Source organism: Desmodus rotundus, chromosome X (genome assembly GCF_022682495.2).
Source record: "Desmodus rotundus isolate HL8 chromosome X, HLdesRot8A.1, whole genome shotgun sequence".
Lineage (NCBI taxonomy): Eukaryota > Metazoa > Chordata > Mammalia > Chiroptera > Phyllostomidae > Desmodus > Desmodus rotundus.
This window is the reverse complement of record NC_071400.1, coordinates 53343009-53412722: the sequence shown is the minus strand read 5'-3', so window position 1 is coordinate 53412722 and position 69714 is coordinate 53343009.

The following is a 69714-nucleotide window of genomic DNA, read 5'->3' as shown; positions in this document are numbered from 1 at the left end:
ATTTCCCAAAGGAGGAAATAAACTCCCAGGGAACTGCAAGACCTCCATGAGTCCGCAATACCTGGGCTTCTGAGATGATTGTTGCTGCTCTCACTTAGGGGCAGCTGTGGCTGACAAGAAGTGATTAGCCTGAGAAGCCCAGTGTGGGATATGAGGGAAATGCTCCCTCTAATCAAAGGTGGCAGAATTGTAAGAATTGACCTTGGAGATTTCTGACTTCAATTCACTGATGATGACACTTATTCTCAAGAGTTCCAGAGGTTTTTTTTTTTTGGGGGGGGGGTTGTTTGATTTTTTATAGACAATATATTTTGGGGGAGAGCTATTTTACCTAAGGTTTTGGTGTTTGAATTCCAGAAAAAGAACCAGCGAAACATGTGGAAGAGTTTTTATTTCTTGTGTATTGAATTTATAGAGTTGTTGTGATATAATAAATCACTAAAGGTTGCGAGTGTACAATTTTATTACACATTATTGGTCTACATTATTGTGTTTTCATTATCCAAAATCAAGTCTTTTTCTATCAATATTTATTTTTCCCTATTCTACCCCTTCCCTTCTTTGATCATCATACATTTCTCCTTGTCTATGAGGATTTTTCTTTCTATTTTTTCATTATTTCTGAAGAGCTTTCAAACCCATCTCTGCTGACATCTATTTAGTCTCTATTTTAGTCAGTCGTTATTTAGTCTCCATGACTCTGTTTGTATTTTGTTTGTCTATTTTATTCATTATGCTATACTTATAAATGAATCCAGGTGGTCTTTTTCTTTCTCTGTCTTATTTCAATTAGCATAACACACCCTACACCCATTGATGCCACTAGAAAAGTTATCTCTTTTTTTCTGGTAAGGAGTATTGAATTGTGTAAATTTCTTCATGCACTGTTTTTTCAAAAAGAGTTTTAGTTACCTATTTTTAGAGAGGGAGCAGGGAAGGGGAACGATAGAAACATCAGTGTGTGGCTGCCTCTCACGAGTCCCCCATCAGTGTCGTGGTCGGCATCCCAGGCATGTTCCCTGACTGGGAATCGAATCAACAACACTTTGGTTCACAGGGTGGTGCTTAATCCACTGAGCCTCACCAGCAAGGGCCTGATACACTATTTTTTGGAATGTTAATTACTGCAGGAACCATAGAAAATTCTAGGGAGTTGCTTTAAAATATTGAAAATTAAATTGCCTAAAGAACCAGCATTCCCAAGTCTGGAATTCTAGCTGAAGAAACTGGAAGCATTAATTAGAAAAAATATATGCACCCCTTGTACAGATAGATCTGATTAAGATAACTCAGATCATTGGGGAATTAAAGAGGGGCAATAGGATGAGTTTCCAATGACAATGTTGGGCAGTCTAGGATAGGATTGTCCAAGAAGCTGAAAGCTTGTAGAGCCAGTGAGAAAAAGAGAGCACTAATTCTCTCTAACTGGGAGGTTCCAGTGCTTGCTGGAATTCTCTAGCTCCTGTGGTAGAGCTCTCTGTTTTAAGCTTTCAGGCTGTTTCTCCAGAAGGATGCCCGAATGATTGTGCTGCGGCTGCCTGAATGTCCCAAAGCATTGAATTTTGGGGGGTAAGAACTAAGGGCAAAGCTGAGGGTCTGGCTGACCTGCGAGGGTAACAGGTTTATTTTTTCGGTATTCTTTAGGTATCAGACTCTGAGGCATAAGCCTGCCATTCCTCCAGAATTGTGTACTTTGTGTATATTATGTTGTTTTTATTTTGTAAGCTACCTCTTAGAAATAAGACAACTACTGAAACTAACAGGGAAAAGATTGGACAACACAGCTATTAGAGGTTAGCCTTAGTTGGTAAGCATAGGTAATTAAAGCTGTGACTTGATAGGCTTCAGTATCTGCTTTTGAACAGAGGCCTTTGCCTCTGAAGTTTTTGCCTCTGGAGAGTGCCAGCAGGTGTACTGTCCCGGTCCACGTCCAGCTTATCCTTTCATGGGTGTGTTCTAGTGGCGAGCACCCTTGTGGCTTTTAACTACTCGACCAGTGCCTGTGAGATTGCAGCAGATGCTTGGGAGAGAGAGCAAGGCTCCTGCTTACTAAAGAAGGTACAGTTGCAAAGCAGTCATGAGAGAGGGCGAACTAGGAAGAAAAACCCTTTTCCTCTGAAATCCAACACACCCTATGACCTTCCCGAAAAGCACTCCGTGTCCTCAGCCCTTATCTGGGCTGATGCGCGCACTCCCACCAAGTTGGTGTGTTGATCACAACTGTGGCTTATAGCCCTGGGTCCCTGTTCCTGGGTGCCAGAAAACACAGATCCTGGCCAGCACGATCTGTTGTGGTTGCAATATGCAAATACACACGGACTACAGAAATAGGGGAGAAAAAGCCCCTTTTCTCTGTGGAGAAAAAGGGGCTGCATGGCCACTCTCCAAGTTAGAGAGAGGGCCCCTGACCTCCGCCTGGACAGGCTTTTATTGTTTTTCTGGGCACATTACATCGAGGGTGATCCTCATTTACCATGCTCAGGTTCACCACAGGTTCACCTTTTAAGAATGACAAAGGACAGTACACTGCTAATTACTTCAAAGAGAAGGTTGTTACAGCTCAAGGGGGAAGCTGCTCACCCTCCATACTGGGTAGTTTAGCACAGATTTTAGGAAGTTAAAGATACTCAGTAAACATTTGATGCCTCAATTCAGGGTGAGGGAGTTTTAGCAAGAGCAAGTCTCATAGCAGTCAGAGTACAATGCAGGCCTGATTCCCCACGGGAAAACTTACCCATGGACTTGGGTCCTGCCCGCCAACCTCGCTCCCCACTGCCTTTTCTGAGTGGGGGCTGAGCCACATTTCCCATGCTTGCAACGGTTCCCCACAGATCACCATTCCTTTTAACTTCTAGTAAAATGAGTATATTGGCCAGTGTTCTGTGCATTGCAGATGCAGTGTGCTCAAATCCCGCTTGAAAGACACATGCTCACTCCCGAGCGATTTCGAAGGTTTCGAACAATTCATTACTGTTCTATCAGAGTGCAATTCACTCCAATAGAGTAAGTGGAATGCTAGCTTCATATGCATGGGGACATTCACAAAACGGTTTTGTGCAAACCAGGTATTACGCTGTACCTTCACGTCTTAGTGGGTCAACACTTTTTGCTGGCAGAATATATATGAGGAAACTAGTAGAGTAGCTCATTCTCTTTCAGAAATCACTTATTGCTAGCTAGCTTTCTCTCATTTATGGAGGGAAAATAATGTCAGTGGCTCTATCACTATCGCACAATGCACGGAATTCACGTTTCAGAAAAGTACTTGAAAAATGCAGAAAACAATATTAGTATCTGAGGCACAACACATTACATCTTCTGCTGGAATGAGTACAAGATTAGGTGTTCAACAGTGTAGATGGCTTTTGTTGAAAACACTTTTTGCACGAAATAATTAATTCCTCAGTGATATAGAGGAGCACAAATTCTTCACCACTGTATTATCAGAGTGGAATGCACTTGTAGCCCCATGTGGTACTTTTAGCTTCATATTCCCTTACTCCTTCACGAACGTGTACAGTTCAAGGGACGTACTACACTATACATGCATTTCGTAAGCTACACTCTTGTCCTCTCATTACATGTCCTACTGCAGTGAGAACACTGAGGACACGTTCAACACTAAAACGGCTTTTGATGAAAACCCATTTCCCACGAAATAGGTTAGCTCCCAAGAGATTTTTTGGAGAACAAATTCTTTACTAATGTATTCTCTAGCGGACTGCACTGGGAGTCCCACAGGATACTTTTAGATTCATATTCCTTTAGACCTTCACAAACGTGGAGTCCAAGTCACCTGTATGGCCAGGCAACCTTTCAACATTCGGATAGGCTTTTCTCCCAGAAAGAATAATTTCCAAAAACCAGTGGTAGACAAATTTGCTGTATTTCATAGACAGCATACTCCTGTGCTTTCATTGACTCATTTGTTCTGGGGAAATTGTTTCAGGAATTCTTTGGCTATTAAATTTCCTGCTCTAGTGATCAGACAGAACTCCAATTCAAATGACAATCTAAATCATAGGTAATGTCGGACACACCATTCATTTCTCATTCTACTGAAATGAGTCCATTGAACTGGTGTGACACGCTGTAGATGGAATTTGCAGAAAACATGCTTGTATGCAACATCCTGATGGCCTAGTGGTTGAGAAGGTTTCAAATAATTCATGGCTGTCCTATCAGAGAGAAATGCAGTCGAATAGAGTAAGTGAGCTTCATGTGCATGTCTTCGTTCAGAAAACTATTTTGTCCACATGAGATAGTAGTCAGTACCTGCATGACGTCCTTGGGATACGCTTTTGTACTGGAAAAAATGAAGGGGAGAAACCTCCACTCTCCCAGCTCATTGTCCTGCAAAGGTCACACACTGCTATGCTACTGTTCACTCACTACTGAAGGAAAATAATGTTAGTAGCATTTTGGCTAGGACACAACGCACAGCTCTGATACTTGAGGCGTCTTAACTTTAAGGATAGAGTTAGAGTTAGGGTTTCCATTAGGGGGTTAGGGTTGGGGCTAGGGCTAGCCTAAAGGTTATGGTTAGGGTGAGGGTTAGGGCTAGGGTTATGGTTAGGGCTATGGTTAAAGTTAGGGCTAGGGTTAGTGTTAGGGTTTGGTTAGCGTTACGGCTAGGGTTAGGGTTAGGGTTAGGGTTAGTGTAGGGTTAGGGTTAAGGTTACGGCTAGTGTTAGGGATAGGAATAGGCTTAGGGTTAGGACTAGGGTAGGGTTTAGGTTTAGGGATAGGGTTAGGGCTAGGGTTAAGGACAAGGATAAGGTTAGGGTTAGAGTTAGGGTTAAGGCGAGTGTTAAATATAGGGTTAGGGTTTGGTTTAGATTTAGGGTTATAGATAGGGTTAAAGCTAGGGTTAGGTTTAGGTGTGAGGTTACAGTTAAGGTAGGGTTAGGGTTAGTGTTAGGGCGGGTGTTAAATATAGGGTTAGTGTTAGGGCTAGGTCTAGTTCTAGGATACGGCTAAGATTACAGGAGAGTGTTTCATTTCATAGTGGACATATTCCTGTGCTTTTGTTCAGTCCTTTCATTACAGGAAACTGAGTCTGTAGCTCGATGCACTCAACCTTACAATGAAAATGATAAGATGGAAGAAAGTTGATCATATGTTGTAAAGAGAATATGAAATATGGAACACGCCTCTCATTTCAAATTCAACTGATATGAACATTATGACCGAGACCTGGGTTCATACAGATTCACTGAGCTTAAAACCACTTCTAAGGAAGATATAGTTTCCCGAGTGATTTGGAACTTTCCAAACAATTCATTACTGGGCTATAACGGACGCCTCACGCCTAAGTCAGGTCGGTCAGCGGGTCGACCCCCGCGGCACCGCGCCCAGAGGCTGAGTCCCTCCGGGCCAGCTGGTCGACCCTAGGAGTGGAAAGCGTTGCTCCCCCATGCCACCAAAACGCTCCGCGGACCGAGCGGGAGTGCTGGTCGACCCGTGCGGAGGAAGGGAGGAGGGATAAAAAAAGGGGGAAAAGGAGGTATACACTTGAACCGGGGACAGGGCCCCACACACGACCCCCGCTGGGATAGGGGGCCGTTGGGCGCCGCCGCATGCCGCCAGCACGCACCCCGGTCTCCCCCGTCCCAGCCCGCGGGGCGTCCAGAAGGGGCTGCAAGCGCCAAGGCGACACCACGGGAGCCGCGCCCTGGTCTCGGCGCCGGACGGGGTTCCGGGAGGCCTCTCGCCTAAGTCCCACCGGGCCAGCTGGTCGATCTCCGCGGCGCCCGCGCCCAGAGCCTAGGTCCCGCGGGGCCATCTGGTCCACCCCAGAGGCCACCGCGCCTAGAGCCCAAGTCCCGACGGGCCACCTGGTCGACCCCCGCGGCCACCGCACCCTGAGCACAAGTCCCGCCGGTCCCCCTCGACACCCCCGCACCCACCGCGCCCGGAGGACAAGTCCCGCCGGGCCACCTGGTCGACCCCCGCAGCCCCCGCGCCCGGAGCCCAAGTCCCGCCGGTCCACCTGGTCACCCCCGCGGGCCCGCGCCCGGAGCCCAAGTCCAGCCGGTCCACCTGGTCACCCCCGCAGCCACCGCACCCGGAGAACAAGTCCCGCCGAGCCGGCTGGTCGACCCCCCTCCCCCCGGCCCTCGCCATGAGGCTGAGTCCCGCCTGCACGGCTGATCCATCCACGCTGCCCTGGGCCCAGATGCTGATTCCAGGCAGGCCATCTGCTCGAACCCAGCGGCCCCACACCCAGAGGGTGAGTTCCGCCCGGCCGGCTGGTCGACCCCCGCGGCCCGGGACCGGAGGCTGAGTCCCGCCTGCACGGCTGATCCAACCACGCTGACCAGCGCCCGGAGGCTGAGGCCGGCCGTGCCGGCTGGTCTACACCCGTGGCCCGCGCCCGGAGGCTGAGTCCCGCCGGGCCACCTGGTCGACCCCCGCACCCCCGCGCCCCGAGCCCAAGTCCCGCCGGTCCACCTGGTCACCCCGCGGGCCCGCGACCGGAGCCCAAGTCCCGCCGGTCCACCTGGTCACCCCCGCAGCCACCGCACCCGGAGCACAAGTCCCGCCGGGTCGGCTGGTCCACCACCGCGACCTCCGCACCCGGAGCACAGGTCCCGCCGGGCCGGCTGGTCCACCACCGCAGCACCCGCGCCCGGAGCACAAGTCCCGCCGGGCCCCCAGGTCCACCCAGGCAGGCGCGCGCTCAGAGCCCACGTCCCGCCGGGCCACCTGGTCGACCCCCGCAGCCCCCGCGCCCCGAGCCCAAGTCCCGCCGGTCCACCTGGTCCACGATAGCCAACCCCGCGCCCGGAGCCCAAGTCCCGCCGGGCCACCTGGTCACCCCCGTGTCCCCCGCGCCCAGAGCCTAGGTCCCGCTGGGCCATCTAGTCCACACACGCGTGCCCGGCGCCCAGAGCCCAAGTCCCGCCGGGCCGGCTGCTCCACCACCACGACCCCCGCGCCGGTAGAACAAGTCCCGCTGGGCCAGCTGGTCGACCCCCGCGGGCACGCGCCCGGAGAATGAGTCCCGGCGGGCCGCCTGGTCGAACCCCGCGGCACCCGCGCCCGGAGCACAAGTCCCGCAAGCCCCCCTGGTCCACCCCGGCAGCCGCGCGCTCAGAGCCCACGTCCCGCCGGTCCACCTGGTCACCCCCACGGGCCCGCGCCCCGAGCCCAAGTCCCGCCGGTCCACCTGGTCAACCCCGCAGCCACCGCACCCGGAGCACAAGTCCCGCCGGGCCGGCTGGTCCACCACCGCGACCTCCGCGCCCGAATCACAGGTCCCGCCGGGCCCCCTGGTCCACCCCGTCAGGCGCGCGCTCAGAGCCCACGTCCCGCCGGGCCACCTGGTCGACCCCCAGCCACCGCACCCGGAGCACAAGTCCGGCCGGGCCGGCTGGTCCACCACCGCGGCACCCGCGCCCGGAGCACAAGTCCCGCCGGGCCCCCTGGTCCACCACGGCAGGCCCGCGCTCAGAGCCCACGTCCCGCCGGGCAACCTGGTCGACCCCCAGCCACCGCACCCGGAGCACAAGTCCGGCCGGGCCGGCTGGTCCACCCCCGCGGCACCCGCGCCCGGAGCACAAGTCCCGCCGGGCCCCCTGGTCCACCACAGCAGGCCCGCGCTCAGAGCCCACGTCCCGCCGGGCCACATGGTCGACCCCCGCAGCCACCGCACCCGGAGCACAAGTCCCGCCGGGCCGGCTGGTCGACCCCCCCGGCCCTCGCCTTGAGGCTGAGTCCCGCCTGCAGGGCTGATCCATCCACGCTGCCCTGGGCCCAGATGCTGATTCCAGGCAGGCCATCTGCTCGAACCCAGCGGCCCCACACCCAGAGGGTGAGTTCCGCCCGGCCGGCTGGTCGACCCCCGCGGCCCGGGACCGGAGGCTGAGTCCAGCCTGCACGGCTGATCCAACCACGCTGACCAGCGCCCGGAGGCTGAGGCCGGCCGTGCCGGCTGGTCTACACCCGTGGCCCGCGCCCGGAGGCGGAGTCCCGCCGGGCCCCCTGGTCGACCCCCGCGGCACCCGCGCCGGGAGCCTAGGTCCCGCGGGGCCATCTAGTCCACACACGCGGGCCCGGCGCCCAGAGCCCAAGTCCCGCCGGGCCACCTGGTCGACCCCCAGCCACCGCACCCGGAGCACAAGTCCCGCCGGGCCGGCTGGTCCACCAACGCGGCACCCGCGCCCGGAGCACAAGTCCCGCCGGGCCGGCTGGTCCACCACCGCGGCACCCGCGCCCGGAGCACAAGTCCCGCCGGGCCCCCTGGTCCACCCCTGCAGGCGCGCGCTCAGAGACCACGTCCCGCCGGGCCACCTGGTCGACCCCCGGAGCCCCCGCGCCCCGAGCCCAAGTCCCGCCGGTCCACCTGGTCACCCCCGCGGGCCCGCGCCCGGAGCCCAAGTCCCGCCGGTCCACCTGGTCACCCCCGCAGCCACCGCACCCGGAGCACAAGTCCCGCCGGGCCGGCTGGTCCACCACCGCGACCTCCGCGCCCGGAGCACAGGTCCCGCCGGGCCGGCTGGTCGACCCCCCCGGCCCTCGCCTTGAGGCTGAGTCCCGCCTGCACGGCTGATCCATCCACGCTGCCCTGGGCCCAGATGCTGATTCCAGGCAGGCCATCTGCTCGAACCCAGCGGCCCCACACCCAGAGGGTGAGTTCCGCCCGGCCGGCTGGTCGACCCCCGCGGCCCGGGACCGGAGGCTGAGTCCCGCCTGCACGGCTGATCCAACCACGCTGAACAGCGCCCGGAGGCTGAGGCCGGCCGTGCCGGCTGGTCTACACCCGTGGCCCGCCCCCGGAGGCTGAGTCCCGCCGGGCCGCCTGGTCGACCCCCGCGGCACCCGCGCCCGGAGCCTAAGTCCCGCAGGGCCATCTAGTCCACACACGCGGGCCCGGCGCCCAGAGCCCAAGTCCCGCCGGGCCACCTGGTCGACCCCGCAGCCACCGCACCCGGAGCACAAGTCGGGCCGGGCCGGCTGGTCCAGCACCGCGGCACCCGCGCCCGGAGCACAAGAACCGCCCGGCCCCCTGGTCCACCACGGCAGGCGCGCGCTCAGAGCCCACGTCCCGACGGGCCACCTGGTCGACCCCCGCAGCCCCCGCGCCCCGAGCCCAAGTCCCGCCGGTCCACCTGGTCACCCCCGCAGCCACCGCACCCGGAGCACAAGTCCCGCCGGGCCGGCTGGTCCACCACCGCGACCTCCGCGCCCGGAGCACAGGTCCCGCCGGGCCGGCTGGTCGACCCCCCCGGCCCTCGCCTTGAGGCTGAGTCCCGCCTGCACGGCTGATCCATGCACGCTGCACTGGGCCCAGATGCTGATTCCAGGCAGGCCATCTGCTCGAACCCAGCGGCCCCACACCCAGAGGGTGAGTTCCGCCCGGCCGGCTGGTCGACCCCCGCGGCCCGGGACCGGAGGCTGAGTCCCGCCTGCACGGCTGATCCAACCACGCTGACCAGCGCCCGGAGGCTGAGGCCGGCGGTGCCGGCTGGTCTACACCCGTGGCCCGCGCCCGGAGGCTGAGTCCCGCCGGGCCGCCTGGTCGAACCCCGCGTCCAGGAGCGTCTGCGGTCGGCGTCCGTGTAGCGTCGTCCCATCGCCCGACACGGCCCGCCTCGGGGTCGGCAGCTCCGGAACGTCCACGTGCCAACCACCTCAGGCGTTCCCCCACGAACGACCAGGGCCGTCGTTCGTTCGGTCCGTCCGTCCCCGCGGGCACCCGCGCGTGCTGGTCGACCCGTGCGGGCGCCCACACCGCCCTAGTAGTCCTGCAGGTGCAACCTCGGGCCCAGAGGCCGGGCACCGACACGCCGGCGCCACCGGCACGATCCCGCAAGCACCGCAGGCCTGCTGGAAGTCCAGCACGTGCGACGCGGCCAAATCGCGTCCCTCGTGGCTCCTGAAGGGACGAACGATATACAAACGGCCGCCAGGTGGCGCCCGACAACCGTCGCCAGCGTCAGCGGGACGAGGCCGCATCTCCCGGCGTCCAGGGAGACCCGCCGCCCGGCCGGAGCGCCGGTGCCGTCCCGGCACACCACGTCCGCCTCGGAGCTCCCGGCCTCCACGGCGCGACCGCGGCAGCGGTAGGGGGACTGGGAAAGAAGACCTTGGGCTCTCGGGCCGCGGCGGCCGGGTGACTGGCACGCGACAGAATTTCCCCAGAGTCGCCGGCGGGAGGGCGGGCGGGCGCCACCGGACCAGAGCGAGCTTCCACCCCCACGACCGTCTCCACCCCGATACCCTCGAAGCCGCCGCCGCCGCCTACAGAACGCAACCCACGAGGCGTCGGGAAGGGGCGGCAAGCGCCGCGGCGATGGCACGGGACCCGCGCCCCAGTCTAGGCGCGCGCCGGGGTGCGGGAACGCCTTGCTCCTAAGTCCCTCCAGGCCAGATGGTCGACCCCCGCAGCCCCGCGCCAGGAGGCGGAGTACCGCCGAGCTGCCTCTTCGAGCCTCACAGCCCAGTGTCCTCAGGCTGAGTCCGACCGTGCTGGCTGGTCGACCGCCGCGACCCCGAGCCCGGAGGCGGAGTCCCGCCGGGCCACCTGGTCCACGATAGCCAACCCCGCGCCCGGAGCACAGGTCCCGCCGGGCCGGCTGGTCGACCCCCCCGGCCCTCGCCTTGAGGCTGAGTCCAGCCTGCACGGCTGAGCCATCCACGCTGCCCTGGGCCCAGATGCTGATTCCAGGCAGGCCATCTGCTCGAACCCAGCGGCCCCACACCCAGAGGGTGAGTTCCGCCCGGCCGGCTGGTCGACCCCCGCGGCCCGGGACCGGAGGCTGAGTCCCGCCTGCACGGCTGATCCAACCACGCTGACCAGCGCCCGGAGGCTGAGGCCGGCCGTGCCGGCTGGTCTACACCCGTGGCCCGCGCCCGGAGGCTGAGTCCCACCGGGCCGCCTGGTCGACCCCCGCGGCACCCGCGCCCGGAGCCTAAGTCCCGCGGGGCCATCTAGTCCACACACGCGGGCCCGGCGCCCAGAGCCCAAGTCCCGCCGGGCCACCTGGTCGACCCCCAGCCACCGCACCCGGAGCACAAGTCCCGCCGGGCCGGCTGGTCCACCAACGCGGCACCCGCGCCCGGAGCACAAGTCCCGCCGGGCCCCCTGGTCCACCATGGCAGGCGCGCACTCAGAGCCCACGTCCCGCCGGGCCACCTGGTCGACCCCCGCAGCCCCCGCGCCCCGAGCCCAAGTCCCGCCGGTCCACCTGGTCACCCCCGCAGCCACCGCACCCGGAGCACAAGTCCCGCCGGGCCGGCTGGTCCACCACCGCGACCTCCGCGCCCGGAGCACAGGTCCCGCCGGGCCGGCTGGTCGACCCCCCCGGCCCTCGCCTTGAGGCTGAGTCCCGCCTGCACGGCTGATCCATGCACGCTGCACTGGGCCCAGATGCTGATTCCAGGCAGGCCATCTGCTCGAACCCAGCGGCCCCACACCCAGAGGGTGAGTTCCGCCCGGCCGGCTGGTCGACCCCCGCGGCCCGGGACCGGAGGCTGAGTCCCGCCTGCACGGCTGATCCAACCACGCTGACCAGCGCCCGGAGGCTGAGGCCGGCGGTGCCGGCTGGTCTACACCCGTGGCCCGCGCCCGGAGGCTGAGTCCCGCCGGGCCGCCTGGTCGAACCCCGCGTCCAGGAGCGTCTGCGGTCGGCGTCCGTGTAGCGTCGTCCCATCGCCCGACACGGCCCGCCTCGGGGTCGGCAGCTCCGGAACGTCCACGTGCCAACCACCTCAGGCGTTCCCCCACGAACGACCAGGGCCGTCGTTCGTTCGGTCCGTCCGTCCCCGCGGGCACCCGCGCGTGCTGGTCGACCCGTGCGGGCGGCCACACCGCCCTAGTAGTCCTGCAGGTGCAACCTCGGGCCCAGAGGCCGGGCACCGACACGCCGGCGCCACCGGCACGATCCCGCAAGCACCGCAGTCCTGCTGGAAGTCCAGCACGTGCGACACGGCCAAATCGCGTCCCTCGTGGCTCCTGAAGGGACGAACGATATACAAACGGCCGCCAGGTGGCGCCCGACAACCGTCGCCAGCGTCAGCGGGACGAGGCCGCATCTCCCGGCGTCCAGGGAGACCCGCCGCCCGGCCGGAGCGCCGGTGCCGTCCCGGCACACCACGTCCGCCTCGGAGCTCCCGGCCTCCACGGCGCGACCGCGGCAGCGGTAGGGGGACTGGGAAAGAAGACCTTGGGCTCTCGGGCCGCGGCGGCCGGGTGACTGGCACGCGACAGAATTTCCCCAGAGTCGCCGGCGGGAGGGCGGGCGGGCGCCACCGGACCAGAGCGAGCTTCCACCCCCACGACCGTCTCCACCCCGATACCCTCGAAGCCGCCGCCGCCGCCTACAGAACGCAACCCACGAGGCGTCGGGAAGGGGCGGCAAGCGCCGCGGCGATGGCACGGGACCCGCGCCCCAGTCTAGGCGCGCGCCGGGGTGCGGGAACGCCTTGCTCCTAAGTCCCTCCAGGCCAGATGGTCGACCCCCGCAGCCCCGCGCCAGGAGGCGGAGTACCGCCGAGCTGCCTCTTCGAGCCTCACAGCCCAGTGTCCTCAGGCTGAGTCCGACCGTGCTGGCTGGTCGACCGCCGCGACCCCGAGCCCGGAGGCGGAGTCCCGCCGGGCCACCTGGTCCACGATAGCCAACCCCGCGCCCGGAGCCTAGGTCCCGCGGGGCCATCTAGTCCACACACGCGGGCCCGGCGCCCAGAGCCCAAGTCCCGCCGGGCCACCTGGTCAACCCCGCAGCCACCGCACCCGGAGCACAAGTCCGGCCGGGCCGGCTGGTCCACCACCGCGGCACCCGCGCCCGGAGCACAAGACCCGCCGGGTCCCCTGGTCCACCCTGGCAGGCGCGCGCTGAGAGCCCACGTTCCGCCGGGCCACCTGGTCGACCCCCACAGCCCCCGCGCCCCGAGCCCAAGTCCCGACGGTCCACCTGGTCAACCCCGCGGGCCCGCGCCCGGAGCCCAAGTCCCTCCGGTCCACCTGGTCACCCCCGCAGCCACCGCACCCGGAGCACAAGTCCGGCCGGGCCGCCTGGTCGACCCCCGCGGCACCCGCGCCCGGAGCCTATGTCCCGCGGGGCCATCTAGTCCACACACGCGGGCCTGGCGCCCAGAGCCCAAGTCCCGCCGGGCCACCTGGTCGACCCCCAGCCACCGCACCCGGAGCACAAGTCCCGCCGGGCCGGCTGGTCCACCACCGCGGCACCCGCGCCCGGAGCACAAGTCCCGCCGGGCCCCCTGGTCCACCACGGCAGGCCCGCGCTCAGAGCCCACGTCCCGCCGGGCCACCTGGTCGACCCCCGCAGCCACCGCACCCGGAGCACAAGTCCCGCCGGGCCCGCTGGTCCACCACAGCGACCTCCGCGCCCGGAGCACAGGTCCCGCCGGGCCGGCTGGTCGACCCCCCCGGCCCTCGCCTTGAGGCTGAGTCCCGCCTGCACGGCTGATCCATCCACGCTGCCCTGGGCCCAGATGCTGATTCCAGGCAGGCCATCTGCTCGAACCCAGCGGCCCCACACCCAGAGGGTGAGTTCCGCCCGGCCGGCTGGTCGACCCCCGCGGCCCGGGACCGGAGGCTGAGTCCAGCCTGCACGGCTGATCCAACCACGCTGACCAGCGCCCGGAGGCTGAGGCCGGCCGTGCCGGCTGGTCTACACCCGTGGCCCGCGCCCGGAGGCGGAGTCCCGCCGGGCCCCCTGGTCGACCCCCGCGGCACCCGCGCCCGTAGCCTAGGTCCCGCGGGGCCATCTAGTCCACATACGCGGGCCTGGCGCCCAGAGCCGAAGTCCCGCCGGGCCACCTGGTCGACCCCCAGCCACCGCACCCGGAGAACAAGTCCCGCCGGGCCGGCTGGTCCACCACCGCGGCACCCGCGCCCGGAGCACAAGTCCCGCCGGGCCCCCTGGTCCACCACGGCAGGCCCGCGCTCAGAGCCCACGTCCCGCCGGGCCACCTGGTCGACCCCCGCAGCCACCGCACCCGGAGCACAAGTCCCGCCGGGCCGGCTGGTCCACCACCGCGACCTCCGCGCCCGAAGCACAGGTCCCGCCGGGCCGGCTGGTCGACCCCCCCGGCCCTCGCCTTGAGGCTGAGTCCCGCCTGCACGGCTGATCCATCCACGCTGCCCTGGGCCCAGATGCTGATTCCAGGCAGGCCATCTGCTCGAACCCAGCGGCCCCACACCCAGAGGGTGAGTTCCGCCCGGCCGGCTGGTCGACCCCCTCGGCCCGGGACCGGAGGCTGAATCCAGCCTGCACGGCTGATCCAACCACGCTGACCAGCGCCCGGAGGCTGAGGCCGGCCGTGCCGGCTGGTCTACACCCGTGGCCCGCGCCCGGAGGCGGAGTCCCGCCGGGCCCCCTTGTCGACCCCCGCGGCACCCGCGCCGGGAGCCTAGGTCCCGCGGTGCCATCTAGTCCACACACGCGGGCCCGGCGCCCAGAGCCCAAGTCCAGCCGGGCCACCTGGTCGACCCCGCAGCCACCGCACCCGGAGCACAAGTCCCGCCGGGCCGGCTGGTCCACCCCTGCAGGCGCGCGCTCAGAGCCCACGTCCCGCCGGGCCACCTGGTCGACCCCCGCAGCCCCCGCGCCCCGAGCCCAAGTCCCGCCGGTCCACCTGGTCACCCCCGCGGGCCCGCGCCCGGAGCCCAAGTCCCGCCGGTCCACCTGGTCACCCCCGCAGCCACCGCACCCGGAGCACAAGTCCCGCCGGGCCCCCTGGTCCACCACGGCAGGCGCGCGCTCAGAGCCCACGTCCCTCCGGGCCACCTGGTCGACCCCCGCAGCCACCGCACCCGGAGCACAAGTCCCGCCGGGCCGGCTGGTCCACCACCGCGACCTCCGCGCCCGGAGCACAGGTCCCGCCGGGCCGGCTGGTCGACCCCCCCGGCCCTCGCCTTGAGGCTGAGTCCCGCCTGCACGGCTGATCCATCCACGCTGCTCTGGGCCCAGATGCTGATTCCAGGCAGGCCATCTGCTCGAACCCAGCGGCCCCACACCCAGAGGGTGAGTTCCGCCCGGCCGGCTGGTCGACCCCCGCGGCCCGGGACCGGAGGCTGAGTCCCGCCTGCACGGCTGATACAACCACGCTGACCAGCGCCCGGAGGCTGAGGCCGGCCGTGCCGGCTGGTCTACACCCGTGGCCCGCACCCAGAGGCTGAGTCCCGCCGGGCCGCCTGGTCGACCCCGGCGGCACCCGCGCCCGGAGCCTAGGTCCCGCGGGGCCATCTAGTCCACACACGCGGGCCCGGCGCCCAGAGCCCAAGTCCCGCCGGGCCACCTGGTCGACCCCGCAGCCACCGCACCCGGAGCACAAGTCCGGCCGGGCCGGCTGGTCCACCACCGCGGCACCCGCGCCCGGAGCACAAGACCCGCCGGGTCCCCTGGTCCACCCCGGCAGGCGCGCGCTGAGAGCCCACGTCCCGCCGGGCCACCTGGTCGACCCCCGCAGCCCCCGCGCCCTGAGCCCAAGTCCCGCCGGTCCACCTGGTCAACCCCGCGGGCCCGCGCCCGGAGCCCAAGTCCCTCCGGTCCACCTGGTCACACCCGCAGCCACCCCACCCGGAGCCCAAGTCCCGCCGGTCCACCTGGTCACCCCCGCAGCCACCGCACCTGGAGCACAAATCCCGCCGGGCCGGCTGTTCCACCAACGCGACCTCCGCGCCCGGAGCACAGGTCCCGACGGGCCGGCTGGTCGACCCCCCCGGCCCTCGCCTTGAGGCTGAGTCCCGCATGCACGGCTGATCCAACCACGCTGACCAGCGCCCGTAGGCTGAGGCCGGCCGTGACGGCTGGTCTACACACGTGGCCCGCGCCCGGAGGCTGAGTCCCACCGGGCCGCCTGGTCGACCCCCGCGGCACCCGCGCCCGGAGCACAAGTCCCGCCGGGCCACCTGGTCACCCCCGCAGCCACCGCACCCGGAGCACAAGTCCCGCCGGGACGGCTGGTCCACCACCGCGGCACCCGCGCCCGGAGCACAAGTCCCGCCGGGCCCCCTGGTCCACCACGGCAGGCGCACGCTCAGAGCCCACGTCCCGCCGGGCCACCTGGTCGACCCCCGCAGCCACCGCACCCGGAGCACAAGTCCCGCCGGGCCGGCTGGTCCACCACCGCGACCTCCGCTCCCGGAGCACAGGTCCCGCCGGGCCGGCTGGTCGACCCCCCCGGCCCTCGCCTTGAGGCTGAGTCCCGCCTGCACGGCTGATCCATCCACGCTGCTCTGGGCCCAGATGCTGATTCCAGGCAGGCCATCTGCTCGAACCCAGCGGCCCCACACCCAGAGGGTGAGTTCCGCCCGGCCGGCTGGTCGACCCCCGCGGCCCGGGACCGGAGGCTGAGTCCCGCCTGCACGGCTGATACAACCACGCTGACCAGCGCCCCGAGGCTGAGGCCGGCCGTGCCGGCTGGTCTACACCCGTGGCCCGCGCCCAGAGGCTGAGTCCCGCCGGGCCGCCTGGTCGACCCCGGCGGCACCCGCGCCCGGAGCCTAGGTCCCGCGGGGCCATCTAGTCCACACACGCGGGCCCGGCGCCCAGAGCCCAAGTCCCGCCGGTCCACCTGGTCAACCCCGCATGCCCGCGCCCGGAGCCCAAGTCCCTCCGGTCCACCTGGTCACCCCCGCAGCTACCGCACCCGGAGCACAAGTCCGGCCGGGCCGCCTGGTCGACCCCCGCGGCACCCGCGCCCGGAGCCTAGGTCCCGCGTGGCCATCTAGTCCACACACGCGGGCCTGGCGCCCAGAGCCCAAGTCCCGCCGGGCCACCTGGTCGACCCCCAGCCACCGCACCCGGAGCACAAGTCCCGCCGGGCCGGCTGGTCCACCACCGCGGCACCCGCGCCCGGAGCACAAGTCCCGCCGGGCCCCCTGGTCCACCAAGGCAGGCCCGCGCTCAGAGCCCACGTCCCGCCGGGCCACCTGGTCGACCCCCGCAGCCCCCGCGCCCCGAGCCCAAGTCCCGCCGGTCCACCTGGTCACCCCCGCGGGCCCGCGCCCGGAGCCCAAGTCACGCCGGTCCACCTGGTCACCCCCGCAGCCACCGCACCCGGAGCACAAGTCCCGCCGGGCCGGCTGGTCCACCACCGCGACCTCCGCGCCCGGAGCACAGGTCCCGCCGGGCCGGCTGGTCGACCCCCCCGGCCCTCGCCTTGAGGCTGAGTCCCGCCTGCACGGCTGATCCATCCACGCTGCCCTGGGCCCAGATGCTGATTCCAGGCAGGCCATCTGCTCGAACCCAGCGGCCCCACACCCAGAGGGTGAGTTCCGCCCGGCCGGCTGGTCGACCCCCTCGGCCCGGGACCGGAGGCTGAATCCAGCCTGCACGGCTGATCCAACCACGCTGACCAGCGCCCGGAGGCTGAGGCCGGCCGTGCCGGCTGGTCTACACCCGTGGCCCGCGCCCGGAGGCGGAGTCCCGCCGGGCCCCCTTGTCGACCCCCGCGGCACCCGCGCCGGGAGCCTAGGTCCCGCGGTGCCATCTAGTCCACACACGCGGGCCCGGCGCCCAGAGCCCAAGTCCAGCCGGGCCACCTGGTCGACCCCGCAGCCACCGCACCCGGAGCACAAGTCCCGCCGGGCCGGCTGGTCCACCACCGCGGCACCCGCGCCCGGAGCACAAGTCCCGCCGGGCCCCCTGGTCCACCCCTGCAGGCGCGCGCTCAGAGCCCACGTCCCGCCGGGCCACCTGGTCGACCCCCGCAGCCCCCGCGCCCCGAGCCCAAGTCCCGCCGGTCCACCTGGTCACCCCCGCGGGCCCGCGCCCGGAGCCCAAGTCCCGCCGGTCCACCTGGTCACCCCCGCAGCCACCGCACCCGGAGCACAAGTCCCGCCGGGCCCCCTGGTCCACCACGGCAGGCGCGCGCTCAGAGCCCACGTCCCTCCGGGCCACCTGGTCGACCCCCGCAGCCACCGCACCCGGAGCACAAGTCCCGCCGGGCCGGCTGGTCCACCACCGCGACCTCCGCGCCCGGAGCACAGGTCCCGCCGGGCCGGCTGGTCGACCCCCCCGGCCCTCGCCTTGAGGCTGAGTCCCGCCTGCACGGCTGATCCATCCACGCTGCTCTGGGCCCAGATGCTGATTCCAGGCAGGCCATCTGCTCGAACCCAGCGGCCCCACACCCAGAGGGTGAGTTCCGCCCGGCCGGCTGGTCGACCCCCGCGGCCCGGGACCGGAGGCTGAGTCCCGCCTGCACGGCTGATACAACCACGCTGACCAGCGCCCGGAGGCTGAGGCCGGCCGTGCCGGCTGGTCTACACCCGTGGCCCGCACCCAGAGGCTGAGTCCCGCCGGGCCGCCTGGTCGACCCCGGCGGCACCCGCGCCCGGAGCCTAGGTCCCGCGGGGCCATCTAGTCCACACACGCGGGCCCGGCGCCCAGAGCCCAAGTCCCGCCGGGCCACCTGGTCGACCCCGCAGCCACCGCACCCGGAGCACAAGTCCGGCCGGGCCGGCTGGTCCACCACCGCGGCACCCGCGCCCGGAGCACAAGACCCGCCGGGTCCCCTGGTCCACCCCGGCAGGCGCGCGCTGAGAGCCCACGTCCCGCCGGGCCACCTGGTCGACCCCCGCAGCCCCCGCGCCCTGAGCCCAAGTCCCGCCGGTCCACCTGGTCAACCCCGCGGGCCCGCGCCCGGAGCCCAAGTCCCTCCGGTCCACCTGGTCACACCCGCAGCCACCCCACCCGGAGCCCAAGTCCCGCCGGTCCACCTGGTCACCCCCGCAGCCAACGCACCTGGAGCAAAAATCCCGCCGGGCCGGCTGTTCCACCAACGCGACCTCCGCGCCCGGAGCACAGGTCCCGACGGGCCGGCTGGTCGACCCCCCCGGCCCTCGCCTTGAGGCTGAGTCCCGCATGCACGGCTGATCCAACCACGCTGACCAGCGCCCGTAGGCTGAGGCCGGCCGTGACGGCTGGTCTACACACGTGGCCCGCGCCCGGAGGCTGAGTCCCACCGGGCCGCCTGGTCGACCCCCGCGGCACCCGCGCCCGGAGCACAAGTCCCGCCGGGCCACCTGGTCACCCCCGCAGCCACCGCACCCGGAGCACAAGTCCCGCCGGGACGGCTGGTCCACCACCGCGGCACCCGCGCCCGGAGCACAAGTCCCGCCGGGCCCCCTGGTCCACCACGGCAGGCGCACGCTCAGAGCCCACGTCCCGCCGGGCCACCTGGTCGACCCCCGCAGCCACCGCACCCGGAGCACAAGTCCCGCCGGGCCGGCTGGTCCACCACCGCGACCTCCGCTCCCGGAGCACAGGTCCCGCCGGGCCGGCTGGTCGACCCCCCCGGCCCTCGCCTTGAGGCTGAGTCCCGCCTGCACGGCTGATCCATCCACGCTGCTCTGGGCCCAGATGCTGATTCCAGGCAGGCCATCTGCTCGAACCCAGCGGCCCCACACCCAGAGGGTGAGTTCCGCCCGGCCGGCTGGTCGACCCCCGCGGCCCGGGACCGGAGGCTGAGTCCCGCCTGCACGGCTGATACAACCACGCTGACCAGCGCCCCGAGGCTGAGGCCGGCCGTGCCGGCTGGTCTACACCCGTGGCCCGCGCCCAGAGGCTGAGTCCCGCCGGGCCGCCTGGTCGACCCCGGCGGCACCCGCGCCCGGAGCCTAGGTCCCGCGGGGCCATCTAGTCCACACACGCGGGCCCGGCGCCCAGAGCCCAAGTCCCGCCGGTCCACCTGGTCAACCCCGCATGCCCGCGCCCGGAGCCCAAGTCCCTCCGGTCCACCTGGTCACCCCCGCAGCTACCGCACCCGGAGCACAAGTCCGGCCGGGCCGCCTGGTCGACCCCCGCGGCACCCGCGCCCGGAGCCTAGGTCCCGCGTGGCCATCTAGTCCACACACGCGGGCCTGGCGCCCAGAGCCCAAGTCCCGCCGGGCCACCTGGTCGACCCCCAGCCACCGCACCCGGAGCACAAGTCCCGCCGGGCCGGCTGGTCCACCACCGCGGCACCCGCGCCCGGAGCACAAGTCCCGCCGGGCCCCCTGGTCCACCAAGGCAGGCCCGCGCTCAGAGCCCACGTCCCGCCGGGCCACCTGGTCGACCCCCGCAGCCCCCGCGCCCTGAGCCCAAGTCCCGCCGGTCCACCTGGTCAACCCCGCGGGCCCGCGCCCGGAGCCCAAGTCCCTCCGGTCCACCTGGTCACACCCGCAGCCACCCCACCCGGAGCCCAAGTCCCGCCGGTCCACCTGGTCACCCCCGCAGCCACCGCACCTGGAGCACAAATCCCGCCGGGCCGGCTGTTCCACCAACGCGACCTCCGCGCCCGGAGCACAGGTCCCGACGGGCCGGCTGGTCGACCCCCCCGGCCCTCGCCTTGAGGCTGAGTCCCGCATGCACGGCTGATCCAACCACGCTGACCAGCGCCCGTAGGCTGAGGCCGGCCGTGACGGCTGGTCTACACACGTGGCCCGCGCCCGGAGGCTGAGTCCCACCGGGCCGCCTGGTCGACCCCCGCGGCACCCGCGCCCGGAGCACAAGTCCCGCCGGGCCACCTGGTCACCCCCGCAGCCACCGCACCCGGAGCACATGTCCCGCCGGGACGGCTGGTCCACCACCGCGGCACCCGCGCCCGGAGCACAAGTCCCGCCGGGCCCCCTGGTCCACCACGGCAGGCGCACGCTCAGAGCCCACGTCCCGCCGGGCCACCTGGTCGACCCCCGCAGCCACCGCACCCGGAGCACAAGTCCCGCCGGGCCGGCTGGTCCACCACCGCGACCTCCGCTCCCGGAGCACAGGTCCCGCCGGGCCGGCTGGTCGACCCCCCCCGGCCCTCGCCTTGAGGCTGAGTCCCGCCTGCACGGCTGATCCATCCACGCTGCTCTGGGCCCAGATGCTGATTCCAGGCAGGCCATCTGCTCGAACCCAGCGGCCCCACACCCAGAGGGTGAGTTCCGCCCGGCCGGCTGGTCGACCCCCGCGGCCCGGGACCGGAGGCTGAGTCCCGCCTGCACGGCTGATACAACCACGCTGACCAGCGCCCCGAGGCTGAGGCCGGCCGTGCCGGCTGGTCTACACCCGTGGCCCGCGCCCAGAGGCTGAGTCCCGCCGGGCCGCCTGGTCGACCCCGGCGGCACCCGCGCCCGGAGCCTAGGTCCCGCGGGGCCATCTAGTCCACACACGCGGGCCCGGCGCCCAGAGCCCAAGTCCCGCCGGTCCACCTGGTCAACCCCGCATGCCCGCGCCCGGAGCCCAAGTCCCTCCGGTCCACCTGGTCACCCCCGCAGCTACCGCACCCGGAGCACAAGTCCGGCCGGGCCGCCTGGTCGACCCCCGCGGCACCCGCGCCCGGAGCCTAGGTCCCGCGTGGCCATCTAGTCCACACACGCGGGCCTGGCGCCCAGAGCCCAAGTCCCGCCGGGCCACCTGGTCGACCCCCAGCCACCGCACCCGGAGCACAAGTCCCGCCGGGCCGGCTGGTCCACCACCGCGGCACCCGCGCCCGGAGCACAAGTCCCGCCGGGCCCCCTGGTCCACCAAGGCAGGCCCGCGCTCAGAGCCCACGTCCCGCCGGGCCACCTGGTCGACCCCCGCAGCCCCCGCGCCCCGAGCCCAAGTCCCGCCGGTCCACCTGGTCACCCCCGCGGGCCCGCGCCCGGAGCCCAAGTCACGCCGGTCCACCTGGTCACCCCCGCAGCCACCGCACCCGGAGCACAAGTCCCGCCGGGCCGGCTGGTCCACCACCGCGACCTCCGCGCCCGGAGCACAGGTCCCGCCGGGCCGGCTGGTCGACCCCCCCGGCCCTCGCCTTGAGGCTGAGTCCCGCCTGCACGGCTGATCCAACCACGCTGACCAGCGCCCGGAGGCTGAGGCCGGCGGTGCCGGCTGGTCTACACCCGTGGCCCGCGCCCGCAGGCTGAGTCCCGCCGGGCCGCCTGGTCGAACCCCGCGTCCAGGAGCGTCTGCGGTCGGCGTCCGTGTAGCGTCGTCCCATCGCCCGACACGGCCCGCCTCGGGGTCGGCAGCTCCGGAACGTCCACGTGCCAACCACCTCAGGCGTTCCCCCACGAACGACCAGGGCCGTCGTTCGTTCGGTCCGTCCGTCCCCGCGGGCACCCGCGCGTGCTGGTCGACCCGTGCGGGCGGCCACACCGCCCTAGTAGTCCTGCAGGTGCAACCTCGGGCCCAGAGGCCGGGCACCGACACGCCGGCGCCACCGGCACGATCCCGCAAGCACCGCAGGCCTGCTGGAAGTCCAGCACGTGCGACGCGGCCAAATCGCGTCCCTCGTGGCTCCGGAAGGGACGAACGATATACAAACGGCCGCCAGGTGGCGCCCGACAACCGTCGCCAGCGTCAGCGGGACGAGGCCGGATCTCCCGGCGTCCAGGGAGACGCGCAACCCGGCCGGAGCGCCGGTGCCGTCCCGGCACACCACGTCCGCCTCGGAGCTCCCGGCCTCCACGGCGCGACCGCGGCAGCGGTAGGGGGACTGGGAAAGAAGACCTTGGGCTCTCGGGCCGTGGCGGCCGGGTGACTGGCACGCGACAGAATTTCCCCAGAGTCGCCGGCGGGAGGGCGGGCGGGCGCCACCGGACCAGAGCGAGCTTCCACCCCCACGACCGTCTCCACCCCGATACCCTCGAAGCCGCCGCCGCCGCCTACAGAACGCAACCCACGAGGCGTCGGGAAGGGGCGGCAAGCGCCGCGGCGATGGCACGGGACCCGCGCCCCAGTCTAGGCGCGCGCCGGGGTGCGGGAACGCCTTGCTCCTAAGTCCCTCCAGGCCAGATGGTCGACCCCCGCAGCCCCGCGCCAGGAGGCGGAGTACCGCCGAGCTGCCTCTTCGAGCCTCACAGCCCAGTGTCCTCAGGCTGAGTCCGACCGTGCTGGCTGGTCGACCACCGCGACCCCGAGCCCGGAGGCGGAGTCCCGCCGGGCCACCTGGTCCACGATAGCCAACCCCGCGCCCGGAGCACAGGTCCCGCCGGGCCCCCTGGTCCACCACGGCAGGCCCGCGCTCAGAGCCCACGTCTCGCCGGGCCACCTGGTCGACCCCCGCAGCCACCGCACCCGGAGCACAAGTCCCGCCGGGCCGGCTGGTCCACCACCGCGACCTCCGCGCCCGGAGCACAGGTCCCGCCGGGCCGGCTGGTCGACCCCCCCGGCCCTCGCCTTGAGGCTGAGTCCCGCCTGCACGGCTGATCCATCCACGCTGCCCTGGGCCCAGATGCTGATTCCAGGCAGGCCATCTGCTCGAACCCAGCGGCCCCACACCCAGAGGGTGAGTTCCGCCCGGCCGGCTGGTCGACCCCCTCGGCCCGGGACCGGAGGCTGAGTCCAGCCTGCACGGCTGATCCAACCACGCTGACCAGCGCCCGGAGGCTGAGGCCGGCCGTGCCGGCTGGTCTACACCCGTGGCCCGCGCCCGGAGGCGGAGTCCCGCCGGGCCCCCTTGTCGACCCCCGCGGCACCCGCGCCGGGAGCCTAGGTCCCGCGGTGCCATCTAGTCCCCACACGCGGGCCCGGCGCCCAGAGCCCAAGTCCAGCCGGGCCACCTGGTCGACCCCGCAGCCACCGCACCCGGAGCACAAGTCCCGCCGGGCCGGCTGGTCCACCACCGCGGCACCCGCGCCCGGAGCACAAGTCCCGCCGGGCCCCCTGGTCCACCCCTGCAGGCGCGCGCTCAGAGCCCACGTCCCGCCGGCCCACCTGGTCGACCCCCGCAGCCCCCGCGCCCCGAGCCCAAGTCCCGCCGGTCCACCTGGTCACCCCCGCGGGCCCGCGCCCGGAGCCCAAGTCCCGCCGGTCCACCTGGTCACCCCCGCAGCCACCGCACCCGGAGCACAAGTCCCGCCGGGCCCCCTGGTCCACCACGGCAGGCGCGCGCTCAGAGCCCACGTCCCTCCGGGCCACCTGGTCGACCCCCGCAGCCACCGCACCCGGAGCACAAGTCCCGCCGGGCCGGCTGGTCCACCACCGCGACCTCCGCGCCCGGAGCACAGGTCCCGCCGGGCCGGCTGGTCGACCCCCCCGGCCCTCGCCTTGAGGCTGAGTCCCGCCTGCACGGCTGATCCATCCACGCTGCTCTGGGCCCAGATGCTGATTCCAGGCAGGCCATCTGCTCGAACCCAGCGGCCCCACACCCAGAGGGTGAGTTCCGCCCGGCCGGCTGGTCGACCCCCTCGGCCCGGGACCGGAGGCTGAGTCCCGCCTGCACGGCTGATCCAACCACGCTGACCAGCGCCCGGAGGCTGAGGCCGGCCGTGCCGGCTGGTCTACACCCGTGGCCCGCGCCCAGAGGCTGAGTCCCGCCGGGCCGCCTGGTCGACCCCGGCGGCACCCGCGCCCGGAGCCTAGGTCCCGCGGGGCCATCTAGTCCACACACGCGGGCCCGGCGCCCAGAGCCCAAGTCCCGCCGGGCCACCTGGTCGACCCCGCAGCCACCGCACCCGGAGCACAAGTCCGGCCGGGCCGGCTGGTCCACCACCGCGGCACCCGCGCCCGGAGCACAAGACCCGCCGGGTCCCCTGGTCCACCCCGGCAGGCGCGCGCTGAGAGCCCACGTCCCGCCGGGCCACCTGGTCGACCCCCGCAGCCCCCGCGCCCTGAGCCCAAGTCCCGCCGGTCCACCTGGTCAACCCCGCGGGCCCGCGCCCGGAGCCCAAGTCCCTCCGGTCCTCCTGGTCACACCCGCAGCCACCGCACCCGGAGCCCAAGTCCCGCCGGTCCACCTGGTCACCCCCGCAGCCACCGCACCTGGAGCACAAATCCCGCCGGGCCGGCTGGTCCACCAACGCGACCTCCGCGCCCGGAGCACAGGTCCCGACGGGCCGGCTGGTCGACCCCCCCGGCCCTCGCCTTGAGGCTGAGTCCCGCATGCACGGCTGATCCAACCACGCTGACCAGCGCCCGTAGGCTGAGGCCGGCCTGACGGCTGGTCTACACACGTGGCCCGCGCCCGGAGGCTGAGTCCCACCGGGCCGCCTGGTCGACCCCCGCGGCACCCGCGCCCGGAGCCTAGGTCCCGCGGGGCCATCTAGTCCACACACGCGGGCCCGGCGCCCAGAGCCCAAGTCCCGCCGGGCCACCTGGTCGACCCCCAGCCACCGCACCCGGAGCACAAGTCCCGCCGGGCCGGCTGGTCCACCACCGCGGCACCCGCGCCCGGAGCACAAGTCCCGCCGGGCCCCCTGGTCCACCACGGCAGGCGCGCACTCAGAGCCCATGTCCCGCCGGGCCACCTGGTCAACCCCGCGGGCCCGCGCCCGGAGCCCAAGTCCCGCCGGTCCACCTGGTCACCCCCGCAGCCACCGCACCCGGAGCACAAGTCCCGCCGGGCCCGCTGGTCCACCACAGCGACCTCCGCGCCCGGAGCACAGGTCCCGCCGGGCCGGCTGGTCGACCCCCCCGGCCCTCGCCTTGAGGCTGAGTCCCGCCTGCACAGCTGATCCATCCACGCTGCCCTGGGCCCAGATGCTGATTCCAGGCAGGCCATCTGCTCGAACCCAGCGGCCCCACACCCAGAGGGTGAGTTCCGCCCGGCCGGCTGGTCGACCCCCGCGGCCCGGGACCGGAGGCTGAGTCCAGCCTGCACGGCTGATCCAACCACGCTGACCAGCGCCCGGAGGCTGAGGCCGGCCGTGCCGGCTGGTCTACACCCGTGGCCCGCGCCCGGAGGCGGAGTCCCGCCGGGCCCCCTGGTCGACCCCCGCGGCACCCGCGCCGGGAGCGTAGGTCCCGCGGGGCCATCTAGTCCACATACGCGGGCCTGGCGCCCAGAGCCGAAGTCCCGCCTGGCCACCTGGTCGACCCCCAGCCACCGCACCCGGAGCACAAGTCCCGACGGGCCGGCTGGTCCACCACCGCGGCACCCGCGCCCGGAGCACAAGTCCCGCCGGGCCCCCTGGTCCACCACGGCAGGCCCGCGCTCAGAGCCCATGTCCCGCCAGGCCACCTGGTCGACCCCCGCAGCCACCGCACCCGGAGCACAAGTCCCGCCGGGCCGGCTGGTCCACCACCGCGGCACCCGCGCCCGGAGCACAAGTCCCGCCGGGCCCCCTGGTCCACCACGGCAGGCCCGCGCTCAGAGTCACGTCCCGCCGGGCCACCTGGTCGACCCCCGCAGCCACCGCACCTGGAGCACAAGTCCCGCCGGGCCCGCTGGTCCACCACAGCGACCTCCGCGCCCGGAGCACAGGTCCCGCCGGGCCGGCTGGTCGACCCCCCCGGCCCTCGCCTTGAGGCTGAGTCCCGCCTGCACGGCTGATCCATCCACGCTGCCCTGGGCCCAGATGCTGATTCCAGGCAGGCCATCTGCTCGAACCCAGCGGCCCCACACCCAGAGGGTGAGTTCCGCCCGGCCGGCTGGTCGACCCCCTCGGCCCGGGACCGGAGGCTGAGTCCAGCCTGCACGGCTGATCCAACCACGCTGACCAGCGCCCGGAGGCTGAGGCCGGCCGTGCCGGCTGGTCTACACCCGTGGCCCGCGCCCGGAGGCGGAGTCCCGCCGGGCCCCCTTGTCGACCCCCGCGGCACCCGCGCCGGGAGCCTAGGTCCCGCGGTGCCATCTAGTCCCCACACGCGGGCCCGGCGCCCAGAGCCCAAGTCCAGCCGGGCCACCTGGTCGACCCCGCAGCCACCGCACCCGGAGCACAAGTCCCGCCGGGCCGGCTGGTCCACCACCGCGGCACCCGCGCCCGGAGCACAAGTCCCGCCGGGCCCCCTGGTCCACCCCTGCAGGCGCGCGCTCAGAGCCCACGTCCCGCCGGCCCACCTGGTCGACCCCCGCAGCCCCCGCGCCCCGAGCCCAAGTCCCGCCGGTCCACCTGGTCACCCCCGCGGGCCCGCGCCCGGAGCCCAAGTCCCGCCGGTCCACCTGGTCACCCCCGCAGCCACCGCACCCGGAGCACAAGTCCCGCCGGGCCCCCTGGTCCACCACGGCAGGCGCGCGCTCAGAGCCCACGTCCCTCCGGGCCACCTGGTCGACCCCCGCAGCCACCGCACCCGGAGCACAAGTCCCGCCGGGCCGGCTGGTCCACCACCGCGACCTCCGCGCCCGGAGCACAGGTCCCGCCGGGCCGGCTGGTCGACCCCCCCGGCCCTCGTTTTGAGGCTGAGTCCCGCCTGCACGGCTGATCCATCCACGCTGCTCTGGGCCCAGATGCTGATTCCAGGCAGGCCATCTGCTCGAACCCAGCGGCCCCACACCCAGAGGGTGAGTTCCGCCCGGCCGGCTGGTCGACCCCCGCGGCCCGGGACCGGAGGCTGAGTCCCGCCTGCACGGCTGATCCAACCACGCTGACCAGCGCCCGGAGGCTGAGGCCGGCCGTGCCGGCTGGTCTACACCCGTGGCCCGCGCCCAGAGGCTGAGTCCCGCCGGGCCGCCTGGTCGACCCCGGCGGCACCCGCGCCCGGAGCCTAGGTCCCGCGGGGCCATCTAGTCCACACACGCGGGCCCGGCGCCCAGAGCCCAAGTCCCGCCGGGCCACCTGGTCGACCCCGCAGCCACCGCACCCGGAGCACAAGTCCGGCCGGGCCGGCTGGTCCACCACCGCGGCACCCGCGCCCGGAGCACAAGACCCGCCGGGTCCCCTGGTCCACCCCGGCAGGCGCGCGCTGAGAGCCCACGTCCCGCCGGGCCACCTGGTCGACCCCCGCAGCCCCCGCGCCCTGAGCCCAAGTCCCGCCGGTCCACCTGGTCAACCCCGCGGGCCCGCGCCCGGAGCCCAAGTCCCTCCGGTCCTCCTGGTCACACCCGCAGCCACCGCACCCGGAGCCCAAGTCCCGCCGGTCCACCTGGTCACCCCCGCAGCCACCGCACCTGGAGCACAAATCCCGCCGGGCCGGCTGGTCCACCAACGCGACCTCCGCGCCCGGAGCACAGGTCCCGACGGGCCGGCTGGTCGACCCCCCCGGCCCTCGCCTTGAGGCTGAGTCCCGCATGCACGGCTGATCCAACCACGCTGACCAGCGCCCGTAGGCTGAGGCCGGCCTGACGGCTGGTCTACACACGTGGCCCGCGCCCGGAGGCTGAGTCCCACCGGGCCGCCTGGTCGACCCCCGCCGCACCCGCGCCCGGAGCACAAGCCCGCCGGGCCACCTGGTCACCCCCGCAGCCACCGCACCCGGAGCACAAGTCCCGCCGGGACGGCTGGTCCACCACCGCGGCACCCGCGCCCGGAGCACAAGTCCCGCCGGGCCCCCTGGTCCACCACGGCAGGCGCACGCTCAGAGCCCACGTCCCGCCGGGCCACCTGGTCGACCCCCGCAGCCACCGCACCCGGAGCACAAGTCCCGCCGGGCCGGCTGGTCCACCACCGCGACCTCCGCTCCCGGAGCACAGGTCCCGCCGGGCCGGCTGGTCGACCCCCCCGGCCCTCGCCTTGAGGCTGAGTCCCGCCTGCACGGCTGATCCATCCACGCTGCCCTGGGCCCAGATGCTGATTCCAGGCAGGCCATCTGCTCGAACCCAGCGGCCCCACACCCAGAGGGTGAGTTCCGCCCGGCCGGCTGGTCGACCCCCGCGGCCCGGGACCGGAGGCTGAGTCCCGCCTGCACGGCTGATCCAACCACGCTGACCAGCGCCCGGAGGCTGAGGCCGGCCGTGCCGGCTGGTCTACACCCGTGGCCCGCGCCCGGAGGCTGAGTCCCGCCGGGCCACCTGGTCGACCCCCGCACCCCCGCGCCCCGAGCCCAAGTCCCGCCGGTCCACCTGGTCACCCCCGCGGGCCCGCGACCGGAGCCCAAGTCCCGCCGGTCCACCTGGTCACCCCCGCAGCCACCGCACCCGGAGCACAAGTCCCGCCGGGTCGGCTGGTCCACCACCGCGACCTCCGCACCCGGAGCACAGGTCCCGCCGGGCCGGCTGGTCCACCACCGCAGCACCCGCGCCCGGAGCACAAGTCCCGCCGGGCCCCCAGGTCCACCCAGGCAGGCGCGCGCTCAGAGCCCACGTCCCGCCGGGCCACCTGGTCGACCCCCGCAGCCCCCGCGCCCCGAGCCCAAGTCCCGCCGGTCCACCTGGTCCACGATAGCCAACCCCGCGCCCGGAGCCCAAGTCCCGCCGGGCCACCTGGTCACCCCCGTGTCCCCCGCGCCCAGAGCCTAGGTCCCGCTGGGCCATCTAGTCCACACACGCGTGCCCGGCGCCCAGAGCCCAAGTCCCGCCGGGCCGGCTGCTCCACCACCACGACCCCCGCGCCGGTAGAACAAGTCCCGCTGGGCCAGAAGGTCGACCCCCGCGGGCACGCGCCCGGAGAATGAGTCCCGGCGGGCCGCCTGGTCGAACCCCGCGGCACCCGCGCCCGGAGCACAAGTCCCGCAAGCCCCCCTGGTCCACCCCGGCAGCCGCGCGCTCAGAGCCCACGTCCCGCCGGTCCACCTGGTCACCCCCACGGGCCCGCGCCCCGAGCCCAAGTCCCGCCGGTCCACCTGGTCAACCCCGCAGCCACCGCACCCGGAGCACAAGTCCCGCCGGGCCGGCTGGTCCACCACCGCGACCTCCGCGCCCGAATCACAGGTCCCGCCGGGCCCCCTGGTCCACCCCGTCAGGCGCGCGCTCAGAGCCCACGTCCCGCCGGGCCACCTGGTCGACCCCCAGCCACCGCACCCGGAGCACAAGTCCGGCCGGGCCGGCTGGTCCACCACCGCGGCACCCGCGCCCGGAGCACAAGTCCCGCCGGGCCCCCTGGTCCACCACGGCAGGCCCGCGCTCAGAGCCCACGTCCCGCCGGGCAACCTGGTCGACCCCCAGCCACCGCACCCGGAGCACAAGTCCGGCCGGGCCGGCTGGTCCACCCCCGCGGCACCCGCGCCCGGAGCACAAGTCCCGCCGGGCCCCCTGGTCCACCACAGCAGGCCCGCGCTCAGAGCCCACGTCCCGCCGGGCCACATGGTCGACCCCCGCAGCCACCGCACCCGGAGCACAAGTCCCGCCGGGCCGGCTGGTCGACCCCCCCGGCCCTCGCCTTGAGGCTGAGTCCCGCCTGCAGGGCTGATCCATCCACGCTGCCCTGGGCCCAGATGCTGATTCCAGGCAGGCCATCTGCTCGAACCCAGCGGCCCCACACCCAGAGGGTGAGTTCCGCCCGGCCGGCTGGTCGACCCCCGCGGCCCGGGACCGGAGGCTGAGTCCAGCCTGCACGGCTGATCCAACCACGCTGACCAGCGCCCGGAGGCTGAGGCCGGCCGTGCCGGCTGGTCTACACCCGTGGCCCGCGCCCGGAGGCGGAGTCCCGCCGGGCCCCCTGGTCGACCCACGCGGCACCCGCGCCGGGAGCCTAGGTCCCGCGGGGCCATCTAGTCCACACACGCGGGCCCGGCGCCCAGAGCCCAAGTCCAGCCGGGCCACATGGTCGACCCCGCAGCCACCGCACCCGGAGCACAAGTCCCGCCGGGCCGGCTGGTCCACCACCGCGGCACCCGCGCCCGGAGCACAAGTCCCGCCGGGCCCCCTGGTCCACCCCTGCAGGCGCGCGCTCAGAGACCACGTCCCGCCGGGCCACCTGGTCGACCCCCGGAGCCCCCGCGCCCCGAGCCCAAGTCCCGCCGGTCCACCTGGTCACCCCCGCGGGCCCGCGCCCGGAGCCCAAGTCCCGCCGGTCCACCTGGTCACCCCCGCAGCCACCGCACCCGGAGCACAAGTCCCGCCGGGCCGGCTGGTCCACCACCGCGACCTCCGCGCCCGGAGCACAGGTCCCGCCGGGCCGGCTGGTCGACCCCCCCGGCCCTCGCCTTGAGGCTGAGTCCCGCCTGCACGGCTGATCCATCCACGCTGCCCTGGGCCCAGATGCTGATTCCAGGCAGGCCATCTGCTCGAACCCAGCGGCCCCACACCCAGAGGGTGAGTTCCGCCCGGCCGGCTGGTCGACCCCCGCGGCCCGGGACCGGAGGCTGAGTCCCGCCTGCACGGCTGATCCAACCACGCTGAACAGCGCCCGGAGGCTGAGGCCGGCCGTGCCGGCTGGTCTACACCCGTGGCCCGCCCCCGGAGGCTGAGTCCCGCCGGGCCGCCTGGTCGACCCCCGCGGCACCCGCGCCCGGAGCCTAAGTCCCGCAGGGCCATCTAGTCCACACACGCGGGCCCGGCGCCCAGAGCCCAAGTCCCGCCGGGCCACCTGGTCGACCCCGCAGCCACCGCACCCGGAGCACAAGTCGGGCCGGGCCGGCTGGTCCAGCACCGCGGCACCCGCGCCCGGAGCACAAGAACCGCCCGGCCCCCTGGTCCACCACGGCAGGCGCGCGCTCAGAGCCCACGTCCCGACGGGCCACCTGGTCGACCCCCGCAGCCCCCGCGCCCCGAGCCCAAGTCCCGCCGGTCCACCTGGTCACCCCCGCAGCCACCGCACCCGGAGCACAAGTCCCGCCGGGCCGGCTGGTCCACCACCGCGACCTCCGCGCCCGGAGCACAGGTCCCGCCGGGCCGGCTGGTCGACCCCCCCGGCCCTCGCCTTGAGGCTGAGTCCCGCCTGCACGGCTGATCCATGCACGCTGCACTGGGCCCAGATGCTGATTCCAGGCAGGCCATCTGCTCGAACCCAGCGGCCCCACACCCAGAGGGTGAGTTCCGCCCGGCCGGCTGGTCGACCCCCGCGGCCCGGGACCGGAGGCTGAGTCCCGCCTGCACGGCTGATCCAACCACGCTGACCAGCGCCCGGAGGCTGAGGCCGGCGGTGCCGGCTGGTCTACACCCGTGGCCCGCGCCCGGAGGCTGAGTCCCGCCGGGCCGCCTGGTCGAACCCCGCGTCCAGGAGCGTCTGCGGTCGGCGTCCGTGTAGCGTCGTCCCATCGCCCGACACGGCCCGCCTCGGGGTCGGCAGCTCCGGAACGTCCACGTGCCAACCACCTCAGGCGTTCCCCCACGAACGACCAGGGCCGTCGTTCGTTCGGTCCGTCCATCCCCGCGGGCACCCGCGCGTGCTGGTCGACCCGTGCGGGCGCCCACACCGCCCTAGTAGTCCTGCAGGTGCAACCTCGGGCCCAGAGGCCGGGCACCGACACGCCGGCGCCACCGGCACGATCCCGCAAGCACCGCAGGCCTGCTGGAAGTCCAGCACGTGCGACGCGGCCAAATCGCGTCCCTCGTGGCTCCTGAAGGGACGAACGATATACAAACGGCCGCCAGGTGGCGCCCGACAACCGTCGCCAGCGTCAGCGGGACGAGGCCGCATCTCCCGGCGTCCAGGGAGACCCGCCGCCCGGCCGGAGCGCCGGTGCCGTCCCGGCACACCACGTCCGCCTCGGAGCTCCCGGCCTCCACGGCGCGACCGCGGCAGCGGTAGGGGGACTGGGAAAGAAGACCTTGGGCTCTCGGGCCGCGGCGGCCGGGTGACTGGCACGCGACAGAATTTCCCCAGAGTCGCCGGCGGGAGGGCGGGCGGGCGCCACCGGACCAGAGCGAGCTTCCACCCCCACGACCGTCTCCACCCCGATACCCTCGAAGCCGCCGCCGCCGCCTACAGAACGCAACCCACGAGGCGTCGGGAAGGGGCGGCAAGCGCCGCGGCGATGGCACGGGACCCGCGCCCCAGTCTAGGCGCGCGCCGGGGTGCGGGAACGCCTTGCTCCTAAGTCCCTCCAGGCCAGATGGTCGACCCCCGCAGCCCCGCGCCAGGAGGCGGAGTACCGCCGAGCTGCCTCTTCGAGCCTCACAGCCCAGTGTCCTCAGGCTGAGTCCGACCGTGCTGGCTGGTCGACCGCCGCGACCCCGAGCCCGGAGGCGGAGTCCCGCCGGGCCACCTGGTCCACGATAGCCAACCCCGCGCCCGGAGCACAGGTCCCGCCGGGCCGGCTGGTCGACCCCCCCGGCCCTCGCCTTGAGGCTGAGTCCAGCCTGCACGGCTGATCCATCCACGCTGCCCTGGGCCCAGATGCTGATTCCAGGCAGGCCATCTGCTCGAACCCAGCGGCCCCACACCCAGAGGGTGAGTTCCGCCCGGCCGGCTGGTCGACCCCCGCGGCCCGGGACCGGAGGCTGAGTCCCGCCTGCACGGCTGATCCAACCACGCTGACCAGCGCCCGGAGGCTGAGGCCGGCCGTGCCGGCTGGTCTACACCCGTGGCCCGCGCCCGGAGGCTGAGTCCCACCGGGCCGCCTGGTCGACCCCCGCGGCACCCGCGCCCGGAGCCTAAGTCCCGCGGGGCCATCTAGTCCACACACGCGGGCCCGGCGCCCAGAGCCCAAGTCCCGCCGGGCCACCTGGTCGACCCCCAGCCACCGCACCCGGAGCACAAGTCCCGCCGGGCCGGCTGGTCCACCAACGCGGCACCCGCGCCCGGAGCACAAGTCCCGCCGGGCCCCCTGGTCCACCACGGCAGGCGCGCACTCAGAGCCCACGTCCCGCCGGGCCACCTGGTCGACCCCCGCAGCCCCCGCGCCCCGAGCCCAAGTCCCGCGGGTCTACCTGGTCACCCCCGCAGCCCTCACCCGGAGCACAAGTCCCGCCGGGCCGGCTGGTCCACCACCGCGACCTCCGCGCCCGGATCACAGGTCCCGCCGGGCCCCCTGGTCCACCCCGTCAGGCGCGCGCTCAGAGCCCACGTCCCGCCGGGCCACCTGGTCAACCCCGCGGGCCCGCGCCCGGAGCCCAAGTCCCGCCGGTCCACCTGGTCACCCCCGCAGCCACCGCACCCGGAGCACAAGTCCCGCCGGGCCCGCTGGTCCACCACCGCGACCTCCGCGCCCGGAGCACAGGTCCTGCCGGGCCGGCTGGTCCACCACCGCGGCACCCGCGCCCGGAGCACAAGACCCGCCGGGTCCCCTGGTCCACCCTGGCAGGCGCGCGCTGAGAGCCCACGTCCCGCCGGGCCACCTGGTCGACCCCCGCAGCCCCCGCGCCCCGAGCCCAAGTCCCGCCGGTCCACCTGGTCAACCCCGCGGGCCCGCGCCCGGAGCCCAAGTCCCTCCGGTCCACCTGGTCACCCCCGCAGCCACCGCACCCGGAGCACAAGTCCGGCCGGGCCGCCTGGTCGACCCCCGCGGCACCCGCGCCCGGAGCCTAGGTCCCGCGGGGCCATCTAGTCCACATACGCGGGCCTGGCGCCCAGAGCCGAAGTCCCGCCGGGCCACCTGGTCGACCCCCAGCCACCGCACCCGGAGAACAAGTCCCGCCGGGCCGGCTGGTCGACCCCCCCGGCCCTCGCCTTGAGGCTGAGTCCCGCCTGCACGGCTGATCCATCCACGCTGCTCTGGGCCCAGATGCTGATTCCAGGCAGGCCATCTGCTCGAACCCAGCGGCCCCACACCCAGAGGGTGAGTTCCGCCCGGCCGGCTGGTCGACCCCCTCGGCCCGGGACCGGAGGCTGAGTCCCGCCTGCACGGCTGATCCAACCACGCTGACCAGCGCCCGGAGGCTGAGGCCGGCCGTGCCGGCTGGTCTACACCCGTGGCCCGCGCCCAGAGGCTGAGTCCCGCCGGGCCGCCTGGTCGACCCCGGCGGCACCCGCGCCCGGAGCCTAGGTCCCGCGGGGCCATCTAGTCCACACACGCGGGCCCGGCGCCCAGAGCCCAAGTCCCGCCGGGCCACCTGGTCGACCCCGCAGCCACCGCACCCGGAGCACAAGTCCGGCCGGGCCGGCTGGTCCACCACCGCGGCACCCGCGCCCGGAGCACAAGACCCGCCGGGTCCCCTGGTCCACCCCGGCAGGCGCGCGCTGAGAGCCCACGTCCCGCCGGGCCACCTGGTCGACCCCCGCAGCCCCCGCGCCCTGAGCCCAAGTCCCGCCGGTCCACCTGGTCAACCCCGCGGGCCCGCGCCCGGAGCCCAAGTCCCTCCGGTCCACCTGGTCACACCCGCAGCCACCCCACCCGGAGCCCAAGTCCCGCCGGTCCACCTGGTCACCCCCGCAGCCACCGCACCTGGAGCACAAATCCCGCCGGGCCGGCTGTTCCACCAACGCGACCTCCGCGCCCGGAGCACAGGTCCCGACGGGCCGGCTGGTCGACCCCCCCGGCCCTCGCCTTGAGGCTGAGTCCCGCATGCACGGCTGATCCAACCACGCTGACCAGCGCCCGTAGGCTGAGGCCGGCCGTGACGGCTGGTCTACACACGTGGCCCGCGCCCGGAGGCTGAGTCCCACCGGGCCGCCTGGTCGACCCCCGCGGCACCCGCGCCCGGAGCACAAGTCCCGCCGGGCCACCTGGTCACCCCCGCAGCCACCGCACCCGGAGCACAAGTCCCGCCGGGACGGCTGGTCCACCACCGCGGCACCCGCGCCCGGAGCACAAGTCCCGCCGGGCCCCCTGGTCCACCACGGCAGGCGCACGCTCAGAGCCCACGTCCCGCCGGGCCACCTGGTCGACCCCCGCAGCCACCGCACCCGGAGCACAAGTCCCGCCGGGCCGGCTGGTCCACCACCGCGACCTCCGCTCCCGGAGCACAGGTCCCGCCGGGCCGGCTGGTCGACCCCCCCGGCCCTCGCCTTGAGGCTGAGTCCCGCCTGCACGGCTGATCCATCCACGCTGCTCTGGGCCCAGATGCTGATTCCAGGCAGGCCATCTGCTCGAACCCAGCGGCCCCACACCCAGAGGGTGAGTTCCGCCCGGCCGGCTGGTCGACCCCCGCGGCCCGGGACCGGAGGCTGAGTCCCGCCTGCACGGCTGATACAACCACGCTGACCAGCGCCCCGAGGCTGAGGCCGGCCGTGCCGGCTGGTCTACACCCGTGGCCCGCGCCCAGAGGCTGAGTCCCGCCGGGCCGCCTGGTCGACCCCGGCGGCACCCGCGCCCGGAGCCTAGGTCCCGCGGGGCCATCTAGTCCACACACGCGGGCCCGGCGCCCAGAGCCCAAGTCCCGCCGGTCCACCTGGTCAACCCCGCATGCCCGCGCCCGGAGCCCAAGTCCCTCCGGTCCACCTGGTCACCCCCGCAGCTACCGCACCCGGAGCACAAGTCCGGCCGGGCCGCCTGGTCGACCCCCGCGGCACCCGCGCCCGGAGCCTAGGTCCCGCGTGGCCATCTAGTCCACACACGCGGGCCTGGCGCCCAGAGCCCAAGTCCCGCCGGGCCACCTGGTCGACCCCCAGCCACCGCACCCGGAGCACAAGTCCCGCCGGGCCGGCTGGTCCACCACCGCGGCACCCGCGCCCGGAGCACAAGTCCCGCCGGGCCCCCTGGTCCACCAAGGCAGGCCCGCGCTCAGAGCCCACGTCCCGCCGGGCCACCTGGTCGACCCCCGCAGCCCCCGCGCCCCGAGCCCAAGTCCCGCCGGTCCACCTGGTCACCCCCGCGGGCCCGCGCCCGGAGCCCAAGTCACGCCGGTCCACCTGGTCACCCCCGCAGCCACCGCACCCGGAGCACAAGTCCCGCCGGGCCGGCTGGTCCACCACCGCGACCTCCGCGCCCGGAGCACAGGTCCCGCCGGGCCGGCTGGTCGACCCCCCCGGCCCTCGCCTTGAGGCTGAGTCCCGCCTGCACGGCTGATCCATCCACGCTGCCCTGGGCCCAGATGCTGATTCCAGGCAGGCCATCTGCTCGAACCCAGCGGCCCCACACCCAGAGGGTGAGTTCCGCCCGGCCGGCTGGTCGACCCCCTCGGCCCGGGACCGGAGGCTGAATCCAGCCTGCACGGCTGATCCAACCACGCTGACCAGCGCCCGGAGGCTGAGGCCGGCCGTGCCGGCTGGTCTACACCCGTGGCCCGCGCCCGGAGGCGGAGTCCCGCCGGGCCCCCTTGTCGACCCCCGCGGCACCCGCGCCGGGAGCCTAGGTCCCGCGGTGCCATCTAGTCCACACACGCGGGCCCGGCGCCCAGAGCCCAAGTCCAGCCGGGCCACCTGGTCGACCCCGCAGCCACCGCACCCGGAGCACAAGTCCCGCCGGGCCGGCTGGTCCACCACCGCGGCACCCGCGCCCGGAGCACAAGTCCCGCCGGGCCCCCTGGTCCACCCCTGCAGGCGCGCGCTCAGAGCCCACGTCCCGCCGGGCCACCTGGTCGACCCCCGCAGCCCCCGCGCCCCGAGCCCAAGTCCCGCCGGTCCACCTGGTCACCCCCGCGGGCCCGCGCCCGGAGCCCAAGTCCCGCCGGTCCACCTGGTCACCCCCGCAGCCACCGCACCCGGAGCACAAGTCCCGCCGGGCCCCCTGGTCCACCACGGCAGGCGCGCGCTCAGAGCCCACGTCCCTCCGGGCCACCTGGTCGACCCCCGCAGCCACCGCACCCGGAGCACAAGTCCCGCCGGGCCGGCTGGTCCACCACCGCGACCTCCGCGCCCGGAGCACAGGTCCCGCCGGGCCGGCTGGTCGACCCCCCCGGCCCTCGCCTTGAGGCTGAGTCCCGCCTGCACGGCTGATCCATCCACGCTGCTCTGGGCCCAGATGCTGATTCCAGGCAGGCCATCTGCTCGAACCCAGCGGCCCCACACCCAGAGGGTGAGTTCCGCCCGGCCGGCTGGTCGACCCCCGCGGCCCGGGACCGGAGGCTGAGTCCCGCCTGCACGGCTGATACAACCACGCTGACCAGCGCCCGGAGGCTGAGGCCGGCCGTGCCGGCTGGTCTACACCCGTGGCCCGCACCCAGAGGCTGAGTCCCGCCGGGCCGCCTGGTCGACCCCGGCGGCACCCGCGCCCGGAGCCTAGGTCCCGCGGGGCCATCTAGTCCACACACGCGGGCCCGGCGCCCAGAGCCCAAGTCCCGCCGGGCCACCTGGTCGACCCCGCAGCCACCGCACCCGGAGCACAAGTCCGGCCGGGCCGGCTGGTCCACCACCGCGGCACCCGCGCCCGGAGCACAAGACCCGCCGGGTCCCCTGGTCCACCCCGGCAGGCGCGCGCTGAGAGCCCACGTCCCGCCGGGCCACCTGGTCGACCCCCGCAGCCCCCGCGCCCTGAGCCCAAGTCCCGCCGGTCCACCTGGTCAACCCCGCGGGCCCGCGCCCGGAGCCCAAGTCCCTCCGGTCCACCTGGTCACACCCGCAGCCACCCCACCCGGAGCCCAAGTCCCGCCGGTCCACCTGGTCACCCCCGCAGCCAACGCACCTGGAGCAAAAATCCCGCCGGGCCGGCTGTTCCACCAACGCGACCTCCGCGCCCGGAGCACAGGTCCCGACGGGCCGGCTGGTCGACCCCCCCGGCCCTCGCCTTGAGGCTGAGTCCCGCATGCACGGCTGATCCAACCACGCTGACCAGCGCCCGTAGGCTGAGGCCGGCCGTGACGGCTGGTCTACACACGTGGCCCGCGCCCGGAGGCTGAGTCCCACCGGGCCGCCTGGTCGACCCCCGCGGCACCCGCGCCCGGAGCACAAGTCCCGCCGGGCCACCTGGTCACCCCCGCAGCCACCGCACCCGGAGCACAAGTCCCGCCGGGACGGCTGGTCCACCACCGCGGCACCCGCGCCCGGAGCACAAGTCCCGCCGGGCCCCCTGGTCCACCACGGCAGGCGCACGCTCAGAGCCCACGTCCCGCCGGGCCACCTGGTCGACCCCCGCAGCCACCGCACCCGGAGCACAAGTCCCGCCGGGCCGGCTGGTCCACCACCGCGACCTCCGCTCCCGGAGCACAGGTCCCGCCGGGCCGGCTGGTCGACCCCCCCGGCCCTCGCCTTGAGGCTGAGTCCCGCCTGCACGGCTGATCCATCCACGCTGCTCTGGGCCCAGATGCTGATTCCAGGCAGGCCATCTGCTCGAACCCAGCGGCCCCACACCCAGAGGGTGAGTTCCGCCCGGCCGGCTGGTCGACCCCCGCGGCCCGGGACCGGAGGCTGAGTCCCGCCTGCACGGCTGATACAACCACGCTGACCAGCGCCCCGAGGCTGAGGCCGGCCGTGCCGGCTGGTCTACACCCGTGGCCCGCGCCCAGAGGCTGAGTCCCGCCGGGCCGCCTGGTCGACCCCGGCGGCACCCGCGCCCGGAGCCTAGGTCCCGCGGGGCCATCTAGTCCACACACGCGGGCCCGGCGCCCAGAGCCCAAGTCCCGCCGGTCCACCTGGTCAACCCCGCATGCCCGCGCCCGGAGCCCAAGTCCCTCCGGTCCACCTGGTCACCCCCGCAGCTACCGCACCCGGAGCACAAGTCCGGCCGGGCCGCCTGGTCGACCCCCGCGGCACCCGCGCCCGGAGCCTAGGTCCCGCGTGGCCATCTAGTCCACACACGCGGGCCTGGCGCCCAGAGCCCAAGTCCCGCCGGGCCACCTGGTCGACCCCCAGCCACCGCACCCGGAGCACAAGTCCCGCCGGGCCGGCTGGTCCACCACCGCGGCACCCGCGCCCGGAGCACAAGTCCCGCCGGGCCCCCTGGTCCACCAAGGCAGGCCCGCGCTCAGAGCCCACGTCCCGCCGGGCCACCTGGTCGACCCCCGCAGCCCCCGCGCCCTGAGCCCAAGTCCCGCCGGTCCACCTGGTCAACCCCGCGGGCCCGCGCCCGGAGCCCAAGTCCCTCCGGTCCACCTGGTCACACCCGCAGCCACCCCACCCGGAGCCCAAGTCCCGCCGGTCCACCTGGTCACCCCCGCAGCCACCGCACCTGGAGCACAAATCCCGCCGGGCCGGCTGTTCCACCAACGCGACCTCCGCGCCCGGAGCACAGGTCCCGACGGGCCGGCTGGTCGACCCCCCCGGCCCTCGCCTTGAGGCTGAGTCCCGCATGCACGGCTGATCCAACCACGCTGACCAGCGCCCGTAGGCTGAGGCCGGCCGTGACGGCTGGTCTACACACGTGGCCCGCGCCCGGAGGCTGAGTCCCACCGGGCCGCCTGGTCGACCCCCGCGGCACCCGCGCCCGGAGCACAAGTCCCGCCGGGCCACCTGGTCACCCCCGCAGCCACCGCACCCGGAGCACATGTCCCGCCGGGACGGCTGGTCCACCACCGCGGCACCCGCGCCCGGAGCACAAGTCCCGCCGGGCCCCCTGGTCCACCACGGCAGGCGCACGCTCAGAGCCCACGTCCCGCCGGGCCACCTGGTCGACCCCCGCAGCCACCGCACCCGGAGCACAAGTCCCGCCGGGCCGGCTGGTCCACCACCGCGACCTCCGCTCCCGGAGCACAGGTCCCGCCGGGCCGGCTGGTCGACCCCCCCGGCCCTCGCCTTGAGGCTGAGTCCCGCCTGCACGGCTGATCCATCCACGCTGCTCTGGGCCCAGATGCTGATTCCAGGCAGGCCATCTGCTCGAACCCAGCGGCCCCACACCCAGAGGGTGAGTTCCGCCCGGCCGGCTGGTCGACCCCCGCGGCCCGGGACCGGAGGCTGAGTCCCGCCTGCACGGCTGATACAACCACGCTGACCAGCGCCCCGAGGCTGAGGCCGGCCGTGCCGGCTGGTCTACACCCGTGGCCCGCGCCCAGAGGCTGAGTCCCGCCGGGCCGCCTGGTCGACCCCGGCGGCACCCGCGCCCGGAGCCTAGGTCCCGCGGGGCCATCTAGTCCACACACGCGGGCCCGGCGCCCAGAGCCCAAGTCCCGCCGGTCCACCTGGTCAACCCCGCATGCCCGCGCCCGGAGCCCAAGTCCCTCCGGTCCACCTGGTCACCCCCGCAGCTACCGCACCCGGAGCACAAGTCCGGCCGGGCCGCCTGGTCGACCCCCGCGGCACCCGCGCCCGGAGCCTAGGTCCCGCGTGGCCATCTAGTCCACACACGCGGGCCTGGCGCCCAGAGCCCAAGTCCCGCCGGGCCACCTGGTCGACCCCCAGCCACCGCACCCGGAGCACAAGTCCCGCCGGGCCGGCTGGTCCACCACCGCGGCACCCGCGCCCGGAGCACAAGTCCCGCCGGGCCCCCTGGTCCACCAAGGCAGGCCCGCGCTCAGAGCCCACGTCCCGCCGGGCCACCTGGTCGACCCCCGCAGCCCCCGCGCCCCGAGCCCAAGTCCCGCCGGTCCACCTGGTCACCCCCGCGGGCCCGCGCCCGGAGCCCAAGTCACGCCGGTCCACCTGGTCACCCCCGCAGCCACCGCACCCGGAGCACAAGTCCCGCCGGGCCGGCTGGTCCACCACCGCGACCTCCGCGCCCGGAGCACAGGTCCCGCCGGGCCGGCTGGTCGACCCCCCCGGCCCTCGCCTTGAGGCTGAGTCCCGCCTGCACGGCTGATCCAACCACGCTGACCAGCGCCCGGAGGCTGAGGCCGGCGGTGCCGGCTGGTCTACACCCGTGGCCCGCGCCCGCAGGCTGAGTCCCGCCGGGCCGCCTGGTCGAACCCCGCGTCCAGGAGCGTCTGCGGTCGGCGTCCGTGTAGCGTCGTCCCATCGCCCGACACGGCCCGCCTCGGGGTCGGCAGCTCCGGAACGTCCACGTGCCAACCACCTCAGGCGTTCCCCCACGAACGACCAGGGCCGTCGTTCGTTCGGTCCGTCCGTCCCCGCGGGCACCCGCGCGTGCTGGTCGACCCGTGCGGGCGGCCACACCGCCCTAGTAGTCCTGCAGGTGCAACCTCGGGCCCAGAGGCCGGGCACCGACACGCCGGCGCCACCGGCACGATCCCGCAAGCACCGCAGGCCTGCTGGAAGTCCAGCACGTGCGACGCGGCCAAATCGCGTCCCTCGTGGCTCCGGAAGGGACGAACGATATACAAACGGCCGCCAGGTGGCGCCCGACAACCGTCGCCAGCGTCAGCGGGACGAGGCCGGATCTCCCGGCGTCCAGGGAGACGCGCAACCCGGCCGGAGCGCCGGTGCCGTCCCGGCACACCACGTCCGCCTCGGAGCTCCCGGCCTCCACGGCGCGACCGCGGCAGCGGTAGGGGGACTGGGAAAGAAGACCTTGGGCTCTCGGGCCGTGGCGGCCGGGTGACTGGCACGCGACAGAATTTCCCCAGAGTCGCCGGCGGGAGGGCGGGCGGGCGCCACCGGACCAGAGCGAGCTTCCACCCCCACGACCGTCTCCACCCCGATACCCTCGAAGCCGCCGCCGCCGCCTACAGAACGCAACCCACGAGGCGTCGGGAAGGGGCGGCAAGCGCCGCGGCGATGGCACGGGACCCGCGCCCCAGTCTAGGCGCGCGCCGGGGTGCGGGAACGCCTTGCTCCTAAGTCCCTCCAGGCCAGATGGTCGACCCCCGCAGCCCCGCGCCAGGAGGCGGAGTACCGCCGAGCTGCCTCTTCGAGCCTCACAGCCCAGTGTCCTCAGGCTGAGTCCGACCGTGCTGGCTGGTCGACCACCGCGACCCCGAGCCCGGAGGCGGAGTCCCGCCGGGCCACCTGGTCCACGATAGCCAACCCCGCGCCCGGAGCACAGGTCCCGCCGGGCCCCCTGGTCCACCACGGCAGGCCCGCGCTCAGAGCCCACGTCTCGCCGGGCCACCTGGTCGACCCCCGCAGCCACCGCACCCGGAGCACAAGTCCCGCCGGGCCGGCTGGTCCACCACCGCGACCTCCGCGCCCGGAGCACAGGTCCCGCCGGGCCGGCTGGTCGACCCCCCCGGCCCTCGCCTTGAGGCTGAGTCCCGCCTGCACGGCTGATCCATCCACGCTGCCCTGGGCCCAGATGCTGATTCCAGGCAGGCCATCTGCTCGAACCCAGCGGCCCCACACCCAGAGGGTGAGTTCCGCCCGGCCGGCTGGTCGACCCCCTCGGCCCGGGACCGGAGGCTGAGTCCAGCCTGCACGGCTGATCCAACCACGCTGACCAGCGCCCGGAGGCTGAGGCCGGCCGTGCCGGCTGGTCTACACCCGTGGCCCGCGCCCGGAGGCGGAGTCCCGCCGGGCCCCCTTGTCGACCCCCGCGGCACCCGCGCCGGGAGCCTAGGTCCCGCGGTGCCATCTAGTCCCCACACGCGGGCCCGGCGCCCAGAGCCCAAGTCCAGCCGGGCCACCTGGTCGACCCCGCAGCCACCGCACCCGGAGCACAAGTCCCGCCGGGCCGGCTGGTCCACCACCGCGGCACCCGCGCCCGGAGCACAAGTCCCGCCGGGCCCCCTGGTCCACCCCTGCAGGCGCGCGCTCAGAGCCCACGTCCCGCCGGCCCACCTGGTCGACCCCCGCAGCCCCCGCGCCCCGAGCCCAAGTCCCGCCGGTCCACCTGGTCACCCCCGCGGGCCCGCGCCCGGAGCCCAAGTCCCGCCGGTCCACCTGGTCACCCCCGCAGCCACCGCACCCGGAGCACAAGTCCCGCCGGGCCCCCTGGTCCACCACGGCAGGCGCGCGCTCAGAGCCCACGTCCCTCCGGGCCACCTGGTCGACCCCCGCAGCCACCGCACCCGGAGCACAAGTCCCGCCGGGCCGGCTGGTCCACCACCGCGACCTCCGCGCCCGGAGCACAGGTCCCGCCGGGCCGGCTGGTCGACCCCCCCGGCCCTCGCCTTGAGGCTGAGTCCCGCCTGCACGGCTGATCCATCCACGCTGCTCTGGGCCCAGATGCTGATTCCAGGCAGGCCATCTGCTCGAACCCAGCGGCCCCACACCCAGAGGGTGAGTTCCGCCCGGCCGGCTGGTCGACCCCCTCGGCCCGGGACCGGAGGCTGAGTCCCGCCTGCACGGCTGATCCAACCACGCTGACCAGCGCCCGGAGGCTGAGGCCGGCCGTGCCGGCTGGTCTACACCCGTGGCCCGCGCCCAGAGGCTGAGTCCCGCCGGGCCGCCTGGTCGACCCCGGCGGCACCCGCGCCCGGAGCCTAGGTCCCGCGGGGCCATCTAGTCCACACACGCGGGCCCGGCGCCCAGAGCCCAAGTCCCGCCGGGCCACCTGGTCGACCCCGCAGCCACCGCACCCGGAGCACAAGTCCGGCCGGGCCGGCTGGTCCACCACCGCGGCACCCGCGCCCGGAGCACAAGACCCGCCGGGTCCCCTGGTCCACCCCGGCAGGCGCGCGCTGAGAGCCCACGTCCCGCCGGGCCACCTGGTCGACCCCCGCAGCCCCCGCGCCCTGAGCCCAAGTCCCGCCGGTCCACCTGGTCAACCCCGCGGGCCCGCGCCCGGAGCCCAAGTCCCTCCGGTCCTCCTGGTCACACCCGCAGCCACCGCACCCGGAGCCCAAGTCCCGCCGGTCCACCTGGTCACCCCCGCAGCCACCGCACCTGGAGCACAAATCCCGCCGGGCCGGCTGGTCCACCAACGCGACCTCCGCGCCCGGAGCACAGGTCCCGACGGGCCGGCTGGTCGACCCCCCCGGCCCTCGCCTTGAGGCTGAGTCCCGCATGCACGGCTGATCCAACCACGCTGACCAGCGCCCGTAGGCTGAGGCCGGCCTGACGGCTGGTCTACACACGTGGCCCGCGCCCGGAGGCTGAGTCCCACCGGGCCGCCTGGTCGACCCCCGCGGCACCCGCGCCCGGAGCCTAGGTCCCGCGGGGCCATCTAGTCCACACACGCGGGCCCGGCGCCCAGAGCCCAAGTCCCGCCGGGCCACCTGGTCGACCCCCAGCCACCGCACCCGGAGCACAAGTCCCGCCGGGCCGGCTGGTCCACCACCGCGGCACCCGCGCCCGGAGCACAAGTCCCGCCGGGCCCCCTGGTCCACCACGGCAGGCGCGCACTCAGAGCCCATGTCCCGCCGGGCCACCTGGTCAACCCCGCGGGCCCGCGCCCGGAGCCCAAGTCCCGCCGGTCCACCTGGTCACCCCCGCAGCCACCGCACCCGGAGCACAAGTCCCGCCGGGCCCGCTGGTCCACCACAGCGACCTCCGCGCCCGGAGCACAGGTCCCGCCGGGCCGGCTGGTCGACCCCCCCGGCCCTCGCCTTGAGGCTGAGTCCCGCCTGCACAGCTGATCCATCCACGCTGCCCTGGGCCCAGATGCTGATTCCAGGCAGGCCATCTGCTCGAACCCAGCGGCCCCACACCCAGAGGGTGAGTTCCGCCCGGCCGGCTGGTCGACCCCCGCGGCCCGGGACCGGAGGCTGAGTCCAGCCTGCACGGCTGATCCAACCACGCTGACCAGCGCCCGGAGGCTGAGGCCGGCCGTGCCGGCTGGTCTACACCCGTGGCCCGCGCCCGGAGGCGGAGTCCCGCCGGGCCCCCTGGTCGACCCCCGCGGCACCCGCGCCGGGAGCGTAGGTCCCGCGGGGCCATCTAGTCCACATACGCGGGCCTGGCGCCCAGAGCCGAAGTCCCGCCTGGCCACCTGGTCGACCCCCAGCCACCGCACCCGGAGCACAAGTCCCGACGGGCCGGCTGGTCCACCACCGCGGCACCCGCGCCCGGAGCACAAGTCCCGCCGGGCCCCCTGGTCCACCACGGCAGGCCCGCGCTCAGAGCCCATGTCCCGCCAGGCCACCTGGTCGACCCCCGCAGCCACCGCACCCGGAGCACAAGTCCCGCCGGGCCGGCTGGTCCACCACCGCGGCACCCGCGCCCGGAGCACAAGTCCCGCCGGGCCCCCTGGTCCACCACGGCAGGCCCGCGCTCAGAGTCACGTCCCGCCGGGCCACCTGGTCGACCCCCGCAGCCACCGCACCTGGAGCACAAGTCCCGCCGGGCCCGCTGGTCCACCACAGCGACCTCCGCGCCCGGAGCACAGGTCCCGCCGGGCCGGCTGGTCGACCCCCCCGGCCCTCGCCTTGAGGCTGAGTCCCGCCTGCACGGCTGATCCATCCACGCTGCCCTGGGCCCAGATGCTGATTCCAGGCAGGCCATCTGCTCGAACCCAGCGGCCCCACACCCAGAGGGTGAGTTCCGCCCGGCCGGCTGGTCGACCCCCTCGGCCCGGGACCGGAGGCTGAGTCCAGCCTGCACGGCTGATCCAACCACGCTGACCAGCGCCCGGAGGCTGAGGCCGGCCGTGCCGGCTGGTCTACACCCGTGGCCCGCGCCCGGAGGCGGAGTCCCGCCGGGCCCCCTTGTCGACCCCCGCGGCACCCGCGCCGGGAGCCTAGGTCCCGCGGTGCCATCTAGTCCCCACACGCGGGCCCGGCGCCCAGAGCCCAAGTCCAGCCGGGCCACCTGGTCGACCCCGCAGCCACCGCACCCGGAGCACAAGTCCCGCCGGGCCGGCTGGTCCACCACCGCGGCACCCGCGCCCGGAGCACAAGTCCCGCCGGGCCCCCTGGTCCACCCCTGCAGGCGCGCGCTCAGAGCCCACGTCCCGCCGGCCCACCTGGTCGACCCCCGCAGCCCCCGCGCCCCGAGCCCAAGTCCCGCCGGTCCACCTGGTCACCCCCGCGGGCCCGCGCCCGGAGCCCAAGTCCCGCCGGTCCACCTGGTCACCCCCGCAGCCACCGCACCCGGAGCACAAGTCCCGCCGGGCCCCCTGGTCCACCACGGCAGGCGCGCGCTCAGAGCCCACGTCCCTCCGGGCCACCTGGTCGACCCCCGCAGCCACCGCACCCGGAGCACAAGTCCCGCCGGGCCGGCTGGTCCACCACCGCGACCTCCGCGCCCGGAGCACAGGTCCCGCCGGGCCGGCTGGTCGACCCCCCCGGCCCTCGTTTTGAGGCTGAGTCCCGCCTGCACGGCTGATCCATCCACGCTGCTCTGGGCCCAGATGCTGATTCCAGGCAGGCCATCTGCTCGAACCCAGCGGCCCCACACCCAGAGGGTGAGTTCCGCCCGGCCGGCTGGTCGACCCCCGCGGCCCGGGACCGGAGGCTGAGTCCCGCCTGCACGGCTGATCCAACCACGCTGACCAGCGCCCGGAGGCTGAGGCCGGCCGTGCCGGCTGGTCTACACCCGTGGCCCGCGCCCAGAGGCTGAGTCCCGCCGGGCCGCCTGGTCGACCCCGGCGGCACCCGCGCCCGGAGCCTAGGTCCCGCGGGGCCATCTAGTCCACACACGCGGGCCCGGCGCCCAGAGCCCAAGTCCCGCCGGGCCACCTGGTCGACCCCGCAGCCACCGCACCCGGAGCACAAGTCCGGCCGGGCCGGCTGGTCCACCACCGCGGCACCCGCGCCCGGAGCACAAGACCCGCCGGGTCCCCTGGTCCACCCCGGCAGGCGCGCGCTGAGAGCCCACGTCCCGCCGGGCCACCTGGTCGACCCCCGCAGCCCCCGCGCCCTGAGCCCAAGTCCCGCCGGTCCACCTGGTCAACCCCGCGGGCCCGCGCCCGGAGCCCAAGTCCCTCCGGTCCTCCTGGTCACACCCGCAGCCACCGCACCCGGAGCCCAAGTCCCGCCGGTCCACCTGGTCACCCCCGCAGCCACCGCACCTGGAGCACAAATCCCGCCGGGCCGGCTGGTCCACCAACGCGACCTCCGCGCCCGGAGCACAGGTCCCGACGGGCCGGCTGGTCGACCCCCCCGGCCCTCGCCTTGAGGCTGAGTCCCGCATGCACGGCTGATCCAACCACGCTGACCAGCGCCCGTAGGCTGAGGCCGGCCTGACGGCTGGTCTACACACGTGGCCCGCGCCCGGAGGCTGAGTCCCACCGGGCCGCCTGGTCGACCCCCGCCGCACCCGCGCCCGGAGCACAAGCCCGCCGGGCCACCTGGTCACCCCCGCAGCCACCGCACCCGGAGCACAAGTCCCGCCGGGACGGCTGGTCCACCACCGCGGCACCCGCGCCCGGAGCACAAGTCCCGCCGGGCCCCCTGGTCCACCACGGCAGGCGCACGCTCAGAGCCCACGTCCCGCCGGGCCACCTGGTCGACCCCCGCAGCCACCGCACCCGGAGCACAAGTCCCGCCGGGCCGGCTGGTCCACCACCGCGACCTCCGCTCCCGGAGCACAGGTCCCGCCGGGCCGGCTGGTCGACCCCCCCGGCCCTCGCCTTGAGGCTGAGTCCCGCCTGCACGGCTGATCCATCCACGCTGCCCTGGGCCCAGATGCTGATTCCAGGCAGGCCATCTGCTCGAACCCAGCGGCCCCACACCCAGAGGGTGAGTTCCGCCCGGCCGGCTGGTCGACCCCCGCGGCCCGGGACCGGAGGCTGAGTCCCGCCTGCACGGCTGATCCAACCACGCTGACCAGCGCCCGGAGGCTGAGGCCGGCCGTGCCGGCTGGTCTACACCCGTGGCCCGCGCCCGGAGGCTGAGTCCCGCCGGGCCACCTGGTCGACCCCCGCACCCCCGCGCCCCGAGCCCAAGTCCCGCCGGTCCACCTGGTCACCCCCGCGGGCCCGCGACCGGAGCCCAAGTCCCGCCGGTCCACCTGGTCACCCCCGCAGCCACCGCACCCGGAGCACAAGTCCCGCCGGGTCGGCTGGTCCACCACCGCGACCTCCGCACCCGGAGCACAGGTCCCGCCGGGCCGGCTGGTCCACCACCGCAGCACCCGCGCCCGGAGCACAAGTCCCGCCGGGCCCCCAGGTCCACCCAGGCAGGCGCGCGCTCAGAGCCCACGTCCCGCCGGGCCACCTGGTCGACCCCCGCAGCCCCCGCGCCCCGAGCCCAAGTCCCGCCGGTCCACCTGGTCCACGATAGCCAACCCCGCGCCCGGAGCCCAAGTCCCGCCGGGCCACCTGGTCACCCCCGTGTCCCCCGCGCCCAGAGCCTAGGTCCCGCTGGGCCATCTAGTCCACACACGCGTGCCCGGCGCCCAGAGCCCAAGTCCCGCCGGGCCGGCTGCTCCACCACCACGACCCCCGCGCCGGTAGAACAAGTCCCGCTGGGCCAGAAGGTCGACCCCCGCGGGCACGCGCCCGGAGAATGAGTCCCGGCGGGCCGCCTGGTCGAACCCCGCGGCACCCGCGCCCGGAGCACAAGTCCCGCAAGCCCCCCTGGTCCACCCCGGCAGCCGCGCGCTCAGAGCCCACGTCCCGCCGGTCCACCTGGTCACCCCCACGGGCCCGCGCCCCGAGCCCAAGTCCCGCCGGTCCACCTGGTCAACCCCGCAGCCACCGCACCCGGAGCACAAGTCCCGCCGGGCCGGCTGGTCCACCACCGCGACCTCCGCGCCCGAATCACAGGTCCCGCCGGGCCCCCTGGTCCACCCCGTCAGGCGCGCGCTCAGAGCCCACGTCCCGCCGGGCCACCTGGTCGACCCCCAGCCACCGCACCCGGAGCACAAGTCCGGCCGGGCCGGCTGGTCCACCACCGCGGCACCCGCGCCCGGAGCACAAGTCCCGCCGGGCCCCCTGGTCCACCACGGCAGGCCCGCGCTCAGAGCCCACGTCCCGCCGGGCAACCTGGTCGACCCCCAGCCACCGCACCCGGAGCACAAGTCCGGCCGGGCCGGCTGGTCCACCCCCGCGGCACCCGCGCCCGGAGCACAAGTCCCGCCGGGCCCCCTGGTCCACCACAGCAGGCCCGCGCTCAGAGCCCACGTCCCGCCGGGCCACATGGTCGACCCCCGCAGCCACCGCACCCGGAGCACAAGTCCCGCCGGGCCGGCTGGTCGACCCCCCCGGCCCTCGCCTTGAGGCTGAGTCCCGCCTGCAGGGCTGATCCATCCACGCTGCCCTGGGCCCAGATGCTGATTCCAGGCAGGCCATCTGCTCGAACCCAGCGGCCCCACACCCAGAGGGTGAGTTCCGCCCGGCCGGCTGGTCGACCCCCGCGGCCCGGGACCGGAGGCTGAGTCCAGCCTGCACGGCTGATCCAACCACGCTGACCAGCGCCCGGAGGCTGAGGCCGGCCGTGCCGGCTGGTCTACACCCGTGGCCCGCGCCCGGAGGCGGAGTCCCGCCGGGCCCCCTGGTCGACCCACGCGGCACCCGCGCCGGGAGCCTAGGTCCCGCGGGGCCATCTAGTCCACACACGCGGGCCCGGCGCCCAGAGCCCAAGTCCAGCCGGGCCACATGGTCGACCCCGCAGCCACCGCACCCGGAGCACAAGTCCCGCCGGGCCGGCTGGTCCACCACCGCGGCACCCGCGCCCGGAGCACAAGTCCCGCCGGGCCCCCTGGTCCACCCCTGCAGGCGCGCGCTCAGAGACCACGTCCCGCCGGGCCACCTGGTCGACCCCCGGAGCCCCCGCGCCCCGAGCCCAAGTCCCGCCGGTCCACCTGGTCACCCCCGCGGGCCCGCGCCCGGAGCCCAAGTCCCGCCGGTCCACCTGGTCACCCCCGCAGCCACCGCACCCGGAGCACAAGTCCCGCCGGGCCGGCTGGTCCACCACCGCGACCTCCGCGCCCGGAGCACAGGTCCCGCCGGGCCGGCTGGTCGACCCCCCCGGCCCTCGCCTTGAGGCTGAGTCCCGCCTGCACGGCTGATCCATCCACGCTGCCCTGGGCCCAGATGCTGATTCCAGGCAGGCCATCTGCTCGAACCCAGCGGCCCCACACCCAGAGGGTGAGTTCCGCCCGGCCGGCTGGTCGACCCCCGCGGCCCGGGACCGGAGGCTGAGTCCCGCCTGCACGGCTGATCCAACCACGCTGAACAGCGCCCGGAGGCTGAGGCCGGCCGTGCCGGCTGGTCTACACCCGTGGCCCGCCCCCGGAGGCTGAGTCCCGCCGGGCCGCCTGGTCGACCCCCGCGGCACCCGCGCCCGGAGCCTAAGTCCCGCAGGGCCATCTAGTCCACACACGCGGGCCCGGCGCCCAGAGCCCAAGTCCCGCCGGGCCACCTGGTCGACCCCGCAGCCACCGCACCCGGAGCACAAGTCGGGCCGGGCCGGCTGGTCCAGCACCGCGGCACCCGCGCCCGGAGCACAAGAACCGCCCGGCCCCCTGGTCCACCACGGCAGGCGCGCGCTCAGAGCCCACGTCCCGACGGGCCACCTGGTCGACCCCCGCAGCCCCCGCGCCCCGAGCCCAAGTCCCGCCGGTCCACCTGGTCACCCCCGCAGCCACCGCACCCGGAGCACAAGTCCCGCCGGGCCGGCTGGTCCACCACCGCGACCTCCGCGCCCGGAGCACAGGTCCCGCCGGGCCGGCTGGTCGACCCCCCCGGCCCTCGCCTTGAGGCTGAGTCCCGCCTGCACGGCTGATCCATGCACGCTGCACTGGGCCCAGATGCTGATTCCAGGCAGGCCATCTGCTCGAACCCAGCGGCCCCACACCCAGAGGGTGAGTTCCGCCCGGCCGGCTGGTCGACCCCCGCGGCCCGGGACCGGAGGCTGAGTCCCGCCTGCACGGCTGATCCAACCACGCTGACCAGCGCCCGGAGGCTGAGGCCGGCGGTGCCGGCTGGTCTACACCCGTGGCCCGCGCCCGGAGGCTGAGTCCCGCCGGGCCGCCTGGTCGAACCCCGCGTCCAGGAGCGTCTGCGGTCGGCGTCCGTGTAGCGTCGTCCCATCGCCCGACACGGCCCGCCTCGGGGTCGGCAGCTCCGGAACGTCCACGTGCCAACCACCTCAGGCGTTCCCCCACGAACGACCAGGGCCGTCGTTCGTTCGGTCCGTCCATCCCCGCGGGCACCCGCGCGTGCTGGTCGACCCGTGCGGGCGCCCACACCGCCCTAGTAGTCCTGCAGGTGCAACCTCGGGCCCAGAGGCCGGGCACCGACACGCCGGCGCCACCGGCACGATCCCGCAAGCACCGCAGGCCTGCTGGAAGTCCAGCACGTGCGACGCGGCCAAATCGCGTCCCTCGTGGCTCCTGAAGGGACGAACGATATACAAACGGCCGCCAGGTGGCGCCCGACAACCGTCGCCAGCGTCAGCGGGACGAGGCCGCATCTCCCGGCGTCCAGGGAGACCCGCCGCCCGGCCGGAGCGCCGGTGCCGTCCCGGCACACCACGTCCGCCTCGGAGCTCCCGGCCTCCACGGCGCGACCGCGGCAGCGGTAGGGGGACTGGGAAAGAAGACCTTGGGCTCTCGGGCCGCGGCGGCCGGGTGACTGGCACGCGACAGAATTTCCCCAGAGTCGCCGGCGGGAGGGCGGGCGGGCGCCACCGGACCAGAGCGAGCTTCCACCCCCACGACCGTCTCCACCCCGATACCCTCGAAGCCGCCGCCGCCGCCTACAGAACGCAACCCACGAGGCGTCGGGAAGGGGCGGCAAGCGCCGCGGCGATGGCACGGGACCCGCGCCCCAGTCTAGGCGCGCGCCGGGGTGCGGGAACGCCTTGCTCCTAAGTCCCTCCAGGCCAGATGGTCGACCCCCGCAGCCCCGCGCCAGGAGGCGGAGTACCGCCGAGCTGCCTCTTCGAGCCTCACAGCCCAGTGTCCTCAGGCTGAGTCCGACCGTGCTGGCTGGTCGACCGCCGCGACCCCGAGCCCGGAGGCGGAGTCCCGCCGGGCCACCTGGTCCACGATAGCCAACCCCGCGCCCGGAGCACAGGTCCCGCCGGGCCGGCTGGTCGACCCCCCCGGCCCTCGCCTTGAGGCTGAGTCCAGCCTGCACGGCTGATCCATCCACGCTGCCCTGGGCCCAGATGCTGATTCCAGGCAGGCCATCTGCTCGAACCCAGCGGCCCCACACCCAGAGGGTGAGTTCCGCCCGGCCGGCTGGTCGACCCCCGCGGCCCGGGACCGGAGGCTGAGTCCCGCCTGCACGGCTGATCCAACCACGCTGACCAGCGCCCGGAGGCTGAGGCCGGCCGTGCCGGCTGGTCTACACCCGTGGCCCGCGCCCGGAGGCTGAGTCCCACCGGGCCGCCTGGTCGACCCCCGCGGCACCCGCGCCCGGAGCCTAAGTCCCGCGGGGCCATCTAGTCCACACACGCGGGCCCGGCGCCCAGAGCCCAAGTCCCGCCGGGCCACCTGGTCGACCCCCAGCCACCGCACCCGGAGCACAAGTCCCGCCGGGCCGGCTGGTCCACCAACGCGGCACCCGCGCCCGGAGCACAAGTCCCGCCGGGCCCCCTGGTCCACCACGGCAGGCGCGCACTCAGAGCCCACGTCCCGCCGGGCCACCTGGTCGACCCCCGCAGCCCCCGCGCCCCGAGCCCAAGTCCCGCGGGTCTACCTGGTCACCCCCGCAGCCCTCACCCGGAGCACAAGTCCCGCCGGGCCGGCTGGTCCACCACCGCGACCTCCGCGCCCGGATCACAGGTCCCGCCGGGCCCCCTGGTCCACCCCGTCAGGCGCGCGCTCAGAGCCCACGTCCCGCCGGGCCACCTGGTCAACCCCGCGGGCCCGCGCCCGGAGCCCAAGTCCCGCCGGTCCACCTGGTCACCCCCGCAGCCACCGCACCCGGAGCACAAGTCCCGCCGGGCCCGCTGGTCCACCACCGCGACCTCCGCGCCCGGAGCACAGGTCCTGCCGGGCCGGCTGGTCCACCACCGCGGCACCCGCGCCCGGAGCACAAGACCCGCCGGGTCCCCTGGTCCACCCTGGCAGGCGCGCGCTGAGAGCCCACGTCCCGCCGGGCCACCTGGTCGACCCCCGCAGCCCCCGCGCCCCGAGCCCAAGTCCCGCCGGTCCACCTGGTCAACCCCGCGGGCCCGCGCCCGGAGCCCAAGTCCCTCCGGTCCACCTGGTCACCCCCGCAGCCACCGCACCCGGAGCACAAGTCCGGCCGGGCCGCCTGGTCGACCCCCGCGGCACCCGCGCCCGGAGCCTAGGTCCCGCGGGGCCATCTAGTCCACATACGCGGGCCTGGCGCCCAGAGCCGAAGTCCCGCCGGGCCACCTGGTCGACCCCCAGCCACCGCACCCGGAGAACAAGTCCCGCCGGGCCGGCTGGTCCACCACCGCGGCACCCGCGCCCGGAGCACAAGTCCCGCCGGGCCCCCTGGTCCACCACGGCAGGCCCGCGCTCAGAGCCCACGTCCCGCCGGGCCACCTGGTCGACCCCCGCAGCCACCGCACCCGGAGCACAAGTCCCGCCGGGCCGGCTGGTCCACCACCGCGACCTCCGCGCCCGAAGCACAGGTCCCGCCGGGCCGGCTGGTCGACCCCCCCGGCCCTCGCCTTGCGGCTGAGTCCCGCCTGCACGGCTGATCCATCCACGCTGCCCTGGGCCCAGATGCTGATTCCAGGCAGGCCATCTGCTCGAACCCAGCGGCCCCACACCCAGAGGGTGAGTTCCGCCCGGCCGGCTGGTCGACCCCCTCGGCCCGGGACCGGAGGCTGAGTCCAGCCTGCACGGCTGATCCAACCACGCTGACCAGCGCCCGGAGGCTGAGGCCGGCCGTGCCGGCTGGTCTACACCCGTGGCCCGCGCCCGGAGGCGGAGTCCCGCCGGGCCCCCTTGTCGACCCCCGCGGCACCCGCGCCGGGAGCCTAGGTCCCGCGGTGCCATCTAGTCCCCACACGCGGGCCCGGCGCCCAGAGCCCAAGTCCAGCCGGGCCACCTGGTCGACCCCGCAGCCACCGCACCCGGAGCACAAGTCCCGCCGGGCCGGCTGGTCCACCACCGCGGCACCCGCGCCCGGAGCACAAGTCCCGCCGGGCCCCCTGGTCCACCCCTGCAGGCGCGCGCTCAGAGCCCACGTCCCGCCGGCCCACCTGGTCGACCCCCGCAGCCCCCGCGCCCCGAGCCCAAGTCCCGCCGGTCCACCTGGTCACCCCCGCGGGCCCGCGCCCGGAGCCCAAGTCCCGCCGGTCCACCTGGTCACCCCCGCAGCCACCGCACCCGGAGCACAAGTCCCGCCGGGCCCCCTGGTCCACCACGGCAGGCGCGCGCTCAGAGCCCACGTCCCTCCGGGCCACCTGGTCGACCCCCGCAGCCACCGCACCCGGAGCACAAGTCCCGCCGGGCCGGCTGGTCCACCACCGCGACCTCCGCGCCCGGAGCACAGGTCCCGCCGGGCCGGCTGGTCGACCCCCCCGGCCCTCGCCTTGAGGCTGAGTCCCGCCTGCACGGCTGATCCATCCACGCTGCTCTGGGCCCAGATGCTGATTCCAGGCAGGCCATCTGCTCGAACCCAGCGGCCCCACACCCAGAGGGTGAGTTCCGCCCGGCCGGCTGGTCGACCCCCTCGGCCCGGGACCGGAGGCTGAGTCCCGCCTGCACGGCTGATCCAACCACGCTGACCAGCGCCCGGAGGCTGAGGCCGGCCGTGCCGGCTGGTCTACACCCGTGGCCCGCGCCCAGAGGCTGAGTCCCGCCGGGCCGCCTGGTCGACCCCGGCGGCACCCGCGCCCGGAGCCTAGGTCCCGCGGGGCCATCTAGTCCACACACGCGGGCCCGGCGCCCAGAGCCCAAGTCCCGCCGGGCCACCTGGTCGACCCCGCAGCCACCGCACCCGGAGCACAAGTCCGGCCGGGCCGGCTGGTCCACCACCGCGGCACCCGCGCCCGGAGCACAAGACCCGCCGGGTCCCCTGGTCCACCCCGGCAGGCGCGCGCTGAGAGCCCACGTCCCGCCGGGCCACCTGGTCGACCCCCGCAGCCCCCGCGCCCTGAGCCCAAGTCCCGCCGGTCCACCTGGTCAACCCCGCGGGCCCGCGCCCGGAGCCCAAGTCCCTCCGGTCCTCCTGGTCACACCCGCAGCCACCGCACCCGGAGCCCAAGTCCCGCCGGTCCACCTGGTCACCCCCGCAGCCACCGCACCTGGAGCACAAATCCCGCCGGGCCGGCTGGTCCACCAACGCGACCTCCGCGCCCGGAGCACAGGTCCCGACGGGCCGGCTGGTCGACCCCCCCGGCCCTCGCCTTGAGGCTGAGTCCCGCATGCACGGCTGATCCAACCACGCTGACCAGCGCCCGTAGGCTGAGGCCGGCCTGACGGCTGGTCTACACACGTGGCCCGCGCCCGGAGGCTGAGTCCCACCGGGCCGCCTGGTCGACCCCCGCGGCACCCGCGCCCGGAGCCTAGGTCCCGCGGGGCCATCTAGTCCACACACGCGGGCCCGGCGCCCAGAGCCCAAGTCCCGCCGGGCCACCTGGTCGACCCCCAGCCACCGCACCCGGAGCACAAGTCCCGCCGGGCCGGCTGGTCCACCACCGCGGCACCCGCGCCCGGAGCACAAGTCCCGCCGGGCCCCCTGGTCCACCACGGCAGGCGCGCACTCAGAGCCCATGTCCCGCCGGGCCACCTGGTCAACCCCGCGGGCCCGCGCCCGGAGCCCAAGTCCCGCCGGTCCACCTGGTCACCCCCGCAGCCACCGCACCCGGAGCACAAGTCCCGCCGGGCCCGCTGGTCCACCACAGCGACCTCCGCGCCCGGAGCACAGGTCCCGCCGGGCCGGCTGGTCGACCCCCCCCGGCCCTCGCCTTGAGGCTGAGTCCCGCCTGCACAGCTGATCCATCCACGCTGCCCTGGGCCCAGATGCTGATTCCAGGCAGGCCATCTGCTCGAACCCAGCGGCCCCACACCCAGAGGGTGAGTTCCGCCCGGCCGGCTGGTCGACCCCCGCGGCCCGGGACCGGAGGCTGAGTCCAGCCTGCACGGCTGATCCAACCACGCTGACCAGCGCCCGGAGGCTGAGGCCGGCCGTGCCGGCTGGTCTACACCCGTGGCCCGCGCCCGGAGGCGGAGTCCCGCCGGGCCCCCTGGTCGACCCCCGCGGCACCCGCGCCGGGAGCGTAGGTCCCGCGGGGCCATCTAGTCCACATACGCGGGCCTGGCGCCCAGAGCCGAAGTCCCGCCTGGCCACCTGGTCGACCCCCAGCCACCGCACCCGGAGCACAAGTCCCGACGGGCCGGCTGGTCCACCACCGCGGCACCCGCGCCCGGAGCACAAGTCCCGCCGGGCCCCCTGGTCCACCACGGCAGGCCCGCGCTCAGAGCCCATGTCCCGCCAGGCCACCTGGTCGACCCCCGCAGCCACCGCACCCGGAGCACAAGTCCCGCCGGGCCGGCTGGTCCACCACCGCGGCACCCGCGCCCGGAGCACAAGTCCCGCCGGGCCCCCTGGTCCACCACGGCAGGCCCGCGCTCAGAGTCACGTCCCGCCGGGCCACCTGGTCGACCCCCCGCAGCCACCGCACCTGGAGCACAAGTCCCGCCGGGCCCGCTGGTCCACCACAGCGACCTCCGCGCCCGGAGCACAGGTCCCGCCGGGCCGGCTGGTCGACCCCCCCGGCCCTCGCCTTGAGGCTGAGTCCCGCCTGCACGGCTGATCCATCCACGCTGCCCTGGGCCCAGATGCTGATTCCAGGCAGGCCATCTGCTCGAACCCAGCGGCCCCACACCCAGAGGGTGAGTTCCGCCCGGCCGGCTGGTCGACCCCCTCGGCCCGGGACCGGAGGCTGAGTCCAGCCTGCACGGCTGATCCAACCACGCTGACCAGCGCCCGGAGGCTGAGGCCGGCCGTGCCGGCTGGTCTACACCCGTGGCCCGCGCCCGGAGGCGGAGTCCCGCCGGGCCCCCTTGTCGACCCCCGCGGCACCCGCGCCGGGAGCCTAGGTCCCGCGGTGCCATCTAGTCCCCACACGCGGGCCCGGCGCCCAGAGCCCAAGTCCAGCCGGGCCACCTGGTCGACCCCGCAGCCACCGCACCCGGAGCACAAGTCCCGCCGGGCCGGCTGGTCCACCACCGCGGCACCCGCGCCCGGAGCACAAGTCCCGCCGGGCCCCCTGGTCCACCCCTGCAGGCGCGCGCTCAGAGCCCACGTCCCGCCGGCCCACCTGGTCGACCCCCGCAGCCCCCGCGCCCCGAGCCCAAGTCCCGCCGGTCCACCTGGTCACCCCCGCGGGCCCGCGCCCGGAGCCCAAGTCCCGCCGGTCCACCTGGTCACCCCCGCAGCCACCGCACCCGGAGCACAAGTCCCGCCGGGCCCCCTGGTCCACCACGGCAGGCGCGCGCTCAGAGCCCACGTCCCTCCGGGCCACCTGGTCGACCCCCGCAGCCACCGCACCCGGAGCACAAGTCCCGCCGGGCCGGCTGGTCCACCACCGCGACCTCCGCGCCCGGAGCACAGGTCCCGCCGGGCCGGCTGGTCGACCCCCCCGGCCCTCGTTTTGAGGCTGAGTCCCGCCTGCACGGCTGATCCATCCACGCTGCTCTGGGCCCAGATGCTGATTCCAGGCAGGCCATCTGCTCGAACCCAGCGGCCCCACACCCAGAGGGTGAGTTCCGCCCGGCCGGCTGGTCGACCCCCGCGGCCCGGGACCGGAGGCTGAGTCCCGCCTGCACGGCTGATCCAACCACGCTGACCAGCGCCCGGAGGCTGAGGCCGGCCGTGCCGGCTGGTCTACACCCGTGGCCCGCGCCCAGAGGCTGAGTCCCGCCGGGCCGCCTGGTCGACCCCGGCGGCACCCGCGCCCGGAGCCTAGGTCCCGCGGGGCCATCTAGTCCACACACGCGGGCCCGGCGCCCAGAGCCCAAGTCCCGCCGGGCCACCTGGTCGACCCCGCAGCCACCGCACCCGGAGCACAAGTCCGGCCGGGCCGGCTGGTCCACCACCGCGGCACCCGCGCCCGGAGCACAAGACCCGCCGGGTCCCCTGGTCCACCCCGGCAGGCGCGCGCTGAGAGCCCACGTCCCGCCGGGCCACCTGGTCGACCCCCGCAGCCCCCGCGCCCTGAGCCCAAGTCCCGCCGGTCCACCTGGTCAACCCCGCGGGCCCGCGCCCGGAGCCCAAGTCCCTCCGGTCCTCCTGGTCACACCCGCAGCCACCGCACCCGGAGCCCAAGTCCCGCCGGTCCACCTGGTCACCCCCGCAGCCACCGCACCTGGAGCACAAATCCCGCCGGGCCGGCTGGTCCACCAACGCGACCTCCGCGCCCGGAGCACAGGTCCCGACGGGCCGGCTGGTCGACCCCCCCGGCCCTCGCCTTGAGGCTGAGTCCCGCCTGCACGGCTGATCCATCCACGCTGCCCTGGGCCCAGATGCTGATTCCAGGCAGGCCATCTGCTCGAACCCAGCGGCCCCACACCCAGAGGGTGAGTTCCGCCCGGCCGGCTGGTCGACCCCCGGAGCCAGGGCCCGGAGGCTGAGTCCCGCCTGCACGGCTGATCCAACCACGCTGACCAGCGCCCGTAGGCTGAGGCCGGCCGTGACGGCTGGTCTACACCCGTGGCCCGCGCCCGGAGGCTGAGTCCCACCGGGCCGCCTGGTCGACCCACGCGGCACCCGCGCCTGGAGCACAAGTCCCGCCGGTCCACCTGGTCACCCCCGCAGCCACCGCACCCGGAGCACAAGTCCCGCCGGGCCGGCTGGTCCACCACCGCGGCACCCGCGCCCGGAGCACAAGTCCCGCCGGGCCCCCTGGTCCACCACGGCAGGCGCGCACTCAGAGCCCACGTCCCTCCGGGCCACCTGGTCGACCCCCGCAGCCACCGCACCCGGAGCACAAGTCCCGCCGGGCCGGCTGGTCCACCACCGCGACCTCCGCGCCCGGAGCACAGGTCCCGCCGGGCCGGCTGGTCGACCCCCCCGGCCCTCGCCTTGAGGCTGAGTCCCGCCTGCACGGCTGATCCATCCACGCTGCTCTGGGCCCAGATGCTGATTCCAGGCAGGCCATCTGCTCGAACCCAGCGGCCCCCCACCCAGAGGGTGAGTTCCGCCCGGCCGGCTGGTCGACCCCCGCGGCCCGGGACCGGAGGATGAGTCCCGCCTGCACGGCTGATACAACCACGCTGACCAGCGCCCGGAGGCTGAGGCCGGCCGTGCCAGCTGGTCTACACCCGTGGCCCGCGCCCAGAGGCTGAGTCCCGCCGGGCCGCCTGGTCGACCCCGGCGGCACCCGCGCCCGGAGCCTAGGTCCCGCGGGGCCATCTAGTCCACACACGCGGGCCCGGCGCCCAGAGCCCAAGTCCCGCCGGGCCACCTGGTCGACCCCGCAGCCACCGCACCCGGAGCACAAGTCCGGCCGGGCCGGCTGGTCCACCACCGCGGCACCCGCGCCCGGAGCACAAGACCCGCCGGGTCCCCTGGTCCACCCTGGCAGGGGCGCGCTGAGAGCCCACGTCCCGCCGGGCCACCTGGTCGACCCCCGCAGCCCCCGCTCCCCGAGCCCAAGTCCCGCCGGTCCACCTGGTCAACCCCGCGGGCCCGCGCCCGGAGCCCAAGTCCCTCCGGTCCACCTGGTCACCCCCGCAGCCACCGCACCCGGAGCACAAGTCCGGCCGGGCCGCCTGGTCGACCCCCGCGGCACCCGCGCCCGGAGCCTAGGTCCCGCGGGGCCATCTAGTCCACACACGCGGGCCTGGCGCCCAGAGCCCAAGTCCCGCCGGGCCACCTGGTCGACCCCCGCAGCCACCGCACCCGGAGCACAAGTCCCGCCGGGCCGGCTGGTCCACCACCGCGACCTCCGCGCCCGGAGCATAGGTCCCGCCGGGCCGGCTGGTCGACCCCCCCGGCCCTCGCCTTGAGGCTGAGTCCCGCCTGCACGGCTGATCCATCCACGCTGCTCTGGGCCCAGATGCTGATTCCAGGCAGGCCATCTGCTCGAACCCAGCGGCCCCACACCCAGAGGGTGAGTTCCGCCCGGCCGGCTGGTCGACCCCCGCGGCCCGGACCGGAGGCTGAGTCCCGCCTGCACGGCTGATACAACCACGCTGACCAGCGCCCGGAGGCTGAGGCCGACCGTGCCGGCTGGTCTACACCCGTGGCCCGCGCCCAGAAGCTGAGTCCCGCCGGGCCGCCTGGTCGACCCCGGCGGCACCCGCGCCCGGAGCCTAGGTCCCGCGGGGCCATCTAGTCCACACACGCGGGCCCGGCGCCCAGAGCCCAAGTCCCGCCGGGCCACCTGGTCGACCCCGCAGCCACCGCACCCGGAGCACAAGTCCGGCCGGGCCGGCTGGTCCACCACCGCGGCACCCGCGCCCGGAGCACAAGACCCGCCGGGTCCCCTGGTCCACCCTGGCAGGCGCGCGCTGAGAGCCCACGTCCCGCCGGGCCACCTGGTCGACCCCCGCAGCCCCCCGCGACCCGAGCCCAAGTCCCGCCGGTCCACCTGGTCAACCCCGCGGGCCCGCGCCCGGAGCCCAAGTCCCGCCGGTCCACCTGGTCACCCCCGCAGCGACCACACCTGGAGCACAAGTCCCGCCGGGCCGGCTGGTCCACCAACGCGACCTCCGCGCCCGGAGCACAGGTCCCGACGGGCCGGCTGGTCGACCCCCCCGGCCCTCGCCTTGAGGCTGAGTCCCGCCTGCACGGCTGATCCAACCACGCTGACCAGCGCCCGTAGGCTGAGGCCGGCCGTGACGGCTGGTCTACACCCGTGGCCCGCGCCCGGAGGCTGAGTCCCACCGGGCCGCCTGGTCGACCCCCGCGGCACCCGCGCCCGGAACACAAGTCCCGCCGTTCCACCTGGTCACCCCCGCAGCCACCGCACCCGGAGCACAAGTCCCGCCGGGCCGGCTGGTCCACCACCGCGGCACCCGCGCCCGGAGCACAAGTCCCGCCGGGCCCCCTGGTCCACCACGGCAGGCGCGCGCTCAGAGCCCACGTCCCTCCGGGCCACCTGGTCGACCCCCGCAGCCACCGCACCCGGAGCACAAGTCCCGCCGGGCCGGCTGGTCCACCACCGCGACCTCCGCGCCCGGAGCACAGGTCCCGCCGGGCCGGCTGGTCGACCCCCCCGGCCCTCGCCTTGAGGATGAGTCCCGCCTGCACGGCTGATCCATCCACGCTGCTCTGGGCCCAGATGCTGATTCCAGGCAGGCCATCTGCTCGAACCCAGCGGCCCCACACCCAGAGGGTGAGTTCCGCCCGGCCGGCTGGTCGACCCCCGCGGCCCGGGACCGGAGGCTGAGTCCCGCCTGCACGGCTGATACAACCACGCTGACCAGCGCCCGGAGGCTGAGGCCGGCCGTGCCGGCTGGTCTACACCCGTGGCCCGCGCCCAGAGGCTGAGTCCCGCCGGGCCGCCTGGTCGACCCCGGCGGCACCCGCGCCCGGAGCCTAGGTCCCGCGGGGCCATCTAGTCCACACACGCGGGCCCGGCGCCCAGAGCCCAAGTCCCGCCGGGCCACCTGGTCGACCCCGCAGCCACCGCACCCGGAGCACAAGTCCGGCCGGGCCGGCTGGTCCACCACCGCGGCACCCGCGCCCGGAGCACAAGTCCCGCCGGGCCCCCTGGTCCACCCCTGCAGGCGCGCGCTCAGAGACCACGTCCCGCCGGGCCACCTGTTCGACCCCCGGAGCCCCCGCGCCCCGAGCCCAAGTCCCGCCGGTCCACCTGGTCACCCCCGCGGGCCCGCGCCCGGAGCCCAAGTCCCGCCGGTCCACCTGGTCACCCCCGCAGCCACCGCACCCGGAGCACAAGTCCCGCCGGGCCGGCTGGTCCACCACCGCGACCTCCGCGCCCGGAGCACAGGTCCCGCCGGGCCGGCTGGTCGACCCCCCCGGCCCTCGCCTTGAGGCTGAGTCCCGCCTGCACGGCTGATCCATCCACGCTGCCCTGGGCCCAGATGCTGATTCCAGGCAGGCCATCTGCTCGAACCCAGCGGCCCCACACCCAGAGGGTGAGTTCCGCCCGGCCGGCTGGTCGACCCCCGCGGCCCGGGACCGGAGGCTGAGTCCCGCCTGCACGGCTGATCCAACCACGCTGAACAGCGCCCGGAGGCTGAGGCCGGCCGTGCCGGCTGGTCTACACCCGTGGCCCGCCCCCGGAGGCTGAGTCCCGCCGGGCCGCCTGGTCGACCCCCGCGGCACCCGCGCCCGGAGCCTAAGTCCCGCAGGGCCATCTAGTCCACACACGCGGGCCCGGCGCCCAGAGCCCAAGTCCCGCCGGGCCACCTGGTCGACCCCGCAGCCACCGCACCCGGAGCACAAGTCGGGCCGGGCCGGCTGGTCCAGCACCGCGGCACCCGCGCCCGGAGCACAAGAACCGCCCGGCCCCCTGGTCCACCACGGCAGGCGCGCGCTCAGAGCCCACGTCCCGACGGGCCACCTGGTCGACCCCCGCAGCCCCCGCGCCCCGAGCCCAAGTCCCGCCGGTCCACCTGGTCACCCCCGCAGCCACCGCACCCGGAGCACAAGTCCCGCCGGGCCGGCTGGTCCACCACCGCGACCTCCGCGCCCGGAGCACAGGTCCCGCCGGGCCGGCTGGTCGACCCCCCCGGCCCTCGCCTTGTGGCTGAGTCCCGCCTGCACGTCTGATCCATGCACGCTGCACTGGGCCCAGATGCTGATTCCAGGCAGGCCATCTGCTCGAACCCAGCGGCCCCACACCCAGAGGGTGAGTTCCGCCCGGCCGGCTGGTCGACCCCCGCGGCCCGGGACCGGAGGCTGAGTCCCGCCTGCACGGCTGATCCAACCACGCTGACCAGCGCCCGGAGGCTGAGGCCGGCGGTGCCGGCTGGTCTACACCCGTGGCCCGCGCCCGGAGGCTGAGTCCCGCCGGGCCGCCTGGTCGAACCCCGCGTCCAGGAGCGTCTGCGGTCGGCGTCCGTGTAGCGTCGTCCCATCGCCCGACACGGCCCGCCTCGGGGTCGGCAGCTCCGGAACGTCCACGTGCCAACCACCTCAGGCGTTCCCCCACGAACGACCAGGGCCGTCGTTCGTTCGGTCCGTCCATCCCCGCGGGCACCCGCGCGTGCTGGTCGACCCGTGCGGGCGCCCACACCGCCCTAGTAGTCCTGCAGGTGCAACCTCGGGCCCAGAGGCCGGGCACCGACACGCCGGCGCCACCGGCACGATCCCGCAAGCACCGCAGGCCTGCTGGAAGTCCAGCACGTGCGACGCGGCCAAATCGCGTCCCTCGTGGCTCCTGAAGGGACGAACGATATACAAACGGCCGCCAGGTGGCGCCCGACAACCGTCGCCAGCGTCAGCGGGACGAGGCCGCATCTCCCGGCGTCCAGGGAGACCCGCCGCCCGGCCGGAGCGCCGGTGCCGTCCCGGCACACCACGTCCGCCTCGGAGCTCCCGGCCTCCACGGCGCGACCGCGGCAGCGGTAGGGGGACTGGGAAAGAAGACCTTGGGCTCTCGGGCCGCGGCGGCCGGGTGACTGGCACGCGACAGAATTTCCCCAGAGTCGCCGGCGGGAGGGCGGGCGGGCGCCACCGGACCAGAGCGAGCTTCCACCCCCACGACCGTCTCCACCCCGATACCCTCGAAGCCGCCGCCGCCGCCTACAGAACGCAACCCACGAGGCGTCGGGAAGGGGCGGCAAGCGCCGCGGCGATGGCACGGGACCCGCGCCCCAGTCTAGGCGCGCGCCGGGGTGCGGGAACGCCTTGCTCCTAAGTCCCTCCAGGCCAGATGGTCGACCCCCGCAGCCCCGCGCCAGGAGGCGGAGTACCGCCGAGCTGCCTCTTCGAGCCTCACAGCCCAGTGTCCTCAGGCTGAGTCCGACCGTGCTGGCTGGTCGACCGCCGCGACCCCGAGCCCGGAGGCGGAGTCCCGCCGGGCCACCTGGTCCACGATAGCCAACCCCGCGCCCGGAGCACAGGTCCCGCCGGGCCGGCTGGTCGACCCCCCCGGCCCTCGCCTTGAGGCTGAGTCCAGCCTGCACGGCTGATCCATCCACGCTGCCCTGGGCCCAGATGCTGATTCCAGGCAGGCCATCTGCTCGAACCCAGCGGCCCCACACCCAGAGGGTGAGTTCCGCCCGGCCGGCTGGTCGACCCCCGCGGCCCGGGACCGGAGGCTGAGTCCCGCCTGCACGGCTGATCCAACCACGCTGACCAGCGCCCGGAGGCTGAGGCCGGCCGTGCCGGCTGGTCTACACCCGTGGCCCGCGCCCGGAGGCTGAGTCCCACCGGGCCGCCTGGTCGACCCCCGCGGCACCCGCGCCCGGAGCCTAAGTCCCGCGGGGCCATCTAGTCCACACACGCGGGCCCGGCGCCCAGAGCCCAAGTCCCGCCGGGCCACCTGGTCGACCCCCAGCCACCGCACCCGGAGCACAAGTCCCGCCGGGCCGGCTGGTCCACCAACGCGGCACCCGCGCCCGGAGCACAAGTCCCGCCGGGCCCCCTGGTCCACCACGGCAGGCGCGCACTCAGAGCCCACGTCCCGCCGGGCCACCTGGTCGACCCCCGCAGCCCCCGCGCCCCGAGCCCAAGTCCCGCGGGTCTACCTGGTCACCCCCGCAGCCCTCACCCGGAGCACAAGTCCCGCCGGGCCGGCTGGTCCACCACCGCGACCTCCGCGCCCGGATCACAGGTCCCGCCGGGCCCCCTGGTCCACCCCGTCAGGCGCGCGCTCAGAGCCCACGTCCCGCCGGGCCACCTGGTCAACCCCGCGGGCCCGCGCCCGGAGCCCAAGTCCCGCCGGTCCACCTGGTCACCCCCGCAGCCACCGCACCCGGAGCACAAGTCCCGCCGGGCCCGCTGGTCCACCACCGCGACCTCCGCGCCCGGAGCACAGGTCCTGCCGGGCCGGCTGGTCCACCACCGCGGCACCCGCGCCCGGAGCACAAGACCCGCCGGGTCCCCTGGTCCACCCTGGCAGGCGCGCGCTGAGAGCCCACGTCCCGCCGGGCCACCTGGTCGACCCCCGCAGCCCCCGCGCCCCGAGCCCAAGTCCCGCCGGTCCACCTGGTCAACCCCGCGGGCCCGCGCCCGGAGCCCAAGTCCCTCCGGTCCACCTGGTCACCCCCGCAGCCACCGCACCCGGAGCACAAGTCCGGCCGGGCCGCCTGGTCGACCCCCGCGGCACCCGCGCCCGGAGCCTAGGTCCCGCGGGGCCATCTAGTCCACATACGCGGGCCTGGCGCCCAGAGCCGAAGTCCCGCCGGGCCACCTGGTCGACCCCCAGCCACCGCACCCGGAGAACAAGTCCCGCCGGGCCGGCTGGTCCACCACCGCGGCACCCGCGCCCGGAGCACAAGTCCCGCCGGGCCCCCTGGTCCACCACGGCAGGCCCGCGCTCAGAGCCCACGTCCCGCCGGGCCACCTGGTCGACCCCCGCAGCCACCGCACCCGGAGCACAAGTCCCGCCGGGCCGGCTGGTCCACCACCGCGACCTCCGCGCCCGAAGCACAGGTCCCGCCGGGCCGGCTGGTCGACCCCCCCGGCCCTCGCCTTGAGGCTGAGTCCCGCCTGCACGGCTGATCCATCCACGCTGCCCTGGGCCCAGATGCTGATTCCAGGCAGGCCATCTGCTCGAACCCAGCGGCCCCACACCCAGAGGGTGAGTTCCGCCCGGCCGGCTGGTCGACCCCCTCGGCCCGGGACCGGAGGCTGAGTCCAGCCTGCACGGCTGATCCAACCACGCTGACCAGCGCCCGGAGGCTGAGGCCGGCCGTGCCGGCTGGTCTACACCCGTGGCCCGCGCCCGGAGGCGGAGTCCCGCCGGGCCCCCTTGTCGACCCCCGCGGCACCCGCGCCGGGAGCCTAGGTCCCGCGGTGCCATCTAGTCCCCACACGCGGGCCCGGCGCCCAGAGCCCAAGTCCAGCCGGGCCACCTGGTCGACCCCGCAGCCACCGCACCCGGAGCACAAGTCCCGCCGGGCCGGCTGGTCCACCACCGCGGCACCCGCGCCCGGAGCACAAGTCCCGCCGGGCCCCCTGGTCCACCCCTGCAGGCGCGCGCTCAGAGCCCACGTCCCGCCGGCCCACCTGGTCGACCCCCGCAGCCCCCGCGCCCCGAGCCCAAGTCCCGCCGGTCCACCTGGTCACCCCCGCGGGCCCGCGCCCGGAGCCCAAGTCCCGCCGGTCCACCTGGTCACCCCCGCAGCCACCGCACCCGGAGCACAAGTCCCGCCGGGCCCCCTGGTCCACCACGGCAGGCGCGCGCTCAGAGCCCACGTCCCTCCGGGCCACCTGGTCGACCCCCGCAGCCACCGCACCCGGAGCACAAGTCCCGCCGGGCCGGCTGGTCCACCACCGCGACCTCCGCGCCCGGAGCACAGGTCCCGCCGGGCCGGCTGGTCGACCCCCCCCGGCCCTCGCCTTGAGGCTGAGTCCCGCCTGCACGGCTGATCCATCCACGCTGCTCTGGGCCCAGATGCTGATTCCAGGCAGGCCATCTGCTCGAACCCAGCGGCCCCACACCCAGAGGGTGAGTTCCGCCCGGCCGGCTGGTCGACCCCCTCGGCCCGGGACCGGAGGCTGAGTCCCGCCTGCACGGCTGATCCAACCACGCTGACCAGCGCCCGGAGGCTGAGGCCGGCCGTGCCGGCTGGTCTACACCCGTGGCCCGCGCCCAGAGGCTGAGTCCCGCCGGGCCGCCTGGTCGACCCCGGCGGCACCCGCGCCCGGAGCCTAGGTCCCGCGGGGCCATCTAGTCCACACACGCGGGCCCGGCGCCCAGAGCCCAAGTCCCGCCGGGCCACCTGGTCGACCCCGCAGCCACCGCACCCGGAGCACAAGTCCGGCCGGGCCGGCTGGTCCACCACCGCGGCACCCGCGCCCGGAGCACAAGACCCGCCGGGTCCCCTGGTCCACCCCGGCAGGCGCGCGCTGAGAGCCCACGTCCCGCCGGGCCACCTGGTCGACCCCCGCAGCCCCCGCGCCCTGAGCCCAAGTCCCGCCGGTCCACCTGGTCAACCCCGCGGGCCCGCGCCCGGAGCCCAAGTCCCTCCGGTCCTCCTGGTCACACCCGCAGCCACCGCACCCGGAGCCCAAGTCCCGCCGGTCCACCTGGTCACCCCCGCAGCCACCGCACCTGGAGCACAAATCCCGCCGGGCCGGCTGGTCCACCAACGCGACCTCCGCGCCCGGAGCACAGGTCCCGACGGGCCGGCTGGTCGACCCCCCCGGCCCTCGCCTTGAGGCTGAGTCCCGCATGCACGGCTGATCCAACCACGCTGACCAGCGCCCGTAGGCTGAGGCCGGCCTGACGGCTGGTCTACACACGTGGCCCGCGCCCGGAGGCTGAGTCCCACCGGGCCGCCTGGTCGACCCCCGCGGCACCCGCGCCCGGAGCCTAGGTCCCGCGGGGCCATCTAGTCCACACACGCGGGCCCGGCGCCCAGAGCCCAAGTCCCGCCGGGCCACCTGGTCGACCCCCAGCCACCGCACCCGGAGCACAAGTCCCGCCGGGCCGGCTGGTCCACCACCGCGGCACCCGCGCCCGGAGCACAAGTCCCGCCGGGCCCCCTGGTCCACCACGGCAGGCGCGCACTCAGAGCCCATGTCCCGCCGGGCCACCTGGTCAACCCCGCGGGCCCGCGCCCGGAGCCCAAGTCCCGCCGGTCCACCTGGTCACCCCCGCAGCCACCGCACCCGGAGCACAAGTCCCGCCGGGCCCGCTGGTCCACCACAGCGACCTCCGCGCCCGGAGCACAGGTCCCGCCGGGCCGGCTGGTCGACCCCCCCCGGCCCTCGCCTTGAGGCTGAGTCCCGCCTGCACAGCTGATCCATCCACGCTGCCCTGGGCCCAGATGCTGATTCCAGGCAGGCCATCTGCTCGAACCCAGCGGCCCCACACCCAGAGGGTGAGTTCCGCCCGGCCGGCTGGTCGACCCCCGCGGCCCGGGACCGGAGGCTGAGTCCAGCCTGCACGGCTGATCCAACCACGCTGACCAGCGCCCGGAGGCTGAGGCCGGCCGTGCCGGCTGGTCTACACCCGTGGCCCGCGCCCGGAGGCGGAGTCCCGCCGGGCCCCCTGGTCGACCCCCGCGGCACCCGCGCCGGGAGCGTAGGTCCCGCGGGGCCATCTAGTCCACATACGCGGGCCTGGCGCCCAGAGCCGAAGTCCCGCCTGGCCACCTGGTCGACCCCCAGCCACCGCACCCGGAGCACAAGTCCCGACGGGCCGGCTGGTCCACCACCGCGGCACCCGCGCCCGGAGCACAAGTCCCGCCGGGCCCCCTGGTCCACCACGGCAGGCCCGCGCTCAGAGCCCATGTCCCGCCAGGCCACCTGGTCGACCCCCGCAGCCACCGCACCCGGAGCACAAGTCCCGCCGGGCCGGCTGGTCCACCACCGCGGCACCCGCGCCCGGAGCACAAGTCCCGCCGGGCCCCCTGGTCCACCACGGCAGGCCCGCGCTCAGAGCCCATGTCCCGCCAGGCCACCTGGTCGACCCCCGCAGCCACCGCACCCGGAGCACAAGTCCCGCCGGGCCGGCTGGTCCACCACCGCGGCACCCGCGCCCGGAGCACAAGTCCCGCCGGGCCACCTGGTCACCCCCGCAGCCACCGCACCCGGAGCACAAGTCCCGCCGGGACGGCTGGTCCACCACCGCGGCACCCGCGCCCGGAGCACAAGTCCCGCCGGGCCCCCTGGTCCACCACGGCAGGCGCACGCTCAGAGCCCACGTCCCGCCGGGCCACCTGGTCGACCCCCGCAGCCACCGCACCCGGAGCACAAGTCCCGCCGGGCCGGCTGGTCCACCACCGCGACCTCCGCTCCCGGAGCACAGGTCCCGCCGGGCCGGCTGGTCGACCCCCCCGGCCCTCGCCTTGAGGCTGAGTCCCGCCTGCACGGCTGATCCATCCACGCTGCCCTGGGCCCAGATGCTGATTCCAGGCAGGCCATCTGCTCGAACCCAGCGGCCCCACACCCAGAGGGTGAGTTCCGCCCGGCCGGCTGGTCGACCCCCGCGGCCCGGGACCGGAGGCTGAGTCCCGCCTGCACGGCTGATCCAACCACGCTGACCAGCGCCCGGAGGCTGAGGCCGGCCGTGCCGGCTGGTCTACACCCGTGGCCCGCGCCCGGAGGCTGAGTCCCGCCGGGCCACCTGGTCGACCCCCGCACCCCCGCGCCCCGAGCCCAAGTCCCGCCGGTCCACCTGGTCACCCCCGCGGGCCCGCGACCGGAGCCCAAGTCCCGCCGGTCCACCTGGTCACCCCCGCAGCCACCGCACCCGGAGCACAAGTCCCGCCGGGTCGGCTGGTCCACCACCGCGACCTCCGCACCCGGAGCACAGGTCCCGCCGGGCCGGCTGGTCCACCACCGCAGCACCCGCGCCCGGAGCACAAGTCCCGCCGGGCCCCCAGGTCCACCCAGGCAGGCGCGCGCTCAGAGCCCACGTCCCGCCGGGCCACCTGGTCGACCCCCGCAGCCCCCGCGCCCCGAGCCCAAGTCCCGCCGGTCCACCTGGTCCACGATAGCCAACCCCGCGCCCGGAGCCCAAGTCCCGCCGGGCCACCTGGTCACCCCCGTGTCCCCCGCGCCCAGAGCCTAGGTCCCGCTGGGCCATCTAGTCCACACACGCGTGCCCGGCGCCCAGAGCCCAAGTCCCGCCGGGCCGGCTGCTCCGCCACCACGACCCCCGCGCCGGTAGAACAAGTCCCGCTGGGCCAGAAGGTCGACCCCCGCGGGCACGCGCCCGGAGAATGAGTCCCGGCGGGCCGCCTGGTCGAACCCCGCGGCACCCGCGCCCGGAGCACAAGTCCCGCAAGCCCCCCTGGTCCACCCCGGCAGCCGCGCGCTCAGAGCCCACGTCCCGCCGGTCCACCTGGTCACCCCCACGGGCCCGCGCCCCGAGCCCAAGTCCCGC